Source organism: Miscanthus floridulus, chromosome 13, assembly GCF_019320115.1.
Source record: "Miscanthus floridulus cultivar M001 chromosome 13, ASM1932011v1, whole genome shotgun sequence".
Lineage (NCBI taxonomy): Eukaryota > Viridiplantae > Streptophyta > Magnoliopsida > Poales > Poaceae > Miscanthus > Miscanthus floridulus.
The window spans coordinates 57,556,342-57,628,430 of NC_089592.1; the positions used below are offsets into that span (position 1 = coordinate 57,556,342).

At 45.8% G+C, this 72,089-nt stretch overlaps 1 protein-coding gene across 1 annotated transcript; it reads left to right on the plus strand.

The window, feature by feature from the left end:
• Positions 1–30,546: 30,546 nt before the first annotated feature.
• On the plus strand, positions 30,547–32,600 carry LOC136500894 (cytochrome P450 81Q32-like). The gene is made up of 2 exons (XM_066496362.1): positions 30,547–31,568; positions 31,683–32,600. The coding sequence occupies exons 1-2, from the start codon at positions 30,555–30,557 to the stop codon at positions 32,295–32,297; spliced, it is 1,629 nt and encodes a 542-aa protein (XP_066352459.1). The 5' UTR covers positions 30,547–30,554; the 3' UTR covers positions 32,298–32,600.
• The last annotated feature ends 39,489 nt before the right edge of the window (positions 32,601–72,089 follow it).

Here is a 72,089-nt window from a genome sequence, read left to right on the forward strand (position 1 = left end):
TGCAACTCTATGTTAAACTAGACATCCCTATCAGGTGGTAGACCGGGTAAATCTTCAGGAAACACATCCAGAAATTCACACACTACCGGGATATCTCTAATCTCTTTGACAGCAGTTGCACAAACCTTGCCCACTGATCTTCTTAAGGTTGGAAGTTAGATGAGAAGTTAAGAATTACTATCTGGCAAACTCACCCTTATAGTTCTATTTAAAGCATCTATAACAGCCTTATGCTGATACATCCAATTCATTCCTAAGATTACATCTATATCCTGATCCTTTAGGATAATCATGGTAGTGGGAAAATATGCGCACCTAGGTTTATGGGTACCTGGTATACCATTTTCTTAGTACACAGACGTCCCTCGAGCGACTGTATAAAGAAATTTTCCTTTGTTGCCCCAATTGAAATTTCATGCTTTACCACAAATGTTCTATTGATGAATGAATGAGATGCACCCGAATCAAAAAGTATAACTATAGGATGATTGGTGATAGGAAACATACCCATCATCACTGGCTCCCCTTTCAGAATTTCTCCAGCTTGAATATAGAACACCAGTCCTGTCTTCCTCTCATCTTTGCCCTTCTGAGCATTCTGATTGTGGTTCTTGTTTTGTGCTTGACCCTGTTGTCGATTGGCAGGGGCCTTCTGATAATTTTGATTAGCCTGCCTAGGATATGAACATTCCCTGGAGAAATGACCGGTCCTTCCACAATTGTAACACGGATAATTGTGACCCTAGGATGTTGGAGCATTGCCACCAGGAGCATTGGTCTACTGTGAATTCGGGTAGGTTATAGTAGGACAGACATTTGACTGTTGCCCGACTTGGGACTGCGGCGGACGATAAGGAGGACGATTATGATTTACTGGATGATAAATCACCCTCTGCCTCTTTTGATTTCCCCCAAAAGATCTAGACAGCATACTCTTTTTCTTCTTGAGCTCCTTATGCTGCCGATACTTTCCCTCTGAAGCAATTGCAATATTCACAGCCTCATGATAAGTGACATTGGTACAGGTTGTCATCATAGTCTGCAATTTGGTATTCAGACCTCTCATGAACCATTTCTTTTTCTTGACATCTGTGTTGACATGTTCAGATGCATACTGTGACAGATGATTGAATCTTCCCACATACTACATAATCGTCTAATCCCCTTGCTTCAAAGCAATGAATTCATCCAGCTTTATAGCCATAACTCCCTCTGGGATATAATGGGCTCTGAAAGCAGTACGAAACTCTATCCAAGTTAACAGAACACCTGTGGGTTGCATGGCCATAAGATTCGCATACCAAGCACCGGCTGCACCTCTAAGTTGCTGGGCAGCAAAGACTGGTTTCTGAAACTCCATGCATGGAATGAGATCAAATTACTGCTCCATGGTTCAAAGCCAATCGTCAGCCTCCAATGGTTCATCTACCTTGGTGAACACCAGTGGCCTTGTGTCTGTAAAATCAACATATGTAGCCTCCTACCTGTTATGGTGGCGACCATGGTTTCCTTGCATCTGATTCTGATTACTTTGAGCTATCTCATGAAGCAAATGAGATTTTTCAACCGTCACATTGACAAGTGCGGCTATAGCATCAGCCAGATTTGTTGGAACTGGTGGTGGATCTAGAATACCATTCTCATCTTATGAAGTACCAGGAATATACGAACCCCATGTACGACGCATCTGCTCATAACAAACCAAACTTTACTCACAAGTCTTTATTGAATTGCAACAAAAGCTTACTCCAAACACATTACATAGGGTTTACTAATATAAACACAAACCCGCATGAACCTAAACAAAACTACTTAACTTAACTAGAACTAACTATTATACAACTCTACTCCTTTCCTTGATTACTTCAAACTTCAGGCTCGGTATCCATTCTGGAAATATTACCACCTTCATTATCACTTTCATCAACCATCACTAATTCTTCTAGATCTTCTTCTTCTTCCTCTTCCGATTCGCCATCATCGACAAGGATGACACCAGGGTCCATGGCATCAGCTTGGGGTTCATGATTTGGATCTAGGAGATTGCTTAGCCTATAAACTTCCTCATGCAGATAAGTATTATGTTCTTCTAAATCTTCTACATAGAATTCTAGCTCATGAGTTCTAGCTCTAGCTATATTTTTTCTATGCCAGGCTTCATTTCTGCCATCCACCATACGAACTAACATACTCTCATAGTTCCTATGCACGGTGGTGAGACACCTCAATTGATCCTGTAGTTCTCCTACCTGGATAGCATCCAAAGTTCTGTCTCTTGTAGCCTGTGCTAACTTAGCCGAAAGCCTCTGTATCTCTGCCTGGGGATCAGGCCTAGAGCTACTACTGCTAGCATCATCATTCCTAGGGGCAAGTTGGTGACGAGGAACTTCTTTGGGTCTAGTGGACTTATGGGGCGTCATCTTGGTACGAGCCATACTGTAGGAAGCCAATTTAATCCAAGTAAGACCACTTGATCAAAGTCTAAAGAGCAGCTAGGATGGATTACATTACTCAAACTAGACTCACTACTCAACTCCAGACTCAGAGGCAAAGGAAGTAACTAGTGAATTAATCATGATGCATGAATCGTTCTTACGAACAAAATCATCAAAGCTTATAAAGCACATAAACAACATTTGTTTTTATATAGGGCATAGTAAGATTACTACTCCACCACACAAAACCTTTTTAATCAAATAAGGAATGGTGAGAAATAAATAAGATAAGTCAGAAGCAATTTGAACCAAATTAACAAGTTAAGTTTAGTCATCCCAAATCATTTTGAAATTTTTGTAAACCAATAAGACAGACTTTGTAACGATTGCACTCTGATACCATTTTATGGCAGAACCTCCTAAATTATAGGACCCACATGCACTTGTCACTATCCAACGACCTTTGACAACTATGTATATGTTCCTGGTATCTTTAGAAGTCTGTCGGGTGTCCTCGGGGAACCCCGAATCATCCACAATTTCCGAGCAGGATCACATTACAGAGTCATTGTAGTATTACAACATTTATTCAAATATATACATCAGAGTAAAAACAGCAGAAGTCTTACAATAACTTAGTTTATAAAACATTAGTTTCAAACCTCACAACTAGGTTCGGTGATTATTACAAAATGAAATAGTGGAGTGGCGATATAATATAATACAAAACACACAATAAAACTGCCCTACCCAAGGGCCACCCATTTACTTCTCATCGTCAGATTGAACAATAGTCATGCAGCATGATCCAAAATAGATCTGCTCATGAGGCTCACCTGCAACAAGGGTCAACGAACCCTGAGTACAAAAGTACTCAACAAGACTTAACCGAAATAAGAACTGATAAACTCAGGAATGCAGGCTCAGGGATTCAATGTATGGCTTTAACAATAACCAAAGTTCTTTTGCGTAAAAGCTCTTTAACAAAATTTTTTATTTTGACAATTAAAACTTCCTCATAAAATCATATACAAAGACGACACGATCCGTATTGAGATCATGAAACTTCGTACACAACACTTTCTCAATCTATCTCAAGTTTTAGTTATTATTTACGATGATGAACAGAGAAGTGAGTCTCCATAACCGAGGAGCAACGATGATTTGAACCGATTAAAAACCCAGCTAGGGATTCCAGACCACACGACATATGCAGGTCCCCGACCTACATATACCAACCTACCCTTGGATCCTCTAAACAAGAACGGGTCCACGCCACCCGAGAATATAGTACTCCACCAATCTAGCCCATTGCCACGTGGGTACACGCTATTCCCGTCATCTCTCCACTCCCAGTGCGCGAGTAGCCATTCTCGTAAAAGAATAGCCAAGTTAAGGCTTACCGGAGTATGTGGTTAGTACTAGAAAGCCTCACCACACACAGTTCAACAACGGACGGACCTTAACCGACATAGGCGGAAAGAATCTGCTCACAAGACCTCCATGTCTTGTGGCTCACACACACCAAGTCCGCCTGGTCTAGATTTATTACGCCACATGCTCATATCACATGATAACATAAGTAACCAAAGATCCATTTAGAACCTGCAGGTGACAGGTAATCACCCGACTTTGATCTGTCTAAGCATGGCTAAGCATAACTAGACATTTATGACATAAAACTGGTAACAAGGTAGATACGAAAAAACAATGTTGGTAATGCACCAATTAGGTTTTTACTTAACTCCTAATCACTTAATGCAGTATAGAAAAGCAAAAGCGAAATCAATTTGTAAAACACAAGGTAGGGTTGTATGCATCCGGGGCTTGCCTTCGTTGACGGAAAAGTTAGGTTCCTACGACGTTTCACAAGTATTCGATCCGACCTCAACAGACGGATTAACCTCCTCCGCAACTTGATTAACTACCATGTGTTCACCTTCATTCACTACACGTAGTAACAATGCCATGTTTAACATGATGCAGAATACGAAACATGATGCTAGATGATGGATGCAAAAATTAACAATTCGAATACAACTTTTCTTCGCGGTACAGTTGCAAGTCAAACGAACTAAATCTTTTTTGTAACACATTCATCAATTGCCAAGGATCATTATCAACTAATGACCCACAGTCATCACTCAATCCAAAATTTCAAACAAAAACCTAAATCATTAAAGGTTACTATTTGCTTTTATGAATTAATTATTTAATTCAAAATTATGAAATAAATCAACTTATTCTAATTGAGCTCAAAATTTTAGTAAGGATTCATCACATGATAAGTAAGTGGAAAAACAAATTTCATAATTTTTGGATAATTAATTGAGCCTAGAAAAATCATGGAAATCCATTTATTAATTAATTGAGCAATTTTCATCACATCCAAAAATTATAGAAAAACAACATTTCATATTTTTATTAAATAATATACATCACAAAGAGGTCACACAAAAGTTTTCATAATTTTTGGAGCTCTAAATAAATCTACACAAAAATAACAAATTACATCACTATTCATTCAAATCTGAAAAAACAGAAAATTCATTTTGAACTACACAGTCGCTGACAAGGTGACCCCACATGTCATATTCAACCTCCAGCTTTGACCACGACGGTGACGACGCTGACCGACGCTAACTCACCGATGGTAAGACCAACGGCGACGGCCAAAGTACCAAAACACTCACCAAGACTAGGCGCATCGATTTGAGGCACTACGGAGATTAATTACTACACGAAACAAGGTTGACGCCGGCCATGGCGGATGCGGTGGCACGGCGACACTATGCCGGCGACAGGAGACCGGTAGCAATTAAATAAATGGCTTAGGAAGGTCCAGCAGCTCACCCCGAACGCGTTGGAGCAAAGAGCGAGATTAGAGAGGCAACAGTGACGCGGGTCGACGTCCAAGGTGATCACGGCGGAGCAAAGATCGTCGGTGGCAGTGTTCCGATGACTACATTGGGCCAAACAACCAAGCAACAAGGGATTAAGCACCATGGCATCAAGACGAAGCCGTAGGTACACTGATCAAGGGCAACGGCTCACCGAAGAGCGCTGGCCACGGAGATGCGCTTGCGGCAGTGAGGTTGCCGGCCGCGAGGAAGAAAGGTGGCTAGCGGCGATTCCTGGCAGAATCAGGCGACCACAGTTGGTTGTCTAGGCGCGCAAGGAGTAGGCGAAGCTATTGGGCACTTTGCTGTGATGGCACAGGTGCTGGATCGACGGCGAGGGCTCGACGGAGATGATCGGCGACGTCAGGAAAAGCAGAGCAAAGGAGCGGGGACAAACGGTGACGGCTCAGGCTAAATAGCTTGGCTTAGAAACAAGGAGAAGCCACGCCACGGTCTTTACCGCGCCAACATGATGCCGAAGACAGCCACGACCGCACCTAGAAGCAAGTAGAAGGTCGCCGGCGGTGTAGCTTAGGCGGTGAACACTGTTCCACTTAATTACAGAATTGCCATTCATTTTCAAAGCCAAATTACTCTCAATTTCATGTAACAACTCAAAAATCTCCAAAAATAAAAGTTGTTCAAAATTCAAAGTTCTACAACTTTGCTTTTATAACCAACCCCTAATTCGGTCTATATTTTGAAATGAACTTTTGAATTCAAATAGAGGACATTTAACGAATTACGCCTTTTTGAATTACTTCAAATTTTTCATAACAACTTTGAAAACTCCAAAAACAAACTTTGTATAATTTGACAAGCTCTACACTTTTGCTTTTGGTCTCAACCCCAAAATATGCTTAGATTTTGAAATGAGTTTTCAGGGTAGGATTTAAATGCTGAAAATCAGGGTTTTCTTGAAAATTCAAATCCAAACCAAATTTTGAACTTGATTCAAACAATTCAATTCAACACATACCGCATAAAAGTAAACTTGTTTTAGTGTATGCATATCAAAATTTTCACTAAATACCAAATGCTTTGCAATGCATATGATTACATGGCAGGTTTTAGTATTTAAACACCCAAGGTGTTACATAGTACATCATCTCAACCCAATGATGAAGCAAGTGCAAGCAATCAAGTTCCAATCCTCCAACCAACTAATGTTGCAAGGGATCATCCATTGGACACTATCATTGGTGATATTTTTAGAGGTGTACAAACAAGATCAAGATTGGCATCATTTTGTGAACACTTCTCATTTGTGTCATCCATTGAACCAAAGAAGATAGATGAAGCATTGAAGGATATTGATTGGGTGAATGCTATGCATGAAGAATTGAATAACTTCACAAGAAATCAAGTATGGGAGTTGGTAGAAAGACCAAAGGGACATAATGTGATTGGAACCAAATGGGACTTTAGAAACAAGCAAGATCAAGATGGGATAGTAGTAAGGAACAAAGCAAGATTAGTAGCACAAGGCTATACACAAGTTGAAGGTCTTGACTTTGGAGAAACATATGCCCCGGTTGCTAGATTGGAAGCAATAAGAATCTTGCTAGCCTATGCTTGTGCCCACAACATCAAGCTCTATCAAATGGATGTTAAGAGTGCATTTCTCAATGGCTACATCAATGAAGAAGTATATGTTGAGCAACCTCCTGGTATTGAAGATGACAAGAAGCCCGACCATGTGTACAAGTTGAAGAAGGCATTGTATGGCTTGAAGCAAGCACCTAGAGCATGGTATGAGAGATTGAGGGATTTTCTACTCTCTAAAGGGTTCACAATGGGCAAAGTTGGCACCACTCTCTTCATCAAGAAGATTGGAAAAGATCTATTTGTATTGCAAATCTATGTTGATGATATCATATTTGGATCAACAAATCAAGAATTTTGTGATGAGTTTGGAAAGATGATGGCTAATGAGTTTGAGATGTCAATGATTGGAGAATTGAGTTACTTCCTTGGTCTTCAAATCAAGCAATTAAAGAATGGTACATTTGTGAGTCAAGGCAAGTATATCAAGGACATGATCAAGAAGTTTGGCATGATTGATATCAAAGTCATTAGCACACCAATGGGAACAAATGGCAACTTGGATAGTGATGCAAGTGGAAATATGGTGGATCAAAAATTGTTTCGGTCTATGATTGGAAGCCTACTCTATGTGACCGCATCAAGGCTGGATGTCATGTTTAGTGTATGCATGTGTGCAAGATTTCAAGCCTCACCAAGAGAAAGTCATTTGAAGGCTACAAAGAGGATATTGAGGTACTTGAAGCATACACCAAATGTTGGTTTGTGGTATCCCAAAGGAGCAAAGTTTGAGCTAGTTGGTTACTCCGACTCGGATTATATGGGATGCAAGGTTGAAAGGAAGAGCACCTCGGGCACATGTCAATTGTTGGGAAGATCACTTGTTTCATGGTCATCAAAGAAGCAAAATAGTGTTGCATTATCAACCGCCGAAGCCGAATACATATCCGCCGGTAGTTGTTGTGCACAAATACTTTGGATGAAGGCCACTTTGAGTGACTTTGGAATCAAGTTCAAGAAAGTGCCATTGCTATGTGACAATGAGAGTGCAATCAAGTTAACCAACAATCTGGTTCAACATGCAAGAACAAAGCACATTGATGTCCGCCACCATTTCATAAGAGATCACCAACAAAAAGGGGACATTTGCATTGAGAGTGTAGGCATTGAAGATCAACTTGCCGATATATTCACCAAGCCATTGGATGAGAAAAGGTTTTGCAAGCTAAGGAATGAGTTGAACATATTGGATTTCTCAAATATGTGTTGATGCACCCCCCACTCATATGACATGCCTCTCCTTCGAGCAATCCAAGGTAAAAGTTGATTGACATGACAGACATCTTTGCTAAGGACATGATTAGTGCATCTAGTCACATTTTCAATTTTATTAGGACCTTTTCAAGTGGTTCTATTTTATTAGGCTCATTCATGAAAATCAAATGATTTTGATGTCTATATGATATCACTATTGCTTCTATGATTGATTTGATCTAGTGATAGCATATGACATGTTTATGGGCTTGTAAACCTAGTGTTTAATCTAGAATATGAGCTCTAAGTGTTTAACTCAACATGGTACAAGATAACCCTTATTTGGAGGTGTGAAGAAGCTTGTCCTTGGATCAAACCGAGTTAAATATCTGTTGCAAATGATCTAGATTGGACAAAATTTGGGAAAATGATCCTCACCCCATTGATTGACATTGATAATCTCGACCCTACAAGTAATACTATCTATATTTAGAACCTTTGTGTTCATTGATGACAAAGGGGGAGAGAAACAAAGATAGTAGTAAAAATAGTGAAAAAGGGGGAGAAATATCATAAAGGGAGAGAAACATAAAGATATACTTGATGTATGACATAGGGGGAGAAAAGTGAAAAGGAAAGGGATAAATTAAAATTTTGAGCACACAAGTAGGGGGAGCAAGCTCATGAACTTGTATGGTGCATTTGAATGTGCATTTCATATGTTTGCTTGCATGGTACAAGTTTTAAAATTCAATATCTATGCTTGAATGATGTATGCTAGTTGTCGGTTTGAATGATGAAATGAAAACTAGCATGCATAGGATATCTAGTGATTTCATTTCCAAATATTTCCAAGTGGTATTGAGCTAACCATGGTGCTAAGGATGGTATATTGATGCACTCCGATTAGTATCACGCTTCAAAGGTCCATCTTTTATACCTTAGCATCATTTGGTAGACATTGTCTCCTATATTTCCTATCTAAGCATATGTGCAAGCTACAATCCAAACTCTTAGCACATATGTAGGGGGAGCAATTGCTACCATTTGGAATTCATGAAACTTGTCCATATCCTTTTACACATGGTAAATATGCTTGGGCAAGCAACATGGATTAAATTGAATTTCAATTCATATCTTTGTATAAGGGTTGTCATCAATTACCAAAAAGGGGGAGATTGAAAGCTCTAGTTTGGTTTTGGTGAATTGATAAAACCCTAAGTGCTAACCTAGTTTATCAAGTGATCATGAGATAGGTAGCACACTCCAAGTTGCGAAGCAAACAAAGATCATAGCATGATGATGATGATACCATGATGATGATCAAGTGCTTGGACTTGGAAAGAAGAAAGAGAAAAACAAAAAGCTCAAGGTGAAGGTATAAACCATAGGAGCTATTTTGTTTTGGTGATCAAGACACTTAGAGAGTGTGATCACATTAAGGATTGATAGCCATACTATTAGGAGGGGTGAAACTCGTATCGGAATACGGTTATCAAAGTGCCACTAGATGCTCTAACTCATTGCATATGCATTTAGGATCTAGTGGAGAACTAACACCCTTGAAAATATTTGTGAAAATATGCTAACACATGTGCACAAGGTGATACACTTGGTGGTTGGCACATTTGAGCAAGGGTGAAGAAGTTAGAGGTGAAATAGAGTTGGTCGCAATGATGCTGGCGTCGGTCAAAGGATCGGACGCTGGGTCGCTCAGCGACCAGACGCTGAAGGGCTGCGTCCGGTCGTGTTGTCGGTCGGCACAATGATTAGGGTTAAGCACCGGACGCTGGGCTGTGTCCGGTCAAGCATGACCGGACACGTCCGGTCGGCAAAAACTCATTTTGGACCCTTACTGTAAACGACCGAAAGCTGAGGGTTCAACGTCCGGTCAACTCTATCGGAGCGTCCGGTCAACATATCGACTGTTGAGATCAAACATTCCCTATTGAATGCAAGAGACATGTGGCCACCATCGGGCAACCTGACGCATTGGACCGGAGCGTCCGGTCACCCCGATCAGTACCCAGTGAAGGGGTACAACGGCTCTATTTCGTGGGGGCTTCTATTTAAGCCCCATGGCCGGTTCAAGCTCACTCTCTTGGCCATTTTCATTGACATAGCAACCTTGTGAGCTTAGCCAAAGCCCTCCCACTCATCTCCATCATTGATCCATCATCTTTGTGAGATTGGGAGAGAATCCAAGTGCATTGCTTGAGTGTTTGCATCTAGAGGCACTTAGTGTTCATGTTTCATTGCGGATTTTGCTTGTTACTCTTGGTGGTTGCTGCCACCTAGATGGCTTGGAGCAGCGAGGATCGTTGAGCGGAGGGTGGTGATTGTCTCCAGCTCCGATCGTTGTGATTGTGAGGGGTTCTTGACCTTTCCCCGGTGGAGCGCCAAAAGGTACTCTAGTGGATTGCTTGTGGCTTGTGTGATCCTCATCTTGTGTTGGTTGTGCGGCACCCTATTGAGGGTTTGGCGTGCGAAGCCAATTAGCGCGTGAACCTCCAAGTGAGTGAATCGCCACAACAAGGACTAGCTTGCCAGCAAGTAAGTGAACCTCGGTAAAAAATCATTGTGTTCATCATTGATTCCGAGGTGATTGGTCTTCATTGTTATTCATCCTTGTGATTGATTGGTTCTTTCATCTACACGGTGGTATAACCTTCTTGATCACTCTCTTTACTTTACCACAAACTAGTTGACAAGCTCTTTAGTGTAGCTAGTTGTGAGAGCTTGCTTGGTTGGTTGGTGTGGCTCTTTAGTTAGCCTTTGAGAGCACACTAACATAGAATAGTGTCATAACTTTTGTGTGAATAGACACTATCTAAACTAGAATTGTAGTAGGTGGCTTGCATTTTGAGTAGGCTAGCGCAACACTTGCTTCGCCTCATAATTGTCTAACCTTTTGTTAAGTGTTGTTGTAGAAATTTTTATTAGGCTATTCACCCCCCCCCTCTAGCCATTAGGACCTTTCAAAGGGGGAGATTGAAAGTGCAATCATGCCCTAATTGTGGGTTTTGGAGATAATGACCACACAATTAGAGAACTAATGAGATTTATCGAGATGACAAGTAGGGAATTCATGTTCGAGGATGCTACATAAAACAAAGGAGCCCCCAATTACAAATGTAGATGGTTTCAAACTCAAACGAGGTTTAATTTCTTTTATATTTTGAATTTGAGTACAGGAAAAACCATACTATAAAGGGGGACACAATGCTTAAGCTAATATGTGCTACCAAGTGCTCAAACATACACATGCATCCTCATATTCATAGCCAAGACAATCTACACTTCACTCTTACCTTTGCTGTCTTATGTGGTGCGGCACTGCCGCACATGAAGAGAGGCACTACCGTAGTGTGGCATAGCCACACTTAAGCCATGGCACTGCCGTGACTTAAGTGACCGTTGGAGCTGAGGAGGTATTTATACCCATCCTCTTCCTCCCCAACATCTCTCTTCCTCGTCCTGCTGATTCCAGCCTGCCCAAACCAAAAAAAGGAGCTCTCTCTCTCTCCCTCCATTGGTGACCTCAAGCCCCTAAGCAAATCCATTGATTTCCCCATCAATCATTGAGGAAAAAGGGTCTAGAACTCAATTAGAGAGTAGCTCCATTGATTCCCCAACTCAAAAGAGCACTTGGTTCATGTTTTGGCCGGCGGTTGTGTTTGTTACTCTTAGAGCTTGGCTCCTAGCCGGCTAGAGCGTCGCCCATGGAGCTTGCCAACTTGTGTGGCAGCCATAGGAGGTTTGTAATCATCTCTTGAAGCTAGTATACTCACCCTTCATCTCAAGAGTTAAGTCTCTTGACTTGAGAACAAGGAAGGGTTGGAAAGCCCTAAGCCTTAGTGGCTAACCTCAACAACGTGGAGGTAGGCAAGCCTTGGTGGCGAGCCAAACCACAGGATAAATCATTGTGTCACTTGTGCTTGATTTACATTACTTGCATTTCATATTGTTGGTTGAGGTGATTTCTAGGGTTTCTAGTTGATCTACTTGTGTGTGGTGTTTCTACTAATTCTAGCTCTTGATCTGTAACTATAATACCTGTAGTAAGCTGAGAAATTTCTCCGATCTAAGTTTCTGTTCACTGATTTTGAACTGTGACTCAAAGTTGTCTGTAGGTGCGGCAGTGCTGCTATTTTGGTCCAGTAGTGCCACAGTCCGGTAGTGCCACCCTCCAGAGCGGCAGTGCCATAGGGTGAATTTGATAAAAGTTTGAGTGTTTGTTTTGACAGACCTATTTACCCCGCCTCTAGGCCAACCAGAGATCCTACAGCACTGCTACTCCAAGTTGTAGCATAGGAGCCGGTAGAAATTCACCTTTTTGAAATGGTGACACGCCCGACCTTCGAAAAGAAGAAACATAAGCACCATAAGACAAAAAGATACTAAAATAAACGAAGGCTGCTAACAACCTCCTATCTCTTTATAAAGAGCATTGAGGTGCTCCGCCCACCAACTTAAAGTATACGCTGAGCTTCCTAAGGAAAAAGAAAAGAAAGAACACATTGACAACACAAAAATGGGGAGAAACAAAAAGCAAGAAAAGAACAGAAGAAATCAAACCTTCTCCGTCAGCCCGTCTAGGTTCCAAAGGCCTGGCTTTCCCCAAAGGCAGTGGCGCCTTTGACGAAGCGCCCAAACCAACCCAGGCAAGATCCAAATCAGCCAAGGAAGGCACCTCCCCTTCTACGGGAACCTTCAGGGCCTTAGTCAAGTCACCTACAAAAGTGAAGGTAAGGAAATATTAAGAGCAAGCAAAAGGCAACAACGTAAAGTAAGATCAAGATGAAGAAACACTTACTCAAATATAAAATACCTTGAGCGGCATCCATTTCAATGTCTTCTTCATGGCGAGAACCAACCGGAGGAACCAGACCATAAGGCTATGCCAAAGGTGGGCCATCCTTAGACTCATCCTCAGACTCCTCAATAAGAGGAGCCTTCGTAGGCTGGCTGCATCCTTCAGGCGCAACTTCCTCATCCGCGCCAGCACCACCGCCCTCAGAACAAGATGAGTCATCACCTAGAACATTGGGCATGGGCTCAACCTTGGGGGCCTTAGTGGTGGTAGGACCACTCAGCCCCTGCAGAGCAGCATCAACAAAGTCATCACCTTCACAAGCAGCAGAGGCAGTCGACTATTCAGCCTCCGCACTCATCGCCGCTGAAGTGGAGCCATCATGGACACTCTCCGCCACCTCTTTACCAGAACCATAGGAGACGGAAGCAGCAACTCCAACCTTCTATTTCTTGATAATAGTCTTCGTATGGCTAGAACCTTTTCTCTTCTCTGCCTTAGCCGCCGCGGTAGTATTCTTCACGACGACTTTCCTTGCCTTGTCTTCAAGTGACTTTAGCACCTTGGCAGGAACTTTATGTTCCTCATGATGTATCCCGAGCTCCTCAATGACGTGATTGAGGCAGGGCATTGTGCCTGCGATAGCCCTCTGTGCTAGATACTCCTTGTTAGACATTTCGCTGAGGATATCACGCACCTCCTCCTCGACGGTTGTAATGAAGTCATCAGCAGACTGACCCTTATCTCACTTCAAATCAAAGCGAGGGAAAGGAACCCCAACACCTTCGCCGAAAATAGTAAGACTTACCATCTGATTCTCATTTCTGGCCTTTTTCTAGCAAGCGGCCAACACTTGGACGCCACCATCTCCTCCATGAGATCCAGGACTCCGGAATACCAGCAAGCTAGAGCGAAGGCTCTATCGCAAGCCTCACGCCCTTCATCGACCTCCGCGACAGGAAAACCTTGGGTCGAATGTTTCATCGGAGTCATGACTAAAGCCAACGGGTAGCGAGTGAGCATCTTTCCATCATCGCCCGTGAAAGTCATGCCACCGATCCTAACATAAAACCAATATTGCATCCAATCTTTCCCCCACTTGTTCTTCTGAGCAAAAGAAATCTCTAGCTTAGCGCCCTTCTGCTGCCTCTTCGGCATAAAGGCACAGCTACCATTTTGAGCCACAAGTTGGTCTTCGCCGACTCTCTGAGGCTGCCGGTGAAGCTCGTAATATTCACAAAAAGTGCCAACGTGCGGCTCTGCGACATAAGACAAGCAAGCACAGTAGAATTTGCTCAAGATAAGGATACCATTGGGGGTGAGGTGGTGCAGTTGTACCTCAAAAGCTTCCAAAACCTCGTGAAGGAACCTCACCGTAGGGAAGCGAAGGTTGTAAGTAAAGAAATCTCAGAAGACCATGGCATCAGCAGCCTGCAGCTTAGGGACTGTCTCCCCCTACGGAGGCTTCTCCTTCTTCTCGCCAACAAAGCCCTCCTGTTCCAGCACCAAGATCATATCCTTCGTCATGAGCTAAGGCCCGAAATCCCATGTCCTACCTGCGCCAGCCACATTGTCTGCTTCTTCGGCTGTAATCAAATCCCCAACGGAGGCCTCAACACTAGCAAGATCCTCCTCTAACTCGAGAGCCTCCGCACTGGCCCGCATATACTCCGCAAACCGCTAGGACGACCCGCTAGCCCTAACACTGAGTAGGCGAGAATAAGGGTCATACAAGGAAGCCCGATGGGGGAGGGAACTAACAGGAGAAGCCACTTCTGAACACTAAGAAAAACACAATAGAGCGAAGGTAGAGCAAAGCTAAGCGAAGGCCAAAAGAAGGCGAGAGATCAAAAAGCAACAGTAGCGAAAGCGATGGCTCGATTGGGGTAGGGGAGCCTCCACCCACCACGCCCTTATATAGCCCCCAGACGAACGCTTCAGCTTTCGCACCCAACGGTCACGTTCGTTCTGCAACGCGTCGGTTCCCGAGCAACTGCATCAAATCAAAAGATGACATGTCACACAAAAAGGGTCTGACACAGCACATCCCAGGGGGAAGGGGGGAAGCCTCTGTAGGAGCCTCCACAGCTCAACGTCGAAGAAAAATTGAGGGTCACGGCCCGCCTGCCTCAGACCAAACCCTCAAGGGGGAACTATTGGGACACGGATATTTGAGCCACGGAGGCTGACTTTCACTCTAACTGAAGGAACTAATATCAATAAGTTGTGAGAAACATGATTTGCAGGAATTTCAGGACCAAGCCTTTGCCTGAGCCCTCTGGACTAGTCGAAGGTTCAGGATCGATGGCAAAGGTCCTTGGAGGCAACGGTCCCTGGCCAAAGTACAAGGCGAAGGCCGTGAGACAAGGACGGAGGACCAGGTGACTCAAGTGAGCAAGGAGGCAAAGGCGAAGGCAGTCAAGGAGGAGACCCTGGCGATTCCAAGGTGGCCTCCGCTTAAACAAGGACAAAACCCTCATGGGTGATCAATGGGCCGCTAATGGGCCCACAGCCGAGGTCCAGGGAGCAAAGGCGGTGGAAGCAGAGAAAACCAAGGATTCCCCCGGTGGTTTATGCTTGTGTAGGAATATTCATAAGAATATGCCTTAGCTGTCGAAGGGCAAATATGTAAAGTAGAACCCTAGTGAATAGTGCTCTATAAAAGGGGAACCAAACCCTATGTAAAGAGGGAGGTTGGTGAATACATTTATGAAACCCTAATTATGCCTGGGCCCACTAGTACACCCGTCTTGGCTTGGAGCCTCCGCCCAGGCGAAGACCCCAATTCACCAATCCTGTCAGAATCCCATTTTTCCAACACAACCCTTCAGATTTTAGGGGGCTATGTAGATCTTTTTACTGTTTGCTAACACACCGCCATGTTAGCACCCATGTAGTATGTTACGTTAGCAAAACCACCTTAAAAACCATCGCATGGGTTATTTAGATGGTTTTCTGTACTTACAGAATATCTGTTTTTTTTATAAATTAGGAGGTGAAATAGACAATCACAATAGTTAAGAGATTAAATAGATTTTTTCTATTAGCTCGATGATTTAAACAGGCTCGCTCTACGTCAGCCTCTTCTAATCCATATTCCTAAAACAACTCATTCCAAGCTTCTAGAGGGCGCTAGCCGGCAGCAGGAGCCGCCAAAGGGATAGATGAGTGTCTGTTCGAGCTATCCTCGGAACGAATCAACAGAACCTGACTGCCTGAGGGAGCGAGGGGACACAGACCAGACACGGAGTCGCGATCAACATGTGGGGGCAGCTGCAGCTCTTACTAGCCCACATGTCATCCATCGACACGTACTACGCGTTTGTAGGCACTAGTTCGACTGCTCGATGGAACGTACTCGTTGCTTTCGGGGCACGCACTTCTAGCAAACTGATCACTCGACACTAGGAGTGGTGCACTGGTGTTTGCCTCAGTTTGGTCGTGTCAAACTGTTCTGGCTCGTTTCTGATCAGTTTTTTTTTTTACTTCATATCAAATCTACGACAATATATTTTTAAAATACGTTCTGATAATACATCCATATATTTATCTAAATATATGATCAAAGAAAATCTATTAAAGAGCGAAATGTTCTTCGTCCTTCATCGCTCACTACCGTCAGATGGAGTACAAAAAGTTACAATACCGTATGCAAACATGTTACGAAGTCCGATCTGAAAAACGAATTAAAATATGAAGTGTTTCCATAATCTGCCATTCTCTTACATGCCCAAGTTAAGTGTTCATATATGGTTTGGAATCCAGCCCTAAAGCGAATCAGAACACATGACACCACCATTGATAAATCTTTAAATCTCTCATACGCATGAGTTAGAGCAGCACACACGCAGACATAATACAAAGTTCGATTTCAGACGACTTAAAATATATGACGACCGCGATCGCTAAATAAATCTCATGCCACGAGTCGTTCGCATATAACTGCCAAATAATAAGCTGAACGTTTCGTTGCTACACATATAGGCATATTATCTATATATACATGGGTATATGTGCAGGAGAAGGTACTGTATATAGCTCATTGCCAGCTGTTTCTATAGCTAGCGGACAGGTTGCCTTGTTTAGTGTATCTGTTGTAAGCTTTTTTTTTACCAATATATCTGTAGTAAGTTGTTGAGACCACAACAAGCGTAATAATCGTGCTGTTCTCCTCGAACAAGCGGGGCCGTGGTGCATCTATTTATGTTCACTGGGGACAGACGGGAGAGAGAACAGAGCATGACTGGTCCCGTCTAAATATGCACTGTACCAAACTGTGCCAGCAATAACTATGGTCGTAAACGTTTCGTATATCTTCATACCGCTATAAACCTTCGCGAAATCTCCTGTGGTGAGAAATATATACTAGTTATCAATTATAGAATTCAAAACAAAATTATTGGGGTACCAAATTAAATTATAGGTCCAGATTGCTACCGCACCGGATCACACCAATTGTAGGTAATATCACAAAACAATGATCTATCCTATCCCAAAAGTGCAACAGAAACAAGTGACCTCTTGCAAGCATGCGTGCATGCATGGACCAAAGTTGAAATAAACCATGTACGTGCCGGCAAACAACTATAACAATATGGCACGACACTGCGGCACATGATCTACTACTTGGTTCGTCGACAAGTTCAGCGACGTCAATCAACTAACTAGCATTTCGAATTAAGAGAATATGTAATCATTCTCGACTACTGTTTTCTTCCTTTCTTTTCTTAACAGTGACATGGTAATATGGAACCTTCGTTCAACTAGTTTTATTATTGCACCACCGTTTGAATCTATCTTTATCTATATGTGTTATTGCAGTTAAGATCCCACGCCGAAAGAGCTAGCACGCTCCGATTGCACAAAACATCAACTTTGACGAAGTCCGAAGAAACCGACGCTACAAAAAGGATTTTTTGGGACATGACCTCAGATTAACAGAGGGGGTATTTTTAGGAGCCATCCCTGTAAATTGGTCAGATCTGTCTCAGCAATCGTGCGCCTCTATTGAACATTTACAGACATCTTAAGAGATCGCCTCTGTTAATCCACTATTTACAGAAATCGATTAACAGAGATGGCACATTTAAAACGTCGTTCACAGAAATCATGTTGATCTAGAAATAGAGATCAACATGATTTACAGAAATCGATTTATAATTTCTTCATATGTATTTAGGTGAAGGCAAACTTTGTATCAAACTTGTAGAGATCAACATGATCTACAACTTCATTGGTAAGTTTTCTATTTGAAAATGTTTAGAGTCCCAAAATTTAGTTTAATTTCTCATAATTTGAAATTAAATTTTAGAATTCTGAATGACCAAGGATGTTGACATGGTATGCACCAAACTTTTAGTTCTGAATACAATCGACAACTATGTAGTTCACTGGTTTTTTAATTTGAAGTTGTTTAGAGTCCGAAATATGTATTTGATATTCTTAGATTTTCAAATTCAAATTTTAAACTTTCCAAATGACCTTGAATGTGGACATGGTAAATACCACATTTGTAGTGGTCAAAGAGATCTAAAAATTTATAGTTGACAAGTTTTTTTCTATATGAAATCGTTTAGTGTCGGGTTCATAAACCCAGGGTCCCTCATGGACCTGCTTCCCAGCAAAGGCTCGGCCCAGCAGACGACGTTGCGAACGACGTGCAACTCCTAGGCCGGCCCAAAAACCTAATGACAGGCCAGAAAGGCGATCCAGTCTCCGACCGGAAGGCCTGGCCAAGAAGGAACGGCGCTCGCTTCCGACTCCAGCCCGCCTCCCGACCGGAAGACCTGGCGAAGGAGGAACGGCGCTCACTTCCGACTCCGACCCGTGTCTCCGACCGGGGATGCACCGAACCTCTGCTTACAGCTCTTCTCCGACTGGCGTAGTCGGAGCCGACTGGGACCAACCGACCGGGGACGTCCGCTCGGTGAGGACCCAGGAAATGAGCAGAGCAAGTAAAGGCAGGGTGCTCAAGTCAACCGCAATACCAAGGCCCGTACCCTGTACACCTGCAGCACAGTACCAACAGGGCATGTCAGAAGGGTGCCCTGCCACCTTCCAGGTATGTCAGAGCCCAAGCAGTGTTGTGGGCGCCGACGTTTGCCCTATAGTGTTATGGGCACCCTCAACTCCCATACTAGACGAACACGGTAAAACCCTCACATGCCTCTGGGCATCAACAGTATGGTAGGCGTCGGCATCTACCATACCAAAAGAAGAAGACGGAACCTCCTACATGCATCGGACATTAACAGTGTTATGGCCGCCTACAATTATCTTGTACCCGATGGCGCAGGCAACAAGACTTAGTAGAATACGTACTTTCTCTCACTTGTAAAGGTCGTCCCCTTCATCTATAAAAGGGGACGCGCTCTCTCCAAAAGGAGGATCAGTTAACTCACACACACAACGGATCCATTCATGATCAGTTAACTCACACACACAACGAATCCATTCACGATCGGTCTCGCAAACACAGAGCACTCGCTCGAATACTTAGCGCACGTAGGAGCACCCATCGCTCTCGGCCCTTCAGTCCAGAGTCCGACCGGACCTCTTGCACCCCCCATCTTACTCCCATCCGTTTGTAACACCACAACAAACTTCGAGCACCTGGGCTCAGGAATAAAGTCACCGACCGACTCAAACTGGACGTAGGGCATGTTGCCTGAACTAGTATAAACCCTGTGTCATTGAGTGCTAGGCCACATCCGATCACAACGTACGACAAAACTATAAATATTTACGTGTTGGTCACTTTCTGCACCGACAGTTGGCACCGTCCGTGGGGAGCACGCCGTACGTTCATGCTTTTGGTCATCGGATGGCCAACCTTTCCGCCACATTCGCCATGGCGGGCTCAAGCGATATGACTCGCTTCAGCTCACTGGAGTTTCCCACACTCCCACCTGTTGGGATGTGGGATCCTCCCATCTTCGAGCCATCCTAGGCCTTCCTCTTCGGAAGCCTAGACTTTGTCGCCGATCGGCTCGGCGTGCTGCACCTCCGCGAGGAGGCACTTGTTCCGGCTCCGTCGGAGGAGGCGCGTCCTCCATCGACTTTGGGACACCCAACGACTTCAATGGCGAGGCGCCTGCACTTCATTCCGAGCATACGCTCTGCTCAAACCCCACTGTGAGTAATGTACGTACTGTTCTTTACTCGCGTTTTACTGTCTTTCACCGATTCTCCGGAGGGACCCCATTGTCCCTGCCACGACCGCCATGCGACCGATTCCCCTATGGCCTCACGTCCCTCATGGATGCGTACACCTGGGGGCTCCGAAGGATGCTGGCGCTGCCCCCTCTCACATCCAAATTCGTGGGGATGGCGAGCTATGCTCATGCCTCTTTTCACGACCTCATGGATGACGATGTTGAGAGCGACGACTCCAGCATCGGTGATGTCGTGGCACCTAGCCGCCCTCTATCCTACGAGTGCGCTATGGTGAAGGCTTCGGGATAGCCGCCGGTGGTGGCAGAGTCTTTACAGACCCACACCCCTCCAGACCCTGGTGCGGATGCCCTCGCATGTGCCCAGGCACACGGCGAGAAGCTACGACAAAGGCGGCAGAACTAGCCTCCACCTGCGCTGGCGCGCTCGGTGCAGGACGTTGCACCCCGCGCGTGTGACCTAGTGAGAGGCTCCCGGGGTCATGCCCGCTAGGTCTAGCGTGACATCATTGACGGGGGGAACGATCCCCCATAGTTCGCTTAGGCTAGCCAGAACATCACCGAGGAGGCGATGCTCCTGCGTGGCCTTTCCGAGCTAGACAACCCCTAGGAACAGGCGATGCACCGAAACCTTTGGGCCCTGGTGGAGACCGCCGCCGTTCAACAGGCAGAAAGCTCCGCGTCGCGCCACCGACTCACGGCCTCTCTTCCCACCAGGGGAGCGGGGATGCACCAGATGCATCGCTCCATCTGCTCGCCACAACAGCCACTAGGCACGGAATAGGAGGGCACAGCTGAGTTGTGGCCTGACCAGGCGCCCGCTCCACACCGGCCACCTGTGCGTGAATGCCTCGGGCTGAACCTAGACGCTCACAGTGTCATCAGCAACTGGCGTTGGGCCCGGCATGATGATGACGTCCATCGAGCGGCGGTGAGAGCAGACGACACGAGCTACGGCCGAACCATCGAGGAGACCAGTGAAACACACCCTAGGCATGGTCACCGACTCTACGACCAGAGTCTAGCCCAGATGGCCCAGGACTATGGGCCTTTGGCCGGTGCATCCAGAGAGCATCGTTCCCACAGCGCTTCCGACTGTCGACCAACATCACCAAATATACAGGGGAGATGAATCCCGTCATATGGCTCAAAGACTTTCGGCTCGCCTACTGAGCCGGGGGAGTGGATGATGACCACTTCATCATTCAGTACCTCCCCATATGCATGGGGGAACATGTTCAAGCATGGCTCGAATTCCTCCCGCACGACAGCATCCGCGACTAGGCGGACCTCAAGAGGATCTTCGTCGGAAATTTCCAGGGGACATATGTCCGCCCTGGAAACTCCTAGGACCTCAAGAGCTGCCAGTAGGAGCCCAGCGAGTCCCTATGGGATTACATCCATAGGTTCTCAAAGCAGTGCAACTCCCTACCCGATGTTGTCGATGCGGACGTCATCAGCGCATTCCTCTCCGGGACAACCTATGAGTCCCTGATCCACAAGCTTGGCTGCTTAAAGCCCCGTACCACCCGCGACCTGCTCGACATCGCCATGAACCATGCCTTTGGTGAGGAGGCAGTTGGAACAGTCTTCAATAGAGGCCGGGACAAGGGCAAGCCCAAGCACGAGGACCAAGATGAGGGCCCCTCCACGCAGAGGGGCAAGAAGAACAAAAAGGATCGGCGCCGACCGGCCAACACCATGTTGGTCGCCGCAGCTGATCGTGCGGGCAAGCAGCCCTAGCAGGGCCTACCTGACCACTTCAACAAGCTCATGGATAGCCCATGCACCAACCATGCCTACCCCATCAAACTCCTCTACAAGGACTACGAGCTCCTCAAACGTTTCCTACGATAGGCCGGTGGGCCGAAAGAAGGAAATGGCAAAGAGGCGACAGCCAAGAAAGGAGGCATAGTGGGCAAGGATGGGGACGGCTTCCCTGACCCCAAGGAATGAATCTTGATCTTTGGGGGATCCGATGTCGTCTACTCCAAGCGCCAGCACAAAGTGCGCTACCAAGAGGCGTGCGTCGCCGAAATAGCCATCCCCTCCTTCCTTCGCTGGTCAGAATCTCCGATCACTTTTGATCGGAGGGACCATCAGTCCCATGTCGCCAGACCAGGGCGCTCCCTGCTCGTTGTCGACCCCATCATCCACAAGAAGCGCCTCACCAAGGTGCTGGTGGACGAAGGCAGTGGCCTCAACATCCTCTACGTCGACACCCTCGACGCCATGCGCATCCCCCGGTCCGAGCTCCAACCAGCAAGCTCCCCCTTCCACGGCATGATCCCGGGAGCACAGGCGTACCCACTCGGGCAGATCGACCTACTCGTCACGTTTGGTGACCCAGCCAACTTCTGCTCGGAGGTGCTCACCTTCGAGGTGGTAGACTTCCTGGGGTCTTACCTTGCCATCTTGGGACGGCCATGGTACGCCAAGTTCATGGCGGTCCCCAACTACACCTACCTAAAGCTGAAGATGTCGGGACCCAACGGCGTCATCACTGTGGGTAGCACCTTTTCGCACACCTTCATGTGCGACCGTGAGCGTTTCGAGCTCGCCACTGCGGTCATCAACTCATCCAAGCTCCCATGGCTCGGGGAGTCATCGACCCCAGCAGTCCCAAACTGCAACAAACCAACCTCCTCGATGGCCTTCTGCCCACTCGAGGAAACTAAGGCGGTGGGGATCAACCCCACTGACCCAACCAAGACGGTGTGGATTGGGACCTAGCTCCCGGCCAAATAGGAATCCGAGCTCATTGACTTCCTACGCGCCAATCGCGATGTCTTTGCATGGAAACCATCTAACATGTCGGGCATACTGCGGGAGACCGCCGAGCATCTACTACGCCTCGTCCTAGGCTCAAAGCCCGCCAAGCAACACCTACATCACTTCGACAACGAGAGGCGCCAGGCCATAGGCGAAGAGGTCACCAAAGTCCTCGCAGCCGGAATCATCAGAGAGGTATTCCACTCCGACTAGCTTGTCAATCCTATTCTTGTTAAAAAGAAGACCGGGAAATGGAGAATGTGCGCCGATTATACTGGCCTCAACAAAGCATATCCAAAGGATCACTTTCCTTTGTCGTGCATAGACCAGATATTTGGCTCCACCTCAGGATGCGAGATCCTCTCCTTTCTGGATGCCTACTCAGGCTATCACCAGATTGCGATGAAACGGTCCGATCAACTCGCAACCACGTTCATCACCCCATATGGTTCATACTGCTACGTAACCATGCCTTTTGGCCTAAAGAACACTGGCACCACCTATCAACGGTGCATGCAGCAATGCTTCACCAACCAAATCGACCTGCTCGACCAACCTGATCAGGTCGACTGGCAAAAACCAACCATCGCCGTCTATGTTGATGACATAGTGGTCAAAACAGCTCAAGCTTGCGACCTAATCGCGAACTTGGCCACGACATTCGTGAACCTCCAAAGGTTCAACATCAAATTGAATCCCAAAAAATGTGTTTTCAGGGTTCTAAAGGGGAAACTACTTGGATACATCGTGTCCGAACGCGGTATCAAGGCCAACCCCCAAAAAATCATGGCTATCTCCAACATGGGCCCTGTACGCAACATCAAGGGCATACAAAGGATCACCGGCTATCTAGCCACCCTAAGCCTGTTCATCTCTTGGCTCGGTGAGCGAGGGATGCCTCTCTACAAGCTGCTCAAAAGGATAGACATGTTTGTCTGGACTGAGGAAGCACAGCAGGCTTTGGAGAGCCTCAAAGCATCACTGACATCGGCCCCAATCCTCGTCGCTCCCAAACAGGGAGAACCCTCCTCCTCTATGTCGCAGCAAGCAACCACGTGGTGAGCGCCGCCCTAGTCATCAAAAGGGAGGAGCCGAGACACCACCTTAAGGTCCAATGACCCGTATACTTCATCGGAGAGGTACTCACCGACCCCAAGGTCCAGTACCCCCAGGTGCAAAAACTCCTATACACCGTGCTGATGGCGACCCAGAAGCTCCTACACTACTTCACCAACCACGAAGTCATAGTCGTCACTTCATACCCGCTCAGAGACATCGTCCACAACCGCACGCCATAGGACGGATCTCCAAGTGGGCACTTGAACTCATGGGCACTCGATCAAACCAACTAGCGAGCATTGCAACTCGCCTACCTCCTCAAGGAGGTTCTCCCACCCAAAAGGATTGAAGCTCAACAGATCTCTCGATGCACCAAGACATTCACTACCATTGGTGATGAACTCTACAAGCGAAGTCCAATAGGGGTACTCATGAAGTGCATCCCTATCAACCAAGGGAAATAGCTCCTCCTTGAGGCCCATGCTGGAATCTATGGACATCACGCGGCCCCGAGGTCACTAGTCAGAAAAGCCTTTCGCCAAGGTTTTTACTGGCCCAACACACTACGAGATGCAGATGAGGTCATCCGCAGGTGCGAGGGATGCCAGTTCTACACTCGGCAAACTAATTTGTCGGCACAGGAGCTCCAAACCATCCCTATCACCTAGACATTCATGGTCTAGGGCCTCAACATGGTAGGACCCCTCAAAAAGGGCCTAGGTGTCGTGGCGGACGACAAGTTCACCAAGTGGATAGAGGCCAAGCCCATCACCAACATCTGCTCGGAGGAGGCAGTCAAGTTCTTCCTCAACATCATCTACCAGTTCAGCGTTCCTAACTGTATCATCACTGACCACGAAACTAACTTCACCAGAAAGAAGTTCCTAGACTTCAGTGATGGATACGGCATTAGGATCGACTGGGCCTCGGTCAGACATCTACATACTAATGGTCAGGTCGAGCATGCCAATGGCATGGTCCTCCAAGGACATAAGCCACGCATCTTCGACTGACTCAACAAGTACACGGGGCAATGGGTTGTAGAGGTCCCAGTAATCCTCTAGAGCTTAAGAATGACCCCAAATCAATCCACAGGGTTCACACCCTTCTTCCTGACCTACGGAGCCCCAAGAGTGAAGGCCATTGACCGCGACCGAGCCGCAGAGGCTCTGCAAGACGCAATCAACCTACTTGAAGAGGCCCATGAGACAACCATCATCCACTCTGCTCACTACTAGCAGACTCTCCATAGGTACCACGAGAGGAAATTCAGAGGAAGGAATCTTGAGGTTAGAGACCTCGTGCTCCGAAGGACCCAATCGACCAAGGAGAAGCACAAACTCTCTCCGCCTTGGGAAGGACCCTACACGGTGACCGAAGTGATCTGACCAGGCACCTACCGACTGAAGGGCGACAACGGCGACATTCTCACCAACACTTGGAACATCGAACAGTTACGTCATTTCTTCCCCCAAAATTCGATCTTTACCATTTTCTTTCATTCAGCGTTCGCTCCGGCAAAGCACCCCGGCCCAAGCACTTTTTCCCTAGGTCACTTGGGGGTTCCATGAGGGTGCAATACCACCTCTTTTTTACTATCATATGGTAAAAACATTTTCTACCCAAACGAAAGGGTAGTTCGTTCTCTTAATTATCTTACGTAACTTTGCTTCAACATTCCGACCGATCGCACCCCGCCTCTACCTACGGTTACAAGCAGCTGAGCCTCATGGGCCACGCTCATGCTCTTAAGGTTGTATCCTATGGGACTAATGGGCAAGTGCGAAAAAGAAAGAATAAAAAACAGAGCTATGCTAGGGTAAAAATAAGGAACAGACGGGACAAGCTTCCCCGAATGAAGTAATTCATCACAAAACAAAAATTGATGTATTCGTCAAATCAACTGTTCACATGGGAGCTCCCCCACGAATTTACACTATTACATCTGCTGGCTATTTCTACTGTGGCCACCCGACGGCATCGGCTGATGACACAACCGGTGAAGATAAAGGCTACTCGCCCTCCGACGGGGCGACGCTCGGCTTGGACGGAGCTTCCGACCCAGCCTCCACTCCATCCGTAGGCTGGGTGATGTCTTCTTGACACACGCCTTCATCCATGCTCGTACGACGAGCCTCCATCATCCACTACACGGAGACTTGTTTGGCCACTAAACTGTGCATGTGGCAGCAAGCTATCCCCGAGCGCATAGATGGCATCCGCGCTCCAGTCATTGGCGTACCCTCTATAGATGGTGGCAAAGTCCAGGTCCAGGTGTCTTTCGGAGGTAGGCACCAAGTACCGCAACAAGTTCATAAGTTCATGGGCATCATCCAAGAGCGTTTACCACCACCAGACATAAACCACCATAGCAAGGGCCCCGCCCAGTTCTGCTCCCTCGACTTCGGCGAGCGCAATGGGTACCTCAAGGGTGTTGCACCCATAGATGCTCAGTAGAAGAACATGGAGCTCTAGACTTTCCCATATAGACGGGGCAGCTCCTGGACAGGGACGTTGCCTGCTGAAGTATGGCCATCATGGCTAGAGGATGTCTCTGACATCTCATCAAACTTTATGAATTGGCTGACCTGAACAGCTGCAGGGGCAAAACCCCCCACCAGCGTAGTCCTGGGCAGCTTCCCCTCCGACAAGGCTCACCCGGTGAAGATCCACCAAAAAGGGTCCATGTACAACTCCAACCCAAAGAAGGCCTCGCAGACGGTGATGAAGCCGATGACATGCAGCACCCTAGTCAAATTGAGATGCTGTAGCACTAGGCCCCACTCATTATGGAGCCCGCGCAGGATCCAGTGTGCCACCTCCTTCGGCACAAGCCGCCCTTCTCAGTGAGGGCAGCCAACACCACCTTAGATGGCCTCCAACTTGACATTGTGCTCCGGATTCACGAACGGATCTGTGAGTTCTCCCCCTCACTTACCCTCTCTCTCACTAAGGAACCGCCGCAGCATGCAAGCACTCTTGGCGAGATAGAGGAAGGAAGAGAGGCAGTAGATAGGGAATAGGCGAGCTCTCCCTTCCCCTATTTAAGGAGAAGGCGTAGCAGTTGGGGAAAGGTGAGGGAGTTAGGGCAAAAAAACTCTACCTCTTCCCCCATTCAATGCGGCTGGGATACGATGGGACACGACCTGACTGATGGGATGAGCCCCTCCCAACGAGATGGCGCCTGGTTAGATGGGATGTGGCCTAGGTATGGCCCACCACTACTGCACATCGAGCGCGAGAAACAAGGTGCAACTACGCGTAGGCGGTCGTCCGCCTTCCTAGGCGGGACTTGGAAAGGTCCAACTATGGGATCTCTGCCCTAGAGAGACCAACGGGTTTTCTAAGTCGATCAAACGACTCAGACGAACGCCGAGAGATAGGTAAGGAGCAAAGGGACGCCCCATGTGGGCCATGCCAACTCCGTCACGAACGACGAGCGTGGATCCCGGTCGGACATATCCGATGGGAGCTCCTCAAACCCCATTACTCGAGTCATCAAGGTAACATTACCAACCCCCACTATTTCTTTATACGATCATTCATTCATCTGCTGTCATTCATACATTCATACACGCATTCACACATTCATTCATATAAATCATTCATTCATCCCATACATCCGAAGCATCGCATATGCAGTTAAATGCATCGCAATGCTTCGTGTTGCGTCATGAAGCGGAAGATGCCTCATTCAAACATGAGCAACGACCGACTGGGGTTCGAAGGCCGACCCACGAAGGGCTCGAGGCTGCCTCGCGTCAAACAGAGCCAGGGGAGAAAACACAGATGAGCCTGAGCAGCCCTCGCCCAGTCTGCCCCGAAGCAGACAGGGTCATCTCAACCATCTCGTTCGATCCTAACCTCAAGCCATGCCCACAGAATTTCCATCGAGGGGAGGCCAGCCGGTCACCCGGGTCGATCTCCGGAATGACCCAGGCATCTGCCAGGACACGGGTTAAGGAGTAGTGGAATGCCACATGAGGACTATGCCGACCCCGTCATGAACGACGGACCCGGATTTCACTCGAACATGCCCGTTAGCGAGCTCATCAAGCGTGTCACTAGAGGCATCAAGGCAAGCGACGTTAGCTCAGCACCTCCGGTTGTGGAAACCGTGGATAGGGTAACACACGAAACTCAACCAACCCCCACTGAGCCCAATAGGGCTCAAGGGCTCAAGATACCCAAACACCTCGGCACGACCTCGGCTGCACCTGGATCTATGACTCCGACTAGCCTGATCCCTTGGCATGCCTGGCACCTGGATCTATGACTCTGACTCGCTCGATCCCTCAGCATGTCCAATGTCTGGATCCGCGACTTCGTCTCGCCAGATCCCTCGTTGCGCCCAGCGCCTAGATCCGTGACTCCGACTTGCCTGATCCCTTGTTGCGCCCAGTGCCTGGATCCGTGACTCCATCTCGCCTGATCCTACGCTGCGCCAAGCGCCTAGATCCGTGACTCCGTCTCGCCCAATCCCGCGTTGCGCCTAGCGCCTGGATCCATGACTCCGACTCACCCGATCCCATGTTGCGTCGTGCGCCTAGATCCGCGACTCCGTCTCGCCCGATCCCGCGTTGTGCCCTACTATGCCCGACGCTTTGGTTGGCAACTCCGACTCGCCCGATCCCTAGATCCACAACTCCAACTCGCATGAACCCTCGACGCGCCCGACGCCCTAGTTGACGACTCCGTCTCGCCCAGTCCCTCGGCCGCAACCAAACACCTGGTACCACGCTCCTACAAACGATGGGTCAGAAACAGGGAAGATGAAGCAACGACCACCAAGGCGCGCACACACACGCCCGCTTACAAAACCCCCTAGGTGATTCTACCCGAATTGCCAGGGGGCTCAGGGGCTACACCTGCGGGTGCGCTCGCGCGCACCCACTGTCGAAATAAAAAATTCCCCCGCTGGCAACACAAAAAAACCCCTAGATGATTCTGCCTGAATCGCCCGGGGGCTCAGGGGCTACACCCGTGGGTGCGCTCGCGCGCACCCACTATCAAGACAAAACCCCCCAACCGATTCTACCCGAATCGTCCGGGGGCTCCTGTCGGGTTCATAAACTCGGGGTCCCTCATGGACCTGCTTCCCAGTAAAGGCTCGGCCCAGCAGACGATGTTGCGAACAACGCGCAACTCCTAGGCCGGCCCAAAAACCTAACGACAGGCAAGAAAGACGATCCAGTCTCTGACTGGAAGGCCTGGCCAAGAAGGAACGGCGCTCGCTTCCGACTCCGGCCCGCCTCTCCGACCGGAAGGCCTGGCCAAGGAGGAACGGCGCTCGATACCGACTCCAACCCGTGTCTTCGACCGGGGATGCACCGAACCTCTGCTTACACCTCTTCTCTGACAGGCGCAGTCGGAGCCGACTGGGACCAACTGACCGGGGACGCCCGCTCGGTGATGACCCAGGAAACGAGTGGAGCAAGTAAAGGCAGTGCGCTCAAGTCTACCCTGTACACCTGCAGCACAGTACCAACAGGGCATGTCAGAATGATGCCCTGCCACCTTCCAGGCATGTCAGAGCCCAGCAGTTTTGTGGGTGCCGACGTTTGCCCTACAGTGTTATGGGCGCCCTCAACTCCCATACCAGATGAACACGGTAAAACCCCCCACATGCCTCTGGGCATCAACAGTATGGTAGACGTTGGCATCTGCCATACCAAAAGAAGACGGCGGAACCTCCCACATGCATCTGACATTAACAGTGTTATGGACGCCTACATTTATCTTGTACCCGACGACGTAGGCAACAAGACTTAGTAGCATACGTACTCTCTCTCTCACTTGTAAAGGACGTCCCCTTCATCTATAAAATGGGACGCGCTCTCTCCAAAAGGAGGATCAGTTAACTCACACACACAATGGATCCATTCACGATCAGTTAACTCACACACACAACGTATCCATTCACGATCAGTCTCACAAACACAGAGCACTCACTCGAATACTTAGCGCACGTAGGAGCTCCCGTCGCTCTCAGCCTTTCAGTCCGGAGTCCGACCGGGCCTCTTGCACCCCCATCTTACTCCCTTCCGTTTATAACCCCACAACAAACTTCGAGCACCTAGGCTCATGAATAAAGTCACCAACCGACCTAAACTGGACGTAGGACACATTGTCTGAACCAGTATAAACCCTGTGTTATTGAGTGCTATGCCACGTCCAATCACAATGTACGGCAAAACTATAAATATTTACATGTTGGTCACTTTCTGCACCGACATTTAGAATCCAAAATGTTCATTTTAAGTTATCATATTTTAAGATTCAAATTTTTGAAATTGTATGACAATCTTGAATGGAGACATATTATATACCAAAATTGTAGTGCTTAGCTTGCTTCCAAACTCCAAAGAACAACGTCCCAGTCGTTCAGATATCGCGCAGTGCGAGTTGGCCATATGGCCTTTGCGATCGATCATCCCCAACACCGCCAAACGTCATCCGTTGCGTCTGCAACATTAACTGTATGACAATCCGAGCCTTCGAGGGCGTCGTATCGTATCTGTTACTGTGATCGCTTGCTTGGGTGGGTCCCGGCGTGCTTGTATATATATATGTTGCCACGCCATGCAGGACGAACACCAGCGAGATGCGATCGATGATCAGTCAGTGTCAGTCACCACATCTCCGGTTCCTCGCAGGCATGGACGACAAGGCCTACTACGTGGCCACCGGCCTCTCCCTGGCGGCCTTCCTCCTCCTCCTCCACCGCCTCGTGGTCGCGGGCCGTGCTGGCGGCGGCAAGGGGAACAACGCCGCCGCGCGGCGGCAGCGGCAGCGGCTGCCTCCTAGCCCTCCCGCCGTCCCGTTCCTCGGCCACCTCCCCCTGCTAGTATCCCAGCGCGCGTTCCACTCGGCGCTGGCCGGCCTCGCAGCGCGCCACGGCCCCGTCTTCTCCCTGCGCCTGGGCTCCCGCGCCGCCGTGGTGGTGTCCTCGCCGGGTTGCGCCGAGGCGTGCTTCACGGAGCACGACGTCGCCTTCGCCAACCGCCCCAGGCTGCCCTCGCAGGAACTCGCCTCCTTCGGCGGGGCCGCGCTCGCCGTGTCCAGCTACGGGCCCTACTGGCGCACCCTCCGCCGCGTCGCCGCCGTGCGCCTCCTCTCCACGCACCGCGTCGCGTGCAGCATGTGCCCCGTCATCTCCGCCGAGGTGCGCGCCATGCTGCTCCGGGTCAGCCGCGCGGCTGAAGCGTCCGGGCGCGTCCAGCTCAAGGACAGCCTGTTCGAGCTGTCCCTCAGCGTGCTCATGGAGACCATCGCGCAGACCAAGACGTCGCGCACTGATGACGCTGACGACGTGTCGCCCGAGGCGCACGAGTTCAGGCGGATCGTCGACGAGATCCTGCCCTACCTCGGCGCCACCAACCTGTGGGACTACCTGCCGTCGTTCCTGCGGCGGTTCGACGTGCTGGGCGTCAGGAACAAGATCGGGGACGTTGTCGGCAGGAGGGACGCCTTCCTGCAGCGGCTCATCGACGCGCAGCGGCGGAGTCTGGACGACAGCGACGACAGCGAGAAGAAGAGCATGATCGCCGTCATGCTCTCGTTGCAGAAGTTAGAGCCGGACGTGTACACGGACACCATGATCATGGCACTGTGCGGGGTGAGTGAGTCATCTGTTAGCTTTTGTTTTTCCATGTGACTGATCGAGAATTCGAGATACTGACTGTCGTTTTCTCAACGACCCCGTGTGATTGTGATGAAACAAAAAAAAAAGAACTTGTTTACAGCCGGAACGGAGACGACGTCGTCGACGATAGAGTGGGCCATGTCGCTTCTGCTGAATCACCCGGAGGCGCTCAAGAAGGCGGAGGCAGAGATCGAGGCGGCCGTGGGCACCTCCCGCCTCATCACCATGGACGACGTGCCCGGGCTGAGCTACCTGCAGTGCATCATCAACGAGACGCTGCGCCTGTACCCGGTGGCGCCGCTGCTGTTGCCGCACGAGTCGGCGGCGGACTGCACCGTCGGCGGCTACGACGTGCCCCGCGGCACGCTGCTGTTCGTCAACGCGTACGCCATCCACAGGGACCCCGCGGTGTGGGAGGAACCCGCCGAGTTCAGGCCGGAGCGGTTCCAGGACGGCAAGGCTGAGGGCCGCCTGATGCTGCCGTTCGGGATGGGGCGGCGCAGGTGCCCCGGGGAGACGCTCGCGCTGCGGACCGTCGGCCTCGTGCTCGCCACGCTCATCCAGTGCTTCAACTGGGACAGGATCGACGGCGCCGAGATCGACATGACCGAGAGCGGCGGGCTCACCATGCCCCGGGCCGTCCCGTTGGAGGCTACCTGCAAGCCTCGTCAAGCCATGCGTCATGTTCTTCAGCAGTGCTAAACATTTTCATCCCTATATTCTCTCTTTGGTGTGTGGCAGTACGTACGCTTGACTGACAGCGCGTGCTAGCTCATCTAAATAAGCTGCGGGCTTAGCTACCCGCGTAACTCGACAGTATGGTTCAGCAAGTTGTTATCTTTCAGAGTCAGAGGTTGTCTAGTATAATTATTATATACATATAATAATAAAGAGCGAAATTATTTTTCTTTCCTCTTTCACTCTATTGTACATGGTACTGAAACCTACCATGCCGGAAGCGGCAAACGTGTATTTATTGACTAATGGATGAGAGTTTAACCGAGCCTTGATAACTCTTTGGTGCTCCAATGTGGGTTAGGGGGATATCATGGGGAAAATTTTGGTTGTCTCTTTGCCTTACTATTTACTTGCTTTACTCTTGTTGATTGCAAGTTTCTTGATTATATTGACAACTAGGGAGTCATTCCATTTACGTGTGCTTCCTTTCCCCGTTCCCGGAACGAGTGCCGCCAACCAAGAAGACCTCCGCCAGCCCCTACTACGTTAGAATACCCCATCACTGTCGGTTCAAAATATCCCATCACTGTCGGATTTTGAACCGACACAACCATATCGGCAGTGATGAGGGTAAGCTATCACTGTCGGTTCCTACAAACCGGCATTATTCTTCAACTTCACTGCCGGTTCTTTATACAACCGGCAGTGTTCATTACCACCAACACTGCCGGTTTATAAGACCACCCGGTAGAGTTCAGTTCTACCAACACTGTCGGTTTGTGTTTCAACCGGCAGTGTTGTCGTAAGAATCACTGCCGGTTTGTAGGAACCGACAGTGATGGCTAAGCCAACGCTGCCAGTTTGTGGTTGGAGCCGGCAGTGCCATTACTGCCGGTTTTGTTGCTAACCAACAGTGATGTTTTACGACAACACTACCGGTTCTCTGCTAACCGGCAGTGTTGTCACGTTCGCATTTTATTGTTTTATAATTGATTTTAATTTATTTTTTTCGTGAAATCGGGTTTCGCTTTATATACGCTATGTAAACGATAGGTCCATCAATATTAAACATTACAAATGTTACTGTTACAATTCAAATGTTCTTATCCAGATCTCTATCCCTCAAAATAAAAAAGAAATATTCTCGGACTTCTTACAATAATCTAGAAAGCCGCTCTGGACCATACTGGTCCTTATACTTCACGGATTGTGCCATGGAAAATACTCCATCTTTTTTCAATACCTCGGCTAAGACGAATTTTGTCAGCTCCGATTGTAGTGCGACGATCTTCATGTTTAACAGCCTTTCGTGGTTATATTTCTTGCGCTGTCGTTCAAAAAAGATGATATCCAAAGAGGAACAGTAAATCATTTTGTTGAATTATTAACAGACATAAATGAAATGGGGATTATACACACCAACTTATCAACTTCTTCTAATTTCCCGCCGATGTAGCGAAGCATTGCCCACATTACATAAAACCCGCATTTATTGTTTCCCGCCGGCTGTGATAGGTACTTCCACTCCATTTAGACAGCCTTGAATGGGACTGGCGTCCCACCGATATGTCATCTTCAGACACTGAGCAACATTAAAAGGAGAAACATTAGAAAGCGGTATATGTGATTAGAAAATAATATGTTATTAGGATCGCTTACTAATCCAACACTGCCACCAGTGCATCTAGATGATGAAATGTTTTTTTCTTCGAGTCCGACACCTTGAGCAGTTTTTTGGCAAGATTAACACAAATGAAGACGAAATGGTTGCTGTAATCACATAATCCTAATTATCAAATAATCTTAACGAAAAAAGAAGCATAAAATTAAAAGCTGAAAACACATACTCGCGGTTATAGGCTAGAAGTATGTGGGTTTTCTTCTTTATCGTGAATTCGTCGAAAACAGCAATCAATCTCTATTTTAGGTCTTCCACGTCACATCCATGGAGGCCTAGACATGTCCTCTCATTGACTCACAAGGGGTCTAAGAAGCCTATGTAATCCCATTTACTTTTTAGAATACAAAATTTTGCTATACACCTACATAAAATCATAGAAACTGCTCAAAAGTTAACAATTTGTGTCTCGAGAGAGTAGTTAATTGTAATATCGTGCGTGTAGGGTACTTACATAGTCCACAACGTCAACATTTGAACATCGAAAGAGCGTTTCTGGTATAGTTGGAACAAGCACTCCCACTCGACATCGAACTTCTCTTCTTCAGGATAATGGAAAACATGTGGCAAACGGATAATAACCTCAAAACCAAAGTCATCTGTCTCTGTTGCTTAAGCCATGTAATATTCATGTAACTGGCCCATATATGTTGTCAGATTTTTATACTCATGATCGGGAACCAAAAGATTGCCCCTTTTATACTTCATTGCCGGTGTTCCCGTCCCTTGTACATCATAATAGATGTTCACGGCCTCTTCCATGGTTAATCCTGGGTTGTCTTCGACGTACTTCTGTATGTTCCTTAAATCTTTATTGTGTATTTCTTCATCTCTTGCTGTAGCGTATTTATTCTGTGTTTGCCTTTCAAATTCAGACTTCAACAAAAACGAAGGCAGTGAGGCACAATGATTGAAGAAACTAACACAATCTTTCTTCGATATGTGTGCCATAAATTTTTATTTCATCAAGGTGGTAACGCTGCCACTGAACGTCCTATTTCTTTTCTGTTAGTCCACTTTGGGAGCATTAGCGACCGAATCCAAGGACCTTTTCTGCGACTGCGAGGATATCCTTGATCTTATTTTGAGCTGAGGTGGAGGAGGAGGAGGATGACGACGAGAATTCTGTTTTCCCAGTGCTGATGAAGATGGAGGAGGAGGAGTCTCCTTTCTCGGGGCTGATGAAGATGGAGTTGGACGAGGAGGAATAGAAGGAGACCTCTGTCTTCTTGAGGGTGATGGCTCCGAATGAGGAGGGGAGTGATCTGTGTTGAGAGATGGTGAGTGATCATCGCAGGTGGGCGAAGACTCACAGTCGTCCTCATCATTAGAGGACAATTGATGGTCAAGCTTAATGAAGCGCTTGCACCAGGCCACTTGAGAGCCTTTGTTTTGTCTAAGTTTCGGCCTACCTTCTGCTACGGGGTACTCAATGGGTATCTTGTTATACTTCTTATCAAGTATTCTGTCAATGGTGATGCGAGCATACCCCTATGTAATTGGGGGCCATTAGTTGTCTCGTCTCCCGCAGGCTAGGCCTAGCCGAGCGCCACCTTGTCCTTTGTCCATTCCTGATGGATGTACAACTTGACATTGACGGGTTCAGTGATGTCGTCCACCAGATGAGGCACATTCGCTTCTTCTTTGTCGAGCGGGGTCGATCCGCAGCTCCTGTGACCCCTAAACTATGGGCTAAAGGCAGTAGGAGTAGGGTTTTGTGGTACTCTTGACCCCTTAGACAGCAAAATTTGCTCGACTCGCGCTTCAACAGTCGCCTCAATCCGTGCTTCCATTCTGTCTTCCATCTCTTTTAGTCACCTCAAATACTCTGCCTCATGTTCCGCTCTACCCCTCGAGCGGCTCTGGTAAGTGTTAGATTCTTGGGGGAATGCTAGTTTCCAAGGAACAACACCGGTTTCTCTAGTGCGACTAGGGTGCTCCTTGGTTCCGAGTGCTTGGGTGAGCACATCTTTCTCCCTATTAGAAGTGCGAGTCCCTTGCCTCACCTCCTCAGTTACCTAGGAGATCCTCTGGATGAGTTCGCTCATGGGTTGATTTGTGGAGCTAAAGCTCCTATCCTCGGCGTACAGTACATTCCTCCCCATACAGTATAATACCGATCTAGGCTCCCAATCGGCGGTCTCAACCTGAACGCCTTCCTCAGCAAGGCAATCCATCTTTTGATGTTCTGCTTCAAATTCTGGCATCTTTTTGGCGTAGCCATGAGAGCCGAGATGATGAGGATTCGTCGCTTTCTACGAGTTCTCCTTATTCTTCCTGCTCAGTGCTAAGTACTCCTCGGATAACCTATATTCCTTGAAATCCTGCCAGAAGTCCTTCTACTTGCTAAACTGTCCACCATCGAAATCTGGCTCTTTATTTTGGAGGACAAAATTCTTGTACAATGTCCCCTTGAAATTCTTGAAGCATGTCACCATGATTTCTTTTGCTTTTTTCTTGACTAACTCCCTATCATACTCGGTTGGGAAAGTGAAATACTCTGGGATCTTGACATCCCATATGTAATCCTTCTCACTTTCATGAACCCTCCATGGGTCATCATCTTTTCCAATCCACTTCCTGTACCTAATCGAGATGAAGTCCCTAACAAGTAACCCGAGGATAGACTTATATTTGGTCAAAGCTATAGGTGGTGAGAGTGGATCCCCAAATTCATCGAACTTAGTAATGTGCCAGTGTGCATTCCTACCAATAGGAATCTTTTACAAGCTTCGCTTGGATCTAGCCTTCCTGCTACCTGAACCCTCTGGCTCCTCGGTCAGTAGAGGCTCCTGCTAGAGACACCAAGTAAGTTATGACCCTCTCAATTGATTAGCGTGTGTGGCTACATAGTCACGTGATACCAAAGTTACCTGGCCATCTTGGTCATTTTGACCCAGATCGAGCATGCCAGACGGGGTCCATGGCTGCTCGTTCTCACCGCCCTGATTGACACCGTCACCGTTTGTCGGTTCATGCGGCTCTCCTGTCCCAGCGATATCAGCCGCTTCTTATTGCCGATTTGTTCTTCGACGATGGGGTAATAGGCGACGATAAGTCATGGCTATAACACGATCGTTGTTAGTTTTGGCTGCGGACAACTACTAATAGCATATGTTCATATATATATATATATATATATATATATATATATATATATATATATATATATATATTAGGTTTATTGCAAAGTCTAATAATAAGTCCACATACAACAAAGTCAAATAACAACATATGTTCACCTAGAACAAATTCATTGTTTGATTGACCACATACAACAAAGTCCACCTACTGTTCTACGAAACTAAGCCTACATCAACTTCCAAATAAGAAAAGCAATGACCATAGCCATAAATAAAAGCATGACATCTTTCCAAGACCAAGGAGCAATTCTCCTAATCTTCACATCTCCAGCGGGTGACTTCTCTTCAATCTTCAGTGCCAGCGGATGGGCATGGTTTGCATTCATTGGACCATAGTAGGCCGGTTGCCCATGGTTTGCAAGGTAGGCCGGATGACTATAGTAGGCCCTCAAAGCTTCATCTTCTATGTTGTACTTTTTGTGCAAATTACTAGGGTAGCGATTGACTTGAGCATAGCAATCTTCCCATGTTCGATAAATCCCAAGCATGTGACCAACATGCACTATATACCATGCCATGGTTGCCTATATGTTTAAGTAAATTAGGCATGTGGTAAGTGGTGATGGTAACTCACTGAACAAGAGTTATTATTCAAGTTATATGGCCAAACTAAATCTATTTAATGTTACTCATCCTCCAAGCAATCTAGGTTACATTTCAAATGAAAATTTTGTAGGGCTGCAAAGTCTATTTTACTAAATCACATAATGCACATAAAATACTCACTTTGCAATCATTGATCATGAGAGAAAGTAAAATAGCTTATTATGTGCATTGCTTTTCTTGTATTGCCTGTCGCTACTGCAACAGTTGAGAGATGCTTTTCGGGAATGAAGATTGTCAAAACAACTTTGTCTAATCGCATGGGTGATCAGCACTTGAGTCATAGACTTATTTGCTATCTAGAGAAAGAAGAAATGAAGAAAGTGACCAATGAGGCTGTGGTTCGACGTTTCATGACAATGGAAGGAAAAGGGCGTAAGTATGATCTCCCATAGGTAATGCAATGCATCTACTATTAATGGAAAATTCTATAGTTTATTTGCTAAATAACTGACTTATCTGTTTTCTTTCCTTTTAGGCTAATGAGATCTTCATCATGGTCTCCTGGATCACATATTATGCTAAATGGGGCATGTTTTGTTCATGATTTTGGGATTCTATCAATGATGACTACACATAAGAGGGCGGTTCCATGGCAAATTATAGCTGATGTCAAATTACAGCTGATGTCAAATTGTGGGGGGCTGTTGCATTTTAAAAACTAGAGTATAGCAGATATTATTTAACCAGATGTACATATATTAGTTCTATAGGTCTAAAATATATATACTCCATCCTCACATCCAAAAACATTGAGCATCGGTGGCACTACAGACTAGACATTCATGATCAAACTGTATGCTAGCATTGCAATAAAGTAGCAGTAACATAAATTATGGCAAGTAAATTATCATATCAAACAATAAGTTGTACTACTTGTAAATGAAAAGCCTCTACTAATTCAAGTAAGCAGCTGTGGGACATTTCATCAGACACGGGCGGGCAGTGAGCCACGCACTCACCATGAGGGTGGGAAAGCAGCTGTCCGCGCGCTCCTGAAGGCCTCGACGGTGGGACAGATGGCGCGGTGCTCCGTCTTGGCATGGACGGTGTGGTGCTCTGGCTTGGGGCGGTGCTCCGACGACGTGGGGGGAGTGGTTGGCACGGGGTTGAAATGAATTTGGATAATTTCAACTCGCACCTCTTTTCTTTTATACCAGTAGCTCATCACTGCCGGTTATGCTTGTAAACCGACAGTGATGGGGTACATCGCTGTCGGGCCATTCCCCAAACCGGTAGTGATGTGGTGTAGCAGTTAGATGTTAAGTTAGGTGTTAAGTAGGATAACTTTTCGTTTTCTTTCGAACTCCTCCTACTGGCGCAACGGTTAAGACCCCTCAACTTAGCCCCTGAGACCCGTGTTTGAGTCCCTCGCAGCCCAAGTTTTTTTGTTCTATTTTATAAATTATTAATTTATTTTAGGATTAGCTCATCACTATAGGTTCTGCTTGTAAACCGATAGTGATGGGGTACATCACTGCCGGGTCATTCCCCAAACTGGAAGTAATGTGGTGTAGCAGTTATGTGTTAGGTTAGGTGTTAAGTAGGATAACTTTTTGTTTTCTTTCATACTCTTTCTACTGGCGCAACGGTTAAGACCCCTCAACTTAGCCCCTAAGACCCGTGTTCGAGTCCCAGGCGGTCCAAATTTTTTTGTTCTATTTTATAATTTTTTAAGCGGCCTAAAGGTCAAAAGGAAAAAATAAATAACCCTTGGCACACATCCTATACTAGCGCAACAGTTATAAGTCTCTGAACTCTACAGCCTGAGACCCGCGCTCGAACCTGAGGGCTGGCATAATTTTTTTTATTTTTTTATATATCACTATCGGTTTTCAAAATAAACCGACAGTGATAACCAGTATTACTATCGGTTTATTCTCATCAATGCCGGTTTTTTGAAACCGACAGTGATGTTTATATATATTAAAAAAATTTATATACTAAATAAACAAAAGCATATGTATTCCTATGTCGAAATGGCTTGAAATTTTTTTGGCAAGCTTGTACACCCAAATTAAGACCCCATATAGGATCTTAGGTTTTTCTGACTAGTTTTTTTATTTATTATATTTTTCTGTGTGCTGAATGAGACAAAAGAGGGTGAATTTTATCTTGGACCTAATAGATTTTTTTCATCCACCTCCACCAAATTCTTATCCCTAGGGCACATTAGAGCCTATGTAAAAGTTTGACACCATTCTGGATCTTTTCGTGGGTAGACTCAGTTCAACCTATAATTAATCGGTGCCGTCATGTGGAAATTCAATTAAACCTCAGAAAATAGCAAATCATCTTTGGAAAATCCCAAACTAGGTGTTTCCTTAACACATGGCACGTGCAAGCCTAAGAAAAAGTTTGAGACCAATACGACACCGGAATACGTATGAACCACAGAAACCTTAATAACCTATGTGTATAGTCATGGTTCGATGAAAGGGCACATGTACCTCTGTGAAGCATGTATACTCCGCCTATGTCGAAATGGCTTGAAATTTTTTAACAAGCATGTACACCCAAATTAAGACTCCACATAGGATCTTAGGTTTTTCTGATCAGTTTTTTTATTTATTATATTTTTTTGTGTGCTGAATGAGACAAAAGAGGGTGAATTTCATCTTGGATCCAATAGATTTTTTCATCCACCTCCACAAAATTTTTATCCCTAGGGCACATAAGAGACTATGTAAAAGTTTGGCACCATTCCAGATCTTTTCGTGAGTAGACTCAGTTAAACCTATAATTAATCGGTGTCGTCGCGCGGAAATTCAATTAAACCTCAGAAAGTAGCAAACCATCTCCAGAAAATCCCAAACTTGGTGTTTCCTTCACACGTGGCACGTGTAAGCCTAAGAAAAAGTTTGAGACGAATACAATACCAGAATGTATATTTGTAGTTGCCCAACAAATGTTACGTGAATTACATGCATGACAATAACTAAACACACAAAGCCGTACAAATTAAAATTAGAACCCAATTAAACTACAACCTTGAAAACAACCTAATAAACATTAATTACTATCGGAATCACTACCGGGTTCGATCGGGCCACGCACACTAACATGCCTCTATAGCCATATATGGTAATTGATGTCACGGATTATGTATCCGCTTATATCGATAAAGTCCAATGCCCATATGAATGCACTCTCTCGTGCCTCACAATACCGAAAGAATGGTCGGCCAAAGATGTAACCTACTTAATGACCACTGCACCTGTTAGTAATCCTTATGCAGTACTAGCGTCCTTCTATAGTGAGCTGGCCGAGGTTACCATTGCAGAAGTCCCAATTGTACCTGAGTTGCTCCGTAGCTTGATCTATAACGGCCCACAAGCCACATGCAGCATAGGGAAGGTCCTAGAGCGCAATCTACATGCGGAGAAAAAGAAAAAAAATAGAGAATGTTATTACAATAATAAACAACAAATAACCATGACTTAGGTATAAGTGACCATTTTACCACATCCACACGGTTGTAGCTCGCAAACCATTCGCTTGCTTGCGGGACGGGGATATCAGTAGCATTCAAAGCAAGTGCCTTGAAGTGCGAGAAATCAAGCACATCATAGCAAACACGTTGAAGTGCCTCTAAACAGATACGTACGACACTGAATTGAGCGCTTATCATGTCAGGGCTCTGTCTTCTCGTCTCGTGGATATGGTTCCGATGATTTGCACCCCTCAAAGGGATGGAAAAACTGAGTTCACACGTCCATAGCCGACCACTTGCATTAGATGCCGTGTTCTCGACGATGTCCGAGATAAAGAACCAGCTAAGTGTTGTTCGTGGCCAATCTATTGGGGATATAGTCTGTGACATATATGTATGCAACAATGATATTAAACTAATTACACTTATTTGTTAGCATCAAAAAACAAAAGATGTTGGAAAATATTTTATAAAATAGCTAGAACAGAGAATCGTGGAATGGCCACATTAGGAGCGAATGGCTCATCGCTAGGGTGGAAACCTGGTTCTTGTGGTGGGGGAGGTCCGTTGTTCAAACCACCTGATCGATAAAATACCAAAAAAATATGAACATAAAATATATGCACAAAAAGTTCTTCCAAGAAAAATGTGGCAACATAATTAAATATAGATCGAATGCAAGGAATAAGAATATATAAATGTAGAATGCAAAGAAACATGAATATAAATATAGATAAAATGAATATAGATAGAATATTGGAGAAGACAACATATCAATACCATTGAAAAATGCAGGAGCCATGGCCAAATCACGTAGAGAGAGTGGATTTCTTGAGAAGTGAGAGTGAAACATGAGAAATGAGACTGTGAGACTTCGTGGGTGGGTGGGATCGATGTATGTGGCCAGCGGTTTGTTTTATATAGGGGGGCATGGACATCACTGTCGGTTTTTAAGTAGAACTGATAGTGAAGGTGCATATATGTAAAGGATATATTTATTTAGATAGTACTGTGGGAATGTTTTAACAACAACGATATATTTATTTAGATAGTAATGAAATACATCAAAAAATAACAAAAAAATTAGAAATAAATTACATATACAATAACAAAGACCTTACACGAAAATTCCATATAAGATAACAAAGACCTATTTGCATACAGGTCAATGTTACAATCAATGTGTATCAACACATTATAATGTAACCACCTCAGTAGCATTCTTCTAGCACCAACTAGGGGCAAATAGCAGCACCGAGGTGGTCTATGAGCTATACCGGTTGGAGATGACAAGGTGGCATCGATGAATCCGTCTTGTCTGTACATGGCCTTTTTCCAGATGCGCACCGCAATGGATGGCTCTATGATCCTCGTGGCATCTCCAATCTCTGGCGTTGCTCTATCTTTAGTAGCATTCTTCTAGTACCTCTTGTGTGCAACATTTTGGTGGACTACGACGCATAATGATATATGTGGTTTGTTGTGAGAGAAAAACATTGTATCATGGCTGATAAGGCCTGGCTGAAACCAACATGCATGGAGAGGCTAGCTCCTGGCCAAGGGCCATTTTCTAGTGGCTAGCAGTCATGGTACACTTTTATTTCTGAACTAAAGTTGTCAAGGTAGGTGGGAGCAGTGTTCCAACTGTTGTGGTCAGTGGGAGCACTGTTGGCATGTGAGGAGCATCTACACATCACTATCGGTTTTAGTTTACAAACCGACAGTGAATGGAGCTATCATTGTTGGTTTTTAACTCTAAACCGACGGTGATGAGGAATTATCACTGCCGGGTGAATACTCAAACTGGCAGTGATGTGGGAGTTGCAGTAAGGGGTTTAGTAGGATAACTTTTCCATTTCTTTCGAATACCACCGACTTGCTCAACGGTTAAGACTCCGCAGCTTAGACCCCGAGACCCGTGTTCGAGTCCTAGGCGACCCAAATTTTTTATTTCAATTTTATAAATTATTAAATGACTTTGGGAAATTGCTCATCACTGCCGGTTGTAATTCTAAGCCGACAGTGATGAGGAACCATCACCGCCGGGCCATTTCTAAAACCGGCAGTGATGTGGTTGTACCAGTTAGGGGTTAAGTAGTATAACTTTTCCCTTCCTTTCATATTCCTCCGACTGCCTCAACGGTTAAGACTCTGCAACTTAGCCCCCGAGACCTGTGTTCGAGTCCTAGGCGGCCCAAATTTTTTGTTTCAATTTTATAATATATATGTCTAGACTTCCGATAGAAGGACATTGGGGCGGCCATTCTCTTCTGAGCTACTACTAGTAGTGAGGGATCTAGTGGCGCCGAGGAGCTGTGGATCCCTCACTACTAGTAGTAGCTCAAAAGAGAATGGGCGCCCCAATGTCCTTCTATCGTTCCCTCACTACTAGTAGTAGCTCGGAAGAGAATGGCCGCCCCAATGTCCTTCTATTGGAAGTCTAGACATATATATTTATATTTATATTTATATTTATATTTATATTTATATTTATATTTAGCTGGTGTTTAAATTTAGAGAGTAAAGTTTAGAAATGATATGTCAGCATATTTGCTGAGTTGGCAGAGTATTAACGAGGAGGAGAGAGGAGAGGAGAGTTTCATCAGGATCAAACATCCTTCACGGTTATGTGCATAATGATTACATAGTTAACAATAATCTAACTATCTTTAGGTGCATCAACAATGAGGGCCTCATTGTGATCAAGCCGTGCGTAAGTAGGTTCATCACCCTCTTGAATGATAGGTAGGGGTACGTTCGCCCTGAATGGAGGCATTTCCTGATAGCCCTTGTAGTCTTCATCGTCCGTCACTCCATCGACATCGACAATCTTCCTTTTCCCTTCTAGGACCACTTTTAGCCTTGCTTTTGTCTTATTGTCCCTTGCATAGAAGACTTGCATAACATCTCTTGCAAGGACGAAGGGGTCGTCTCTGTATGTGGTCTTAGTGAGATCAACGGTAGTGAACCCTTCGCTATTAGTGTTGATTTCCTCGAGCTGGACCCACTGGCAGCAAAAAAGAGCTGCCTTCAATGGACCATAGGCTAGCTCCCATATCTCCTCTATGAAACCATAGTATGTTGCCTACACGTTGCCGTTTTCATCGTAATCATCAAAACGAACACCACAATTTTGGTATGTGCTCTTTTCATCCTGCTTTTTTGTGTAAAATGTGAATCCATTGATCTCATACCCTTGGTACTTAAGATATGTACTCGAAGGTCCCTTGGCTAAGGCATCTAGTTGATTACCCAACTTTATTCCAAGTAAGCGACATCGCAACCAATTGATAAATTCCACCTTATGTTTTTTATCCAGCCAAGTCTGTGTTCTGCTCGGATACAGAGTTTGCAGCGATTGCCTATGCTCATCAATGTATGGCATCACACCCTCGGCTTGCTGGAGAACAACGAACGTTGCCTGTCTGAAAGAAACAGGGTCGTCTACTGTTACAGATTTCTCCCCAATCATTCCTTTGCCACATAGTCTTCCCTCGTGATGAGATTCTAGAACTCCGACCCTTTTGATGTCCTCCGTTGACCATCCTTCAACCATGCCCACTTCTAGCCGGAATCTATTCCTAACATACCTCCTAAAAACTTTCATCAATCTTTCGAATGGGAACATCTGATGCAGGTACATTGAGCCAAGGGCTCTAATTTGGTCAACAAGATGAAAGAGCAGATGCAATGAGATATCAAAGTAAGTCGGTGGGAAATGCATCTCAAGCCTAACGAGAGTTTCGGCTATGTCCCACTATAGTTGCTCTAGCGTGGACACATCAATGACCTTTTTTGAGATCACGTTGAAGAACAAGCAAAGCTTTATAATTGGGGCGCGGACCTTTGGGGGGAGGATACCACACAGGGCAACAGGGAGCAGCTGAGTCATAATGACATGATAGTCTTGGGCCTTCATAGGGCCATAGTTGAACTTGAGTTCTCTCATGTTCACTAGCCTCTTCAGGTTCACACAGTAGCCCGTCGGGACTTTGAGTTCATTGAAGAAAGAAATAAGCGCACACTTTTCTTCCTTCTTCAATGTCCATGACACAATCAGAAGTTCAAACTGGCCATTTTCTAGCTCCATGGGATGCAGCTCCTTCCTGATTCCCAAGTGTTGCATGTCCAGGCGTGTGGCTAGTGAATCCTTCGATGTCCCCTCGGTGTCCATCAAGGTGTTAAGAGTGTTAGCGCACACATTTTTAGTGATGTGCATGGGATCAAGACAGTGGCATACACTCAGAAATAGCCAGTAAGGTAGTTTCCAGAATATAGATTTTTTTCTTCCAAACGCTCCCATCAGGCGCTGCTACTGCATTGTCTCCCTTCCTAAGGACAACCTCTAGTTTGTTGAGTTCTCGAAGTATCGCAGGCCCATCTCGATATTTTGGAGCTAAGCATTTCTCAATAGTACCGTTGAAATCTTTTATGTTCCTGTGGTAAGGGTGATCCTTAGGTAGAAACCTATGGTGTCCCATATAAACTATCTTTGAGTTATTTGGTAGATTTACCGCATTAGTGTCGTCCAAGCACTCAACACATCTAGTATAGCCTTTTGTCTTCTCTCTGGACAACGAACCTTGACCTGGCAGGTCGGTGATTGTAGCGATAAGTACTCCCTTGATCGTGACATGTTTCTTTTTGTACTCGTCCTAAACATCTGGCACACCCTTTTCAAACATCTCCACTAGTTCATCGATCACTAATTCTAGAAACACATCGATGTCATTCCCAGGTTGTCTTGGCCCTTGGATCAGCAGTGGCATATGGATGTATGATCGCTTCATACAGACCCAAGGTGGATGGTTGTATATATAGAGCATCACTAGCCAGGTGCTATGATTGCTTCTAACCTGGTCGAAAGGATTCATCCCATCTAAGCTCAAAGTAAACCAAAGGTGCCTTACCTCTCTACCGATGTCCTTATAGAACATAGTATTGATAGTCCTCTAGTCATGCCCATCGGTGGGGTGCCTCATCATTGTATCTTTCTTATGCTCTTCGCCATGCCAGCGTAATAGCTTGGCTGACTTTGCACATGCAAACAGTCTATGCACCCGGGGAGCTATAGGGAAATACCAAACGACCTTTATGGGACCTCCTCTAGTCTTGGTACCCTCATCTAACGGCCCTTCCTTGTACCATGGAGCTTCACACTTGGGGCACTTGTCCAAGTCTTTGTATTTTTCTCCACGGTACAATATGCAATCATTTGAACACGCGTGGATTTTTCAACCTCGAGGCCGATGGGGCAGATCATTTGCTTGACCAAGTATGTCTTTTCTAGCAACTCATTTTTTTCTAGGAGCATTTTCCTTATTATACCTAACAACTGATCAAAGCCTTTATCGCTCAATCTATTTGTCGATTTGAACTCTAACAGCATGATGTTGGCTTCTAGTTTGCTCATTGGACAATCCCTATACAATGGTGTTTTGCCATCTTATCTCATTTTCTCTAGCTTTCTCAGCTGTCTTTCACTAAGACATCCAGTCTCTACATTACGTAGCAGCTAAGAAATGCCATCGTTATCCTTGGTGTCGTAAGCTAGCGTGTTCCTAAACACATTATTAACTGTGGCCATAGGTTCCATGTTGACACCGGGTTCCTCGTCACCATCGTGGATGGCAACATCAGGGATGTCCTCGTCATCATCGTTTTCCTATAGAACATTCACACCAACCTTGCCATGCATAGTCCATATCGTATAGTTTGGCATGAACCCCCTGGTAATCAAGTGTGATCGTATAGACTCAATCTGACAAAAGTTCCTTTGATTCTTGCAATCTTTGCATGGGCAGATGATAGGGTTCCCATTCCCAGCATGGGTTTTGGCATCGGTGATAAATAGGCTGACACCATGCATGTACCACTTGTCCATTCGAGACAGATGCATCCACTCTTGATCCGTCTCTGCACAAAAAAATACTGAGACAGTAATTACAAAGAATTAATAAGAAATCGAGCTTCATGAATAACAAATGTAGCTTGAAAGTACCATTTTTGGAAAACATTATTGTACACTAATTATTGAAAAATTGAAATTGGTCGCCCCAGCCCTGTAAATTGAAAATCATAGTAAAAACAATTATTGCACAATATTGAAGAATAACTATACTACTCTACTTCTAAGAACTAATTATAGCATCACATACTAACAATGATGATCTTGACCACCATGGAATAATTAGCTAGGAATTTAAATGTGTTCATAGACACCAACCGTTTGGATGATGGATTCACCACAATTTGAGCCTTACACAAATGTCCAATTGGAAAAGTGCTCTCTAGAATGGAGAAAGAATTAGAATGAGAATCAAGCAATGTAGCCATCAAAATGAAGCTAATTAAGCAACAAAATCAAAGGAGTGGATGTTTGTTACTAACCTTAAAGCAAAAAGATCAAGCCATTCTTCAAAATCCAAGTGCTAGCTTCATGGTGAAGAGCAGCCGCAACAATGGAGGGAAGGTCCCAAATGCGCGCCTCTGTTCTTGGGATGGAAGAGAGGAGGAAGAAGAGGATAGCTGTAGCCTTTTGTGTTGTAGGCTTATCACCGTCGGTTCTTGGCTAGAACCGACAGTGATAGAGCCCAATCACTACCGGTTTGTGGCTTGAACCGGCAGTGATGAGTGGCCGCCAAAACACTATCGGTTCAAGCCACAAACCGACTGTGATGTGGTGCTTCACTGCGGGTTTTAGCCCAGCCCCAATCATTTTCTCATTTTTGAGCTCATAACCGGCAGTGAAGGTACATCACTATCGGTTCTCACAAATCTGGCAGTGATGAGGCCGGCAGTGATGTCCAAATCTGGCATAGTGCCCTCCACTAGCCTCGCCGCCGCTCGAGCGTGCTGTCTAGGAACCGTGCGGTCACAAGGACGGCGACAGTGGGCCCTTTCCCTTCCTCTTCCCCCGGTCTCCCTCTCCTCTCCTCGGCGATGGGTGTGCGGCGGCCAGATCTTCCATGGATGGTGAAAGGTCCTAATATGGCTAGAGGGGGGTGAATAGCTTATTAAAAAATCTACAAACCAACTAGAGCAATTTGATTAGTATGACAAATAGTGAAATGCAAACTTCCTCTAGCTCTACAATGGTTACAAGCCACCTATCCAACAATTCTAGTTGCTATGGTCACTAGACACACAATTTAAAATGTTACTACTCACTAAGAGCTCTCAAACTTGCTACACTAAAGAGCTCCACTAGATGAACTTAAAACAACAAAACAAGCTCTCAATTCTAATTACACTAAAGAGCTTTCTATAACTAGTTTGCAAAAATATAAATGAGTAAGTAGAGTGATTATACCGCCGTGTAGAGGAGTGAACCAATCACAAGATGAATACTAAATCAATCACTGGGAGAATACCAAAGGGCAAGAGACAACCAATTTTTCTCTCGAGGTTCACGTGCCTGTCGACACGCTAGTTCCCGTTGTGTCGACCAACACTTGGTGGTTCGGTGGCTAAGAGGTGTTGCACAAACCTCATCCACACAATTGGACACCGCAAGAACCTACCCACAAGTGATGTAACTCAATGACACAAGCAATCCACTAGAGTTACCTTTTGGCTCCCCACCAGGGAAGGCACAAGACCCCTCACAATCACCACAATCGGAGCCGGAGACAATCATCAACCTCCGCTCAATGATCCCCGCTACTCCAAGCCGTCTAGGTGGTGGCAACCACCAAGAGAAACAAGTGAATCCCATAGTGAAACACGAATACCAAGTTCCTCTAGATGCAATCACTCAAGCAATGCACTTGGATTCTCTCCCAATCTCACAATGATGATGGATCAATGATGGAGATGAGTGGGAGGGCTTTGACTAAGCTCACAAGGTTGCCATGTCAATGCAAATGGCTAAGAGAGTGAGCTTGAGCCAGCCATGGGGCTTAAATAGAAGCCCCCATGAAAAAGAGCCATTGTCTCCTTAGTCCACTGAAAAAATAGGGCGACCGGACGCGTAGGTCAGATCAATCGAACGTTGGACCCCAGTATCTGGTCACGCAATGTGTGCCACGTGTCCCCTACTTCAAACGCTGATCGCCTGATCTCAACGGTCATTAGTACGTTTAAGTTGTGACCGGACGCGCTGCTTCGAAGTGACCGGATGCAGGACCTCAGTGTCTGATCGTTTCTAGTAAGCATCCAGAAGAGAAGAATCACGATCGGACGTGTTCGGTCATGCCCGACTGGACTCACCCAGTGTCTGGTCACTTGGCATCTCCTTTGTACGCTGCCACATCAATAGGACTGGACGCACCCCGTTAGTGTCCGGTCACTAAGTGACCCAGCGTCCAGTCAAAGACTGACGCTAGCGTCTTTCACGCTTCCACTGACTAGACACGCCAGTCCTACCAAGACCAGCGTCCAGTCACTTACAGTGACCTCCGTCTTTTATGTATAGAGAACCAGTGGCACCATCGGACTGTCCGCACTCTACGGGCGGACACTCCACTGGTGAAGTTTCTAACCCTTGCTCAAATGTGCCAACCACCAAGTGTATCACCTTGTACACATGTGTTAGCATATTTTCACAAACATTTTCAAGGGTGTTATCACTCCACTAGATCCTAAATGCATATGCAAAGAGTTAGAGCATCTAGTGGCACTTTGATAACCGCATTTCAATATGAGTTTCACCCCTCTTAATAGTACGGCTATTGATCCTAAATGTGATCACACTCACTAAGTGTCTCGATCACTAAAATAAAATAGCTCCTACTATTTATACGTTTGCCTTGAGCCTTTTGTTTTTCTCTTTCTTCTTTTCCAAGTTCAAGCATTTGATCATCATCATGCCATCACCATCATCATGATCTTCACCATTGCTTCATTACTTGGAGTAGTGCTACCTATCTCATAATCACTTTGATAAACTAGGTTAGCACTTGGGGTTTCATCAATTAACCAAAACCAAACTAGAGCTTTCAATCTCCCCCTTTTTGGTAATTGATGACAACCCATACACAAAGATATGAATTGAGATTTAATTGAATCCACGTTGCTTGCCCAAGCATATTTACCATGTGTAAAAGGATATGGACAAGTTTCATGAATCCCATTTGGTAGCAATTGCCCCCCCCCTACATATGTGCTAAGAGTTTGGATTGAAGCTTGCACATATGCTTAGATAGTAAATATAGGAGACAATGTCTACCAAATGATGCTAAGGTATAAGAGATGGACCGTTGAAGCATGATAATAATCGGAGTGCACCAATATATCATCCTTAGCACCATTAGTAACTAGACATACACAAAAACTAGAATACCCCATGAGATCAACATTACAAGCAAGGGTCTAGTTTCCATAAAATGAACATAAGTCTAGTTACTTTAGCCTATGCATGCTAATTTTTCATTTCACCATTCAAGCATATAACTAGCATACACCACACAAGCATGGATATTGAAATTTAAAACTTGTGCCATGAAAGCAAATATATGAAATACATAGTTTTGATTGATCCCCTTACAATGTCATTTCATTTCATTTATTTGCTCCTTCTATCTTACTATCTTTGTGAGTTTCTCTCCCCCTTTGTCAACAATTAGCACAAAAAGCCGAGCTCAAATTATAGATAGGTTGGGGTGAAACCATGTGAAATGAGGATCATTTTCCCAATTTGGTTCAATCTAGATCACTTGCAAAAGATATTTAACTCGGTTTGATGCAAGGACAAGCTTCTTCACACCTCCAAATAAAGGGTTATCTTGTACCATGTTGAGTTAAACACTTATAGCTTATTTTCTAGATCAAACACTAGGTTTACAAGTCCACAAACATGTCATATGTTACCACTAGATCATTTCAAACATACAAGCAATAGTGGTACCATAAAAGCATCAAATTCATTTGATTTTCATGAATGAGCCTAGGATATGATAGGAATGACTAGATGCACTAAACAAGTCCTTAGAAATGGATGGATGACATGTCAATCAACTTTACCTTGCTTTGCTCGAAGGAGAGGCATGTCATATAATGCGAGGTGCATCAACACATATTGGAGAAGTTAAGTATGTTCAATTCATTCCTTAGTTTGCAAAACCTCTTCTCATCAAGTGGCTTTGTGATGATATCGGCAAGTTGATCTTCGGTGCCCACACTCTCAATGTAAATGTCCCCTTTTTGTTGGTGATCTCTTATGAAATGATGGCGGACATCAATGTGCTTTGTTCTTGAATGTTGGACCGAGTTGTTGGTGAGCTTTACGACACTCTCATTGTCACATAGCAATGGTACTTGCTTGAATTTAATTCCAAAGTCACTCAAAGTAGCCTTCATCCAAAGTAATTGAACACAACAACTACCGGATAAAATGTACTCCGCTTCGGTAGTTGAAAGTGCCACAATATTTTACTTCTTTGATGACCAAGACACAAGTGATCTTCCCAATAGTTGACATGTGCCCGAAGTGCTCTTTCTCTCAACTTTGCATCCCGCATAATCAGAGTCCAAATATCCAATCAACTCAAATCTTGCTCCTTTGGGATACCACAATCCAACATTTTGTGTATGCTTCAAGTACCTCAATATTCTCTTTGTTGCCTTCAAATGACTTTCTCTTGGTGAGGCTTGAAATCTAGCACACATGCCTACAATAAACATCACATCCAGCCTTGATGTGGTCACATAGAGTACGCTTCCAATCATAGACCGATACATCTTTTGATCCACTATGTTTCCACTAGCATCACTATCCAAGCTTCCACTTGTCCCCATTGGTGTACTAATAGCTTTAGCATCATCCATTCCAAACTTCTTGAGCATGTCCTTGATATACTTGCCTTGACTCACAAATGTGCCATTCTTCATTTGCTTGATTTGAAGACCAAGGAAGTAACTAAGCTCTCCAATCATGGACATCTCAAACTCACTTGCCATCATCTTGCCAAACTCTTCACAAAAATCTTGATTTGTTGACCCAAATATGATATCATCAACATAGATTTGCATTACAAACAAGTCATTTCCAAGCTTCTTGCTGAAGAGAGTGGTGTCAACCTTTCCCATTTTGAATCCCATAGAGAGTAGGAAATCCCTCAATCTCTCATACCATGCTCTTGGTGCTTGTTTCAATCTATACAAAGTCTTTCTCAACTTGTAAACATGGTTGGGTTTCTTTTCATCTTCAAAACTGGGAGGTTGCTCAACATACACAAGCTCATTGATATACCCATTGAGAAATGCACTCTTCACATCCATTTGGTACAACTTGATGTTGTGGACACAAGCATAGGGTAACAAGATCCTAATTGCTTCCAATCTTGTAACCGGGTCATATGTTTCTCCAAAGTCAAGACCTTCAACTTGAGTGTAACCTTAAGCCACTAATCTTGCTTTGTTCCTTATTACTATCCGATCTTGACATTGCTTGTTCCAAAAGATCCACTTGGTTCCAATCACATTATGATCCTTAGGCCTCTCAACTAACTCCCATACTTGGTTTCTTGTGAAGTTGTTTAGCTCTTCATGCATCGCATTGACCCAATCAACATCCTTCAAAGCTTCATCTATCTTCTTAGGTTCAATGGATGACACAAATGAGAAATGCTCACAAAATGAAGCCAATCTTGATCTAGTTTGCACAGCTCTTGAAATATCACCAATTATAGTGTCCAATAGATGATCTCTTGCAACATTGGTTGGTTGAAGCACTTGCACTTGATTGCTTGCATTTGATTGATCACTTGGTTGAGATGATGAACTAACCACTTGTTGTTGATCTTGCACTTTGTCATCACTAGTACTTGCTTGAACTTGATCATGAGAACCACTAGCTTGCACATTTGAGTTAGAGAGCACTTGATTCTTGTCTTCTTCAACATCAATCACCTCTCTAGGCCTTATATCACCAATGTCCATGTTCTTCATTGCATTGACCAATTGAGTGCCTCTTACATCATCTAGATTCTCATCTTCCTCTTGGGAACCATTTGTTTCATCAAATTCCACATCATGAACCTCCTCAAGAGTACCACTAGCCAAATTCCAAACTCTATATGCCTTGCTAGTAGTGGAGTAACCAAGCAAGAAACCTTCATCACATTTCTTTTCAAACTTGCTCAATCTAGTGCCTTTCTTCAATATATAGCATTTACAACCAAAAATCCAAAAGTATGCTATATTGGGATTTCTTCCATTCAATAGTTCATAAAGTGTCTTCTCCATCATGGGGTGACAATAGAGTCGGTTGCTATAATAGCAAGCCGTGTTGATTGATTCAGCCCAAAATGAATGACTCACATTGTACTCACTCAACATTGCTCTTGCCATGTCAATCAAAGTTCTATTATTTCTTTCAACTAGCCCATTTGATTGTGGAGTGTACTTGGCCGAGAATTGATGTCTAATTCCAAATTCATCACACAACTCATCAATTCTTGTGTTCTTGAACTCACTTCCATTGTCACTTCTCACTTTCTTGATGGTTGTTTCAAACTCATTGTGAATGCCCTTGACAAATGATTTGAATGCTGCAAACACATCACTCTTATCAACAAGAAAGAACACCCATGTGTATCTAGTGAAATCATCCACAATTACAAATCTATATTTGTTTCCACCAATGCTATTGTATGTGGTTGGTCCAAACAAGTTCATGTTCATCAACTCAAATGCCTTGGATGTGCTCATCATGCTCTTCTTAGGATGTGTGTTACAAACTTGCTTTCTGGCTTGACATGCACTACATAGCTTATCCTTCTCAAATATGACATCTTTCAAGCCTCTAACTAAATCATGCTTAATCAACTTGTTCAATTATTTCATTTCAACATGACCAAGCCTTCTATGCCATAACCAACCCATGCTAGACTTAGTGATCAAACATGTTATCAATTGAGCTTCTCTAGCATTGAAATAAACCAAGTATAGATTCTAATATCTAAATCCTTTGAATATCAAGTTAGAGCCATCTACACTTATGATCTCTACATCATCCACACCAAATATACACTTGAAACCAAGATCACACAATTGAGCTACCAATAATAGATTGAAGTTCAAGCTCTCTACTAGTAACACATTGGAGATGCTCAAGTCATTGGATATTGTAATCTTACCAAGCCCTTTGACCTTGCCTTTGCCATTGTCACCAAATGTGATACTATCAATCCCATTGCTCTTGTTTTCATTGATTGAATTGAACATTCTTGGATCACCGGTCATGTGTTGTGTGCACCCACTATCAAGCACCCAATGCCTTCCTCCGGCTTTATAATTGACCTACAAAAGAAGATCAATTTCTTTTAGGTACCCAAACTTGCTTAGGTCCTTGTAGGTTAGTTACCAAGGTCTTTGGTACCCAAATGGTCTTCTTCTTTGGGCCCACAATTGGTGTACCAATGAACTTAGCCTTCACACCATTAGTACCCTTAACAAGCATGTAACAAGAATCAAATTTAATTGAGGATACATTAGGTAGTTTGTTCTTGTTAATCTTGCAATATTGCTCTATATGCCCAACTTGCTTGCATCTATTGCAAAACCGACCATTGCCCTTCACAAAAGCTAACTTTGGGAGTGACAAAGGCCGCATTGCCTTTCTTGGGGTATAGCCTAATCCCTCTTTATTGAGAGAAAATATTTGGCTACCCAAGCACTTTAGAAAGCGGGCATCTCCACCATAGGCATTGCCTAAGGCACAAGTGAGCTCATTCACCTCCTTCTTGAGGATCTCATTTTCCACCATTAGTATGGCATTACAAGTGAGACCATCACTCAAAGGTGAAGTAGAAGTAGTAGAGCTACAAGAAGTGTTAGTGGGAGCAACTACAATGGGCTTATAAAAAGATTCATCAATAATTTCACATGTTAGTCCCACATCACAAGACACAATCACTTGCTCCTTCTTGGCTTCCTCCTTCTTGATTTGCTCAATGAGAGAGGAGTGACCTTTTTCAAGCTTAGAGTGACCTTTGCCAAGCTTCTCATGGGCTTCTATTAGCCTCTCATGAGTGGCATTGAGCTCACCAAAGGATTGCTCAAGAAATTTGACTTTCTTGCATAATTCTTTGCACTCCTTTCTCTTTATCTCAACGCAAGTGTGCACTTGCTCACACATGTCCAAGAGCTCCTCCTTGGTGTACTCCTCCTCCTCATCATCATCATCACTCCTACAAGCATCACTTTCACATTCATCATCATCACTCATATCATATTTTACCTTGGTAGGCTTTGCCATGAGGCATGTCGATGGAGTGTCGAAGATGGAGGGCTTGTTGTTGATGGCAATGCTTGCTAGTGCTTTCTTGATAGATTTCTTGCCATCATCACTAGAGTCATCACTATCCAAAGAGCCATCACTATCCCAAGTGACCACATAGCCTCCACCCTTCTTCTTTTGGAAGGTCATCTTCTTCTCCTTCTCCTTCTTTTCTTTCTTGTCCTTCTTGTGCTTTTTCTTCTCATCCTCGTCATTGTCACTATTGTAGGGACAATCCGCTACAACGTGATCGGGGCTCTTACAATTGTAGCATCTTCTTACATATTCTTTGCTTTTGGTGTGATCTCTTCTCTTTCTTACACCATACCCCTTCTTCTTCATGAATTTGCCCATCTTGCGCACAAATAGAGCCATGGCTTCATCATCAATGTCACTAAGATCCTCATCATCACTTGATTCTTTTTTGGACTTGCCCTTGTTCTTGGGTGATGAGCTAGCCTTGAATGCTACACTTTTCTTCTTCTTGTCTTCGTCTTCCTTCTTGTCATCCTTGTCAACCCCCTCCCTTTCCACATGGTATGTCTCTTCTGTCATGACATCACCTAGTACTTGGTTAGGGGTAATCTCGTTCAATCCTCCCAATGCCTTCAAATCATTGACAATCACTTGCAATCGATGGAACATCTTCGGAATGCTCTCATCATCCTTCATCTTGAAGCTTGTCAACTTATCCTTGAGGATGTACAACTTGGCACTCTTCACTACCGGTGTGCCCTCATATGTTTCCTCCAATCTCCTCCACACCTCATTAGCTCTTTCACAATCCTTGATTTGCTCAAACACCTTGGAATCAATGGCATTGTATATGGTGTTGAGAGCCATTGTATTGCATTGCTTATTGGTCTTGTCTAGGTTGGTGGGATTGTCAGGATCAATGATAGCATAGTCATTCTTGGTCACATCCCATACTTGATCATTGATTGAACCAAGATACATCTTTATCTTTCTCTTTCAATAATCATAGCATGTGCCATCAAAGAACAGTAGTTTGCCCCCCACATGGTTGAACACAACTTGAGCCATAATTTCACACCGAGGTTGTTAAGCCTTCAATTAAACGGTGACCACGGCTTCGATACCACTTGAAAGGTCCTAATATGGCCAGAGGGGGTGAATAGCCTATTAAAAAAATCTACAAACCAACTAGAGCAATTTGATTAGTATGACAAATAGCGAAATGCAAACTTGCTCTAGCTCTACAATGGTTGCAAGCTACCTATCCAATAATTCTAGTTGCTATGATCACTAGACACATAATTTACTATGTTACTACTCACTAAGAGCTCTCACACTTGCTACACTAAAGAGCTCCACTAGATGAACTTAAAAACAACAAAGCAAGCTCTCAATTCTAATTACACTAAAGTGCTTGCTATAACTAGTTTGCAAGATTATAAATGAGTAAGTAGAGTGATTATACCACCGTGTAGAGGAGTGAACCAATCACAAGATGAATACTAATCAATCACTGGGAGAATACCAAAGGGCAAGAGACAACCAATTTTTCTCCTGAGGTTCACGTGCATGCCGGCACGCTAGTCCCCATTGTGTCGACCAACACTTAGTGGTTCAGCGGCTAAGAGGTGTTGCACGGACCTCGTCCACACAATTGGACACCGCAAGAACCTTCCCACAAGTGAGGTAACTCAATGACACAAGCAATCCACTGGAGTTACCTTTTGGTGCCCCGCCGGGAAGGCACAAGACCCCTCACAATCACCATGATCGGAGCCAGAGACAATCACCAACCTCCGCTCAATGATCCTCGCTGCTCTAAGCCGTCTAGGTGGCAGCAACAACCAAGAGAAACAAGTGAATCCCGTAGCTAAACATGAATACCAAGTGCCTCTAGATGCAATCACTCAAGCAATGCCCTTGGATTCTCTCCCAATCTCACAATGATGATGGATCAATGATGGAGATGAGTGGGAGGGCTTTGGCTAAGCTCACAAGGTGCTATGTCAATGCAAATGGCTAAGAGAGTGAGCTTGAGTTGGCCATGGGGCTTAAATAGAAGCCCCCACGAAAAAGAGTCATTGTCTCCTTAGTCCACTGAAATAACGGGGCGACTGGACGCACAGGTTAGATCGATTAGACGCTAGACCCCAGCGTCCGATCACACGATGTGTGCCACATGTCCCCTGCTTCAAATGTTGATCGCCTGATCCCAACGGTTATCAGTACGTTTAAGTTGTGACCAGACACGCTGCTTCAAAGTGACCGGACGTAGAACCTCAGTGTTCAGTCGTTTCCAGCAAGCATCCAGAAGAGAAGAATCATGACCGGACGCATTCAGTCATGCCCGACTAGACTCACCCAGCGTCTGGTCGCTTGGCGTCTCATTTGTATGCTGCCACATCAATAGGACCGGATGCACCCCGTCAGTGTCCGGTCACTAAGTGACCCAACATCCAGTCAAAGACTAACGCCAGCGTCTTTCACGCTTCCACTGACTGGACGCGCCGGTCCTACCGAGACCAGTGTCCGGTCACTTATAGTGACCTCCATCTTTTCTGTATAGAGCGCCGGTGGCACCATCGGACTATCCGCACTCTATGGGCGGACACTCCACCGGTGAAGTTTCTAACCCTTGCTCAAATGTGCCAACCACCAAGTGTATCACCTTGTGCACATGTGTTAGCATATTTTCACAAACATTTTCAAGGGTGTTAGCACTCCACTAGATCCTAAATGCATATGCAAAGAGTTAGAGCATCTAGTGGCACTTTGATAACCGCATTTCAATACGAGTTTCACCCCTCTTAATAGTATAGCTATCGATCCTAAATGTGATCACACTCACTAAGTGTCTCGATCACTAAAACAAAATGGCTCCTATTTATACCTTTGCCTTGAGCCTTTTGTTTTTCTTTCTTCTTTTCCAAGTTCAAGCATTTGATCATCACCATGCCATCACCATCATCATGATCTTCACCATTGCTTCATTACTTGGAGTAGTGCTACCTATCTCATAATCACTTTGATAAACTAGGTTAGCACTTGGGGTTTCATCAATTAACCAAAACCAAGCTAGAGCTTTCAGATAGGCTCTACGTCGGGATGGCTGGATCCATGTGCGGAAGGGGCCGGATCTAGTACGGCCGGCCTCCGACTGGGCGCGAGGACCGGGCTCTAGTTTCCCTGTTCTGGTGTGTTGGGCGCTGGCCATGGCGGAGCAAGGGTAGTGTGGAACAACACCGTCCCCTGCAGCTACTCCTGGTCATAGCCATCGGCGACAGCGATGGATGCTATCAGCAGATGTGTGGCCTTGCGGAGTGGGCGGTGTAGGGCTAGTGGAGGCTACTGGAGATCTAGCGTGGTGTGGTTGATGCAGGGCTGATTCGACAGGGGTTGACCCAGTGGTGGGCTGGGCGACTAGGGCTTCTTCTGCTCCGCCATCTACCTTCCCCCTTCCATTGGTTGGCTTCCATGGCAGAGTTGGATGGATCTGCATGCTATTGGCTGGCTTTGCCGGTTCTGGCGGAGGTGGACTCTCCGACGGGCTTCTCTAGGCACTTTGTTCTGGCCAATGTCTCTAGGGGATGTGGTGGGGCAGGGCTGCTGCTAATCCTTCACTGCACCCTACCTCCTTGGTAGGGTTCGGTCTACGACAGCGATGGTGTGGAGGTTGCTCGAGGTTGGGGCGAAAGCTTGACGACGACATCTACGGATGCCATTCCCTCGTTGTAGGCGTCCTTTCCTACCTCTCCTCCTGCTGTACTGGACGTTGCAGGTGAAAACCTTCCCATTGATGGGCTACATTGTCGGTGCTTTTAGTGTCGTTTTCTCCTTGGAGACATTGTTAGGCATTCCAATTCCGCGGTTGCTCCTTGCCGCTCGGCCATGGTAGTGTCCCAAGCTGTGCTGTCTGGTGTCACTCGGTAGGTCTTGTGTTTCTTCAACCCTTGTTAGTTATTAGTTGGGTCGATTCGATCAATTTAGAGTAAGTAGTGGCATGAGTAGATGGTTGTCCAGTTGTTGTTTCAAAGTTATGTAGGATGAGTGGTGCACTCTCCTCAGTTTTTAAAAAGCTAGGAGGGTACTTGCCTTTTTTTCTTTCTTCGTCAAATAGAAATCGCGCCAAAGCTTTTGCCGTCCTTTCTAAAAAATGACAACTAGGATTGATTTGTTAGTGTGCTCAACATAGGTTTTATACTTGGAAAACTAAGGACCTTACTCTTAATGTGACCATATGCTAAGTACTTGATTAATTAGTCGTGTTGGAGCTAAAGAACCCATTGGCTTGCTTTTGTAGTCAAGGTGCTAAGATGGTTTAGATTTTGTATAGGCTAAGGTTGTTGCAATTAATTAATAGCCTAATTTACTGCCCCTCTTACATTATTTAATCATTTCAATAGTATCATCACATACGACCTACGTTTAAAAGTGGTGCCTAGCTAGGCGGTGGAGCAACACTCTTCGACTCACACCGCAGGCTTTTCTCCGGGTGTTTTTTTTTCTTAAGATTCAATTCACTACCGGAAACCCTTAGTTTGCCGAGTGCATTCTATCGGACACTTGACCAAGAAGCGCCATAAAAACACTCGGCAAAATAATTGCACTTGGCAAAAAAGCCAAAAAACACTCGGCAAAGCCTGGCACTCGGCAACCCAGAAAAAAACTCTCGGCAAAGCTAGGCACTCGGCAAAGAAATATGTTTACCGAGTATAATTATTTGGCACTCGGTAAATAAATATGTTTACCGAGTGTAATTATTTGGCACCCGGCAAATAATTTCACTTTTTTCTCTTCTGACATTGAAACTTTTTCTACTCTCCACATAGAACATATGGTATTCCATGTTAAAATTTGGTATATTTTTTGATCTGTTTGCTATATTTAATTAATTTATTGCATTTCTAGGAATTTTTTGGTATAAGTCAAATTTGAACTGCAAGTGATTCAAATAATAGAATAAAATGAGTAGAAAAATGATATTCATGTTATTGAGTCCAGTGTGAGGCCGTACCCAGGAAATGAAAATAAATTTTGAACATCTTGTTCAGAAAACATGACCACAAACGTATGGCCGAATGGTTTTTAAATTCTAAAAAAAGCAAATGAAGTGTGAAAATCATGAGATTTGTCATGATGTGACGATATCATACGTGGAGGCTGTGGTAAAAAATTGAGAAGGTTTCACATAAATTGTCATGTACCATGTTTACAAACCGAAGCATCTCACAACAAGAATCGTAGTGTTAAGAAGGATTTGGTAAGATTTGAAGTCAAAGTGATGGTCGAATTGGTGTTTGACTTCAAAACTTTTTGTATAGGCAATAGAGAACATAGATTATTTCATGTGAAATTTTGGTATTTTTTAGATCCGTTTGATAATTTTAATTTATTAAGTGCAATTATAGAATTTTAATTTATATAAATTAAATTTGAGCTGTAACTGCATAAAATAATGGAGTAATATTCGTAGAAAAATCATATATATATTGTTGAGTCAATTTGACAAGGTATTTTCAAAATACATCGGAAAGAAGGAGGAAGACACAGTATGGCAAAGAAAGAAATAGGGAAAAAAAGTTTACCTAGTGCAGACACTCGGCAAAGATAAGTTTGCCGAGTGTCGTGATCTGACACTCGGCAAAGTGTCCTAAGTTCGACACTCGGCAAATTGGGCACCTTATAAAAGTCACCCTGCCCCCCCCCCCCTCCCTCCCACCCTCCCCTGCCTCTCCCGGCACCACCGCCCCCTCCCCTCCCTCCCTCTCCCATCGCACCGCCATGGCCGCAGCTCCAAGTTCTGGATCTAGCTGGAGGTTTTGGACTTGCTCTCTTTCTCTCTTTCTAGATTCGATTTGACCTCCCCTGTGTTTGGATTTGACCACGGCGAGGTTGTCATCGACGCCGACAGGCTGCCTGCTGACAAGGCCAGCCTTGCATGCTCGCTCATGGCGTCGCTCTCTCACCGGAAGTCTGTGGTATGTTTGGCCCCCATTTCTGATCTCGTCCATCCAATCGACAAACCTTCGGAAGGTTTCAGTTTAGTGCTGAACGAAGGCAGTATCAATTTGCTGATTTGCTGCGGTGTTGATGCTGCAGGGAAAAAAAGGGTGTGGTTGAAATTACCGGTGGATCGAGCCGAGTTCATTCCTTTAGCAGTGAAGGTACAATTTTGGTCTTCAGAATCTCAGTCCCAATAGTAAGTGCTGCAATGCTTTCTACATGTGCAACTGAGACTCCAAACCAATAGAATCCAATTTTTTTTCTTTATACACAATTAAAGAGTTTTTCTTTCTGAACTCAGTCTACCCGAAGGTTTTAGTACTAGGTGAGCATTTCGTTCTTTTGCTCTTTGGGTTAGTAGTGTGGCGGCGGCGGCGTGGTGGTGGTGGTGGGGTTTTTTTATATTTTTTGAAATATTTTTTGTCGAGTGTCGGTTTAGCACTCAGCAAAGTTTTTGCTGAGTGCTCGACAAAAAACACTCGGTAAAGACAGTTTTGCCGAGTGTAACACTCGGCAAACGCTTTGCCGAGTGTTTTTTTTCCCTTCGCCGTGTGCCGTGGGCACACAACAAACCTATGAATTCCGGTAGTGATTAGGACATGGTCCTTGAATGAAAATATGACAAATAGAGATGGAGGAAGATGAACTATAGTCATTGAACCCATACATTTGTGATAATCTCAAATTCTTTCTTACAATGCCATGCATTCTACATTTAACAATGAGTTACTCTACTGACCAGACAAAGTACAAGTGTACAAATAACTGCCTAGGCACGCTGGGCTCACTGAAACATTGGTTAAGACTTACGCAGTACAACCTAGCTAGAAACCTTCAAATTATATTCAGCATTTTCCATGTGAAATTATATTAAGCATTTTCCAATTGGGTTTTCCTATTCGTGTCATACTAATCTTTACAACGAGGATCACTCAGCCAGAGGCATTTCTTTGTACTAGTTGAATCTAGCAACAAAAGAAACGAAGGACTCGATCCCTAAGTTTGCTTGGATTAGCTGGGTACTAGCGCGGCAAACAAATCTTCAGGTTTGTTTACGGAAAAAAAAAAACCATCAACTAAGTGTGTAACCGCATGAATTCAATTACTCACAATTCAGTAGGTCCTAATATAACTGCACATCTCATTTTTTGAATAGTCCATTTTTTACTAGATTTATAAAAAAATATTACCAATATTTGTATCTCGTAATATGTGTATTAAAATATACATCACTATTAATTTAATGATATTTATTATGCATCATAAGTATTAGTATATATTTTTGTATATTTTTTTTCATGAGTGGGTTGACACCCGTTTTTCATTTAGAGGAGAAGCAGTTCATAACAAGGCAAGCGAGGAGGGGAGGCGAGAGGCCCCAACAACCGCAGTAGGAACACCTAACTACTGGATCTAGTATGTTGTAGATTACATGACCACGTTATTTTGCGACCAAATAGCAGAAAACGCCGCCAAAGGTGCAAAGCCCGCCATCGCCCATTCCTCGCCTTCTGCGAACGCCCTTCTAACTATAGCAGAGACCGAGGCCGGCGCTCTCCCGAAGACCCTAGCGTTCCTCTCCTTCCAAATCGACTAGGCAAGAAAAAGGAGTAGAGAGTCGAACAACGGCCGTGATGCGCTGTCTACCCACCGTCGCTGGAGCAGCCACCAATCGGCGATGTCACCACCATCCCCCGACACCAAAGACGACAGCTGCAGCGGCCAAAGCATCTCGAACCAAACTTGCCTCGCGAAAACACATCCAAGGAAAAGGTGCTCGCATGTCTCCGACTCCTGATTGCAAAGGGCGCAGTCGTCGTAGTCCTGCAGCCCATGTCGCTTTCTCCTGGCCGAGGTCCAGAGCCTACGGTGCAGTGCAAGCCAGAAGAACAGCTTGACCCGTGGAGGCGCCTTGACGCGCCAGAGCTCCTTGGCACGGAGCAGGGAAGCCGATCCGGCGAAGAATGCTCTGTATGTAGAAGATACGGAGAAGTTTTCGTCGGGCGACCACATCCAAACGAACCTGTCTGGTGTCGTGGGCTGCAGCTGAACTGAACGCATGACTTCCCAAACTCTAAGGTAGTCACAGAGGACCTGGGTCGTCGGCGCCCCAGTCACTATAGGAATGCCCAGCTTCGCCGTGTGTCCACGGCACACGGCGAAGCTCAAAAAACACTCGGCAAAGACTTTGCCGAGTGTTACACTCGGCAAACCTCACTCGACGTATACAGTGTCGACAAAGGTTTCTTTGCCGAGTGTTTTCTATCGTGCACTCAGCAAAGGCTTTGCCAAGTGCTAAAACCGACACTCGGCAAAAAAAATTTCAAAAAATATATAAAAAAGCCTCCCACCCCGTACGCGGCTTGGCCACGCCGCCGCCCGCCCATGGCTCGCCGCCGCCGCCACCAGCACGCTGCTGCCACCATCACGCCCGCCACCACCATGTCTGCCACCACCACGCCACTGCCACCACCACGTCGCCACCACCACATCGCTGCCACCACCACACCCGCCGCCGCCACGTCCGCCACCACCACGCCGCTGCCACCACGCCCGCCACCATCATGTCTGCCCTCTCCCACCGGATCCAGCCTTCGGTCACCGGGATCCGCCCTCTCCCGCTGGGATCTGGCCTCCGGTGCGCGCGAGAGAGAGAGCTGCACTGCCGCCGGAGAGAGCCGCACTGCCCGCCGTGGTGGCGCCAGGAGAGGGAGGGGAGGGGGCGGCGGGAGAGGGAGGGAGCGGAGGGTGGGAGGGAGGGGGCGGCGGCCTGATGCTTTTATAACGTGCTGAGTTTGCCGAGTGTCGGATCGAGGAGGACACTCGGCAAAGCTGGATTTGCCGAGTGTCAGATCACAACACTTGGCAAACTAATCTTTGCCGAGTGTCTAGGGTTTGGGGCACTCGGCAAATATATTATTTTTTTATTATTTTCTTGTTTTCCATAACAATTTTTCCTTTTTTTTGTTCGATGTACTTTGAAAATACCTTGTTAAATTGACTCAATAATATATATATATATATATGTGTGTTTTTTCTACGAATTTTATTAATTTATATCAATTGAAATTCTATAATTGCACTTAATAAAATAAAATTATCAAACAGATCTAAAAAATTATCAAAATTTCACATGAAACAATCTATGTTCTCTATTGCCTATACAAAAAGTTCCGCAGTCAAACTCTAATTCGACCGTCACTTTGACTTTAAATCTTACCAATTCCTTCTCAACGCTACGATTCTTCTTCTATGACGCTTTGATTTGTAAACATCGTACGTGACAATTTGTGCGAAACCTTCTTAAATTTTTACCACAGTGTCCACGTATGATATCATCACATCATGACAAATCTCTTGATTTTCAGACTTTGTTTGCTTTTTTAGAATTTAAAAATTATTTGGCCACACGTTCATGGTCGTGCTTCTTGAACAAGATGTTCGAAATTTCTTTTCATTTCCCGGGTGACGCCTCGCACTGGACTCAATAACATGAATATCATTTTTCTACTCATTTTATTCTATTATTTAAATCACTTACAGTTCAAATTTGACTTATACAAAAAAATTCCTAGAAATGTAATAAATTAATTAAATATAGCAAACAGATCCACAAATATACCAAATTTTAACATGGAATACCACATGTTGTATGTTAAGAGTAAAAAAACTTTTAAGGTCAGAAGAGAAAAAAATAAAATTATTTGTCGAGTGCCAAATAGTTACACTCGGCAAACATATTTCTTTGCCGAGTGTCAGACAATTACACTCGACAAATATATTTCTTTGCCGAGTGCCTATCTTTGTCGAGTTTTTTTTTCTAATTTGCCGAGTGTCAAACTTTGCCGAGTGTTTTTTGCATTGTTTGTCGAGTGTATTTATTTTGCCGAGTGTTTTTTAGTAGCACTCGGCAAAGGGCTTATTTGCCGAGTGCCTGAGAAAATACACTCGGCACACACCAAGACACTCGGCAAATAGCCGGTTTCCGGTAGTGAGTGATGTCCCTCGCCCGATGGTTGTTGACCAACGCAACTTGCAGTAACACTACGGGGATCAGAAGATTTGTCGAGTGCCCCTGGCACTCAGCAAAGCCTAAAAACACTCGACAAAGGGTTTGCTGAGTGTGACACTCGGCAAACGACACTCGATGAATTTTTATCGGCAAACAGACTTTGCCGAGTGTTTTTTGTCGGGCACTCGGCAAATACTTCGCTGAGTGCCCAAAATACACTCGACAAACATTTTTTTCAAAAAATAAAAAAAACCACCACTAACATTTTTTCGAAAAAAAGCCACCACCGACCAGTCTCCGCCGGCCGCCGTCAGTCTCCTCGATGGCGTCCTTCCCCTGCGTCTTGCCTCCGCTCCTCGGCTTCATGGCCATCGCTACGAGCCACCACCGGCCACCACCACCACGCCACCACCCGCAACGCTGGGGAAGAGAGGGAGAGGAAGGCGCGGCCACTGGATCCGGGGAAGAGAGGGAGAGGAGGACCGCTTCCTTCTCCACCTCCACCACCTTGATGGACGCGAGCTCGTCCTCCCACCACCAAAAGGCGCGCACCTCCAAGGGCACCAATTAAAAGAGAGAGAGAGAGGAGGCGACCGAGAAACTGCGCGGTTGTCGGTGGCTCCACGCGAGCGTACCTGATGGAGAAGCCGCCCGCCATCGCCGCGGCGCTGATGACGTGAATCTGCGGGGAGTGAGGAGCCGAGGCTGGGTTTTTGGCCTCTTGGGCGAGGAGAGAGAGACTGGAAGCGGAAGGGAAGATAAAGCTGAATGGGGGCAGCGATGTCTGTATATTAAACGGGGCAGCAGTTTCCAAGTGGAATAAAGAAATTTGGGGGAGAAAATTTTCGATCCCCTTGTGTCGGATTTATTTGTAGCTTCCCGCTCCTTTTGCCAATATTTTTTCCCCTGGAGCTGGCCAGGGGGCCCACCGCTCCATTTACTACGGTGGTGGATAGCGACTTTTGATCTTTTCATTTGCCGAGTGTCTCAGATCTGGCCACTCAGCAAAGATTTTTTTTATTTTTTTTTCTTCTCTTTTTTTCCTAGAAAAAAATATTTTTTACTTTGCCGAGTGTTCTAGATCTGGGCACTCGGCAAAGATTTTTTTTATTTTTTTTCTTCTCTTTCTTTCTGAAAGGATCAAGATGTCCAAGAGGGAAGGTGAATTGGGCTAATTCTAAATTTCTTTGCAATAATTAAATTATATGGTTAGCCCAATTAACCCCTTGTGCCTAGATAGTGTTTCTAATTGTTCTACCGTACAAAAGACTTGCAACCTAAGTTCCAATCCTACTCTAGCATGGCAATTCTATGAATGTAAAGACATGAATTGAATTGCTCAAAGTAAATGCTCAAAGTAAATAGAGAGGGAGGAACGCGGTGATGTTTTGTCGAGGTATCGGAGAGTTGCCACTCCCCACTAGTCCTTGTTGGAGCACCCACGCAAGGGTGTGGCTCCCCCTTGATCCGCGGAAGGATCAAGTGCTCTCTACTGGTTGATTCTTTGACACTCCATCGTGGTGAATCACCCACAACTGCTCACAACATGAGTTGGGTCACCCACAATCTCCGCTGGGTGATCACCAAACTCCCAATCACCACCAAGCCCTCTAGGTGATGGCGATCACCAAGAGTAACAAGCACGAACTCTCACTTGACCACGACAAGCCTAATGAGAAGGTGGATGCACACTTTGCTACTCTTGATCTTCACTAATGAGGGCTCTCTTTAGGATTCTCAAATCTTAATCACCTCACTAGGACCTTGCTCTTCTTGGCACTCTCTAAGGTGTTTCTCAGGTGTTGGAATGAGAAAAAGTACCCCCACACACGAGTGGAGGTTGTATTTATAACATCGGCTGAAAAACGAACCGTTATGTGCCTCTGCGGGGTGACCGGATGCTCCAGTCATATTGACTGGACGCACCGGTTAGTATACCCCGAGCTCCAGTGGTTATGAGTTGACCGAACGCTGGCAGCGTCCGATCAACACTGAGCGGACGCGTTCGGTCATATTTTCCCCTCACTGGAACCTTACTAATGTTGACCAGACACTGGACCTCCAGAGTCCGATCACTTGCTAAGCAGCGTCCGGTTAGTAACCGGAACCTGATCAGCGTCCGGTCAGCATTGACTGGACGCGTCCGATCAGGATTCTCCCTCTTTGGGACCTTACTAGAGTTGATCGGATGCTGGCCCTCAGCGTCCGATCACTTCCAGACACTTTCACCTTGGTGAAATGAACTGACCAGACCCTGAGCCAGCGTCTGGTCACACCAAAGCCAGCGTCCGATCAGTATTTGACCCTCCATTCACTTTCAACTCTCGAACATATGTGAATGAAGTTTGCTCCATAGGATCAAAGAGCTGTTGTGGAGCTACCTAGTGCTAGTTTTAACAAGTGTGCACCACACCTAACTCACTAGACTCACCTAGGTCAAGCTACTCGTTCATACCCCCTTAATAGTGCGGCCAAAGGAAAAAACAAAGTCTTAAACTACTCTAAGTGTCTCTCCAACTTCAATCAACATTTAGAACTAGTCCATCCTTAACCTTGTCGTCCATCCTTTGAAAACCGAAACAATTTCCATCATAGGGGCATAACAACCATGATTGCCAAATCGATCTCCATTACCATAACCTAACTCAATTGTTTCTGTAAAACACACGTTAGTCATAGTAATCACATATTGTCATTAATCACCGAAACCCAACTAGGGGCCTAGATGCTTTCAATCTCCCCCTTTTTGGTGATTGATGACAATACTACCTCGAGTATGTGAAAGAGATAAGGTTTTTAACATGCTTGGTTCATATAAGCTTTTGGCAATAAGAACAAAAGTGTTAGACAAGCTTATATGACCCAAGCCATCATGATGTACTCAAAAGATTTGAAATATGCATGAGTACAAGTAATAAAGCTCATTTGCATCGGAGTAAAGCACGAAAGCAAAGGCAAATGAGCAAAGCACAAGTGATACGGCATATAAAGAATTCAAAGTAGCTAGAGAGCACACATGTCATATATCATGATCATGTAGATATCACTATCACATAGATATAGTAGTAAACATGAATGCACAATGTATCACACACACAAAAGCATAATAGTGTATCTCACAAATAGAAACTCCAAATATAAATAGATAAGCTAATATAATAACTAAGCTCCCCCTAGATAAGTAGCTCCCCCTAAGCCTAACATACTCGAACCCTCTCCCCCTTTGGCGTCAAACACCAAAACCTACGGGTCGGTCGGTGGGGCTGCAGCGGACGAGCCGAGTGCTGAGGTATGAGGAGCGAGGTGGAACTAGGTGCCATCATCATCTGATCCAGAGCTCTGAGCTATCTGACCCTCTTTAGCTGGTAGTGATGCTAAAGCAGTCTGGGTCAGATCAGGAACTGGTGCTGCTGTGGGCTGAGCCGATAGAACTGAAGCAGCTGGCTCTGATGATGCCACGGAGGAGGGGAGCGTGTCTGTCGTTGCTGTGATAGGTGCAGCCATAGAAGGACCTAGAACATGTAGGTATGGAGGAGTGGGCTGCCCTATCAACTCTCTGAAGGAGGCTCCAAGACTCCTAGAGACTGAAGTGTTTGGCTCAAGCAGCGACGACGTCTGTGTCGATGTGAAGCCCATCTGAAGTGGAGTGAACTGCGGGGCTACCACTGGCGAAGCAAACCACTGGGACACCTACTCTATCGGTGAAGCATACTGTGCTGGTGGTTGTCCCTAACTCTAAAGCCCACTAGGCTGTAATGCTGGAGTCATCGAAGTGGTAGCAGGCTGACCAAGCTAGGGCAAAGCCTATGGCGGTGGGGCCCCAATCGCCTGCACTACATGCTGCATGAACCCAAGAAGCTGCTGCTGCATGAGTATCTGCTACTGATGCATAGCCTGCTGCTGCTGCTGTAGTGCATGTGTCTACTGCTGAATAATAAGCTGCTGGCGCTGGAACTCATCCTGCCGAGTCTGGAACTGTGCAAGTGTAGCAGCTGTCTCCTAAGCCTGTCTGTCTTGGTCCTGCCTCATCCGCTCAAGTATAGCAAGAAGAGATGGGTAAGTCTGCGGGGCAGGTGGCGCTGAACTGGAGCTACCAGCCTCAGCATCATGTCATTGTGGAGGCATCTGTGGAATGGGCTGGTAATCATCATCAGAACTATCACTGGGCTCGCTAGTGACCAACCCCTCCTGCTGAGCAAGCTCCTCCTCCTCTATAGCTACAATACCTCTAATGATATCATCCTACTAGGCTACAGTCTCTAGCGCCTGTAGACGATAGCGTAGCTTACTCGGTGCCTATGGTGTACTATGGCAGATCATCTGAGATAGGTTATAAGCAGGGAACTCTATCATGGCACCACTATACTCAGCAATCATCTCAGGCGACTTAACAGAAACAACTTTGTGGATAAGAAATGTGACCTAGTGAGCATAGGGTAGCTGCCTATGACCTCTGAAGCCCTCAGCTATAGTGTCCTCCATCTCTGACAGAAGGAGATCCTAGATGTCAAAGATTGTCTGCTGCATCAGAGAGTTGAGAAGCCATAGCTGAATCCGAGTCAATCCCTCTCTGTATCCCATCCTTGGGAGTAAAGTCCTCCTCATAACAGCCTCAAGCACGTGAGCAATGGGCGTGAGATCACTAGGGTTCCTCCTTGACCCCTCGCCAAAGAGCTCTGTAAAGTAGTGACGTACCAAGTCTGTAGGGGGTACCATGCCACCATGAGGGCGTCTAGGGGGTGCAGTCTGTCCATAGCACACCTCATGGAGCCTGACTGGCTACTCCTGAAGCCTGAGAATCTCCTTGACCCTGGTGCTCATCAACCGATAGTCTCTGCCACCAAAAGCAAAGTGAATAAACCTATGGTGGGGGTCAATCCAGAGAGATGCATAGAACTAATGAACCCAAGATGGAACATATAATCCGGTCCGTCCAATCAAATCTGTCAGCCCCGGCAGATATGCAAGCTAGGGGCAAATGTGCTCTCCAGCTGCTACAATAATAGACTCTATGTTGCATACTCTCTGGGGTCTAAAGACTGCTCCGCTGTTCAGATAAGCATTATAGAAGTCCTCCTACAGGGGTGTATAGAATCCCTCTGATGCTCTCTCATCCCTCCATGGTGGAAACCACACCTCAAAGTCAACGAACCTCAACTGCTACACCTACTTGGCCGTGGCGGCCCTCAGGTCAAGATGGGTCACTAGAGGGGGACCCTGTGGTCTAGGTGGTGGACGAGAACCCCTCCTCTGAGTGATTGGCCTTGGTGAAACTAGGACATGAGTATGACTAGAGCGACGTAACTGTGGCTATGGTGTTGGCTCTATCTCCTCAGCCTACTAGACCTGCTCACCCTCCTGAGACTACTGTGTCGGCTGTGGCTCCTAAGTCTACTGAGCTGGCTAAGGCTCCTGAGTCTACTATGTGGGCTGAGGCTACTACTGTGGCTCCCCCTGAGGCTGAACCTCATCAATGGCAACACGCTGTCCTCCAATCATGAGGGTCCCAGTTGGACCTCCATGAAGGCGCTCAACTCGCTGAAGTGAAGCCATCGCCTCTGGTGAAAGTGGATCAGTAATCCAGACTCCACTGCGAGCGCCTCCTCTCTCGGCACACTCTGCGGCCTCTACAATTGCGGTGGCTCTTGCTGTATCTGCATTTGGATACTTGCGCTTCCTGACTACCAGCTTCTTGGTTGCCTTGCCTTTAGGTTCTATAGGCTGGCGAGGCGAGGGCCTCAGATCCTCATCACTGGGACCACCACTAACATTCTTTGTACGAGCCATCTGAAAGATCTAGATGAATCAACTGCCTCTAACAAAGATCAACTGCCTCTAACAAAGATCAACTGTCACTGACACTTTCAAGGCTTGGCCTCATTCCATACTCGTGAGCTTGGCCCCGAGTTAACAGACAACTGACACTGACACCTCAACGGAACTGACTCGTTGCACGATAGAATAGATAGGATATACAAATAACTTAGATTATGCATCTAGAGAGATGAAACCCTAATAGAGCAAGCAATTAGGTACGAAATTGAAATGTGGGGCTTGCTACCTGTCGAATCGGTGAAACGACGAGAGAAGGAACAGATCGGGGGACATCGAATCGGCTAGGATTCCTGGTTGGCGAGGATCGACAATGCGATGAATCGATGGCTGAGGGTTCGTAGTGCCGAAGCTAGGGCAACTAGGGTTCCGAAGTTAGGGTTTACTAGCGCTGGTTGTGGGTGGCACCGCGGTTGTGGAGGCACGGTGGTGCTGTGGTGGCTTGGGCTGCTCCGGTGCAGGACAGGCGGCGTGCGGGCGATAGGGAGGTGGTGGCGGCACGTGGGCAACAGGGAGGCAGCGGTGGCGTGCAGGCAATAGGAGGTAGCGGTGGCACGCGGGCAAGCGGCGACGTGAGGAGCCATGGCGGCGCGGAGCTCGGGCGGCATGGAGGCAAGAGCATGACTGCGGCGGCGGATCTGGCGACTTAGCAACTATTGCGACTCGATGGCGCGGGGAAAACAGTGGATAGGTAAAGGAACGCCACGCACGTGGATTATATGGGGTGCCCCGGTGGATCAGAAAAGGAAAGGGGAAAAGAGACCTGATGCCGCACGATTTCTACTGACCGGACGCTCCGGTGATAGCGACCGGACGCTGCCACCCAGTGTCTAGTCGATTCCAGAGAGGTCCAATTCCTCTAGAATCATGACCGGACGCGTCCGGTGGACACCGACTTGACACAGCCAGAGTCCA

What these genes read in the sequence shown, in the direction of transcription:
- LOC136500894 (XM_066496362.1), top strand. Translation starts at nt 30,555, where the DNA reads ATGCGATCGATGATCAGTCAGTGTCAGTCACCACATCTCCGGTTCCTC. An exon ending in TGATCATGGCACTGTGCGGG is followed by an intron (nt 31,569 to 31,682) that starts GTGAGTGAGTCA and finishes CAAAAAAAAAAG; the next exon opens with AACTTGTTTACAGCCGGAAC.